Genomic DNA, 72,089 nt, shown 5'->3' on the forward strand with positions numbered 1-72,089 from the left:
TGACATACGGGATTATATGAATCCTTGGCACTGAGGTTCAAATGATAAGATCTTCGTAGAATATGTAGGATCCAATATGGGCATCCAGGTCCTGCTATTGGATATTGACCGAGGAGTCTCTCGGGTCATGTCTACATAGTTCTCGAACACGCAGGGTCTGCACACTTAAGGTTCGACGTTGTTTTATGCGTATTTGAGTTATATGGTTGGTTACCGAATGTTGTTCGGAGTCCCGGATGAGATCACGGACGTCACGAGGGTTTCCGGAATGGTCCGGAAATGAAGATTGATATATAGGACGACCTCATTTGATTACGGAAGGTTTTCGGAGTTACCGGGAATGTACCGGGAATGACGAATGGGTTCCGGGAGTTCACCGGGGGGGCAACCCACCCCGGGGAATCCCATAGGCCTGGAGGGTGGCACACCAGCCCTTAGTGGGCTGGTGGGACAGCCCAAAAGGGCTCTATGCGCTAAGGAAAAGAAAATCAAGAGGAAAGGAAAAAAAAGGAGGAGGTGGGAAGGAAGGGGGACTCCCTCCCACCAAACCAAGTCCAACCCGGTTTGGGGGGGGAGTCCTCCCCCCTTGGACTCGGCCGACCCCCTTGGGGCTCCTTGAGCCCCAAGGCAAGGTCCGCTTCCTCTCACCTATATATACGGAGGTTTTAGGGCTGATTTGAGATGACTTTCCCACGGCAGCCCGACCACATACCTCCACGGTTTTTCCTCTAGATCGCGTTTCTGCGGAGCTCGGGCGGAGCCCTGCTGAGACAAGGTCATCACCAACCTCCGGAACGCCGTCACGCTGCCGGAGAACTCTTCTACCTCTTCGTCTCTCTTGCTGGATCAAGAAGGCCGAGATCATCGTCGAGCTGTACGTGTGCTGAACGCGGAGGTGCCGTCCGTTCGGTACTAGATCGTGGGACTGATCGCGGGATTGTTCGCAGGGCGGATCGAGGGACGTGACGACGTTCCACTACATCAACCGCGTTCACTAACGCTTCTGCCGTACGATCTACAAGGGTACGTAGATCACTCATCCCCTCTCGTAGATGGACATCACCATGATAGGTCTTCGTGCGCGTAGGAAAATTTTTGTTTCCCATGCGACGTTCCCCAACAGTGGCATCATGAGCTAGGTTCATGCGTAGATGTCTTCTCGAGTAGAACACAAAAGTTTTTGTGGGCGGTGATGTGCGTTTTTCTGCCCTCCTTAGTCTTTTCTTGATTCCACGGTATTGTTGGATTGAAGCGGCTTGGACCGACATTACTCGTACGCTTACGAGAGACTGGTTTCATCGTTACGAGTAACTCCGTTGCTCAAAGATGACTGGCAAGTGTCGGTTTCTCCAAATTTAGTTGAATCGGATTTGACCGAGGAGGTCCTTGGATGAGGTTAAATAGCAACTCATATATCTCCGTTGTGGTGTTTGCGTAAGTAAGATGCGATCCTACTAGATACCCATGGTCACCACGTAAAACATGCAACAACAAAATTAGAGGACGTCTAACTTGTTTTTGCAGGGTATGCTTGTGATATGGCCAATGATGTGATGTGATATATTGGATGTATGAGATGATCATGTTGTAATAGAAATATCGACTTGCACGTCGATGGTACGGCAACCGGCAGGAGCCATAGGGTTGTCTTTATACTAACGTGTGTGCTTGCAGATGCGTTTACTATTTTGCTAGGATGTAGCTTTAGTAGTAATAGCATGAGTAGCACGACAACCCCGATGGCAACACGTTGATGGAGATCATGGTGTGGCGCCGGTGACAAGAAGATCGTGCCGGTGCTTTGGCGATGGAGATCAAGAAGCACGTGATGATGGCCATATCATGTCACTTATGAATTGCATGTGATGTTAATCCTTTTTATGCACCTTATTTTGCTTAGAACGACGGTAGCATTATGAGGTGATCTCTCACTAAAATTTCAAGACGGAATTGTGTTCTCCCCGACTGTGCACCGTTGCTACAGTTCGTCGTTTCGAGACACCACGTGATGATCGGGTGTGATAGACTCAACGTTCACATACAACGGGTGCAAAACAGTTGCGCACGCGGAACACTCGGGTTAAGCTTGACGAGCCTAGCATGTGCACACATGGCCTCGGAACACATGAGACCGAAAGGTCGAGCATGAATCATATAGATGATATGATTAGCATAGGGATGCTTACCACTGAAACTATACTCAACTCACGTGATGATCGGACTTGAGCTAGTGTAAGTGGATCATGAACCACTCAAATGACTAGAGAGATGTACTTTTTGAGTGGGAGTTTAGCGAATAATTTGATTAAGTTAAACTCTAATTATCTTGAACATAGTCTAAGTCCACTTTGAATATATTTGTGTTGTAGATCATGGCTCACGCGACAGTCATCCTGAATTTTAATACGTTCCTAGAGAAAGCTAAGTTGAAAGATGATGGAAGCAACTTTGTAGATTGGGCTCGTAATCTTAAGCTGATCTTACAACCTGGGAAGAAGGATTATGTCCTTAATGCTGCGCTAGGAGATGAACCACCCGCTACGGCTGATCAGGATGTTAAGAACGCTTGGTTAGCACGTAAGGAGGACTACTCAATAGTTCAATGTGCAGTCTTGTATGGCTTGGAACCGGGACTTCAACGTCGCTTTGAGCGTCATGGAGCATTTGAGATGTTCCAGGAGTTGGAGTTTATCTTTCAGAAGAACGCCCGGATCGAGAGGTATGAGACCTCCGATAAATTCTATGCTTGCAAGATGGAGGAGAACTCGTCTGTCAGTGAACATGTGCTCAAAATGTCTGGGTACTCAAACCGTCTAGCTGAGCTGGGGATTGAACTCCCGCAAGAAGCTATCACTGACAGAATCCTTCAATCACTGCCGCCAAGCTATAAAGGCTTTGTGTTGAACTACAACATGCAAGGGGTGAACAAGTCTCCCGGCGAGTTGTTTGCGATGCTGAAAGTCGCAGAGTCTGAACTCCGTAAAGAGCATCAAGTGTTGATGGTGAATAAGACCACTAGTTTCAAGAGAAACGACAAAGGCAAGAAGGGCAATTCGAAGAAGAGCGGCAAGCCTGTTGCCAATCCGACGAAGAAACCCAAAGCTGGACCTAAGATGGAAACGGAGTGTTACTATTGCAAGGGTATGGGTCACTGGAAGCGCAATTGCCCCAAGTATCTGGCAGATAAGAAGGCGGGCAAAGAAAAATCAGGTATATTTGATATACATGTTATTGATGTGTACTTAACCGGCTCTCGTAGTAGTGCCTGGGTATTCGATACGGGTTTTGTTGCTCATATTTGCAACTCGAAACAGGAACTGCGGAATAGGCAAAGGCTGACGAAAGATGAAGTGACGATGCGCGTAGGAAATGGTTCCAAGGTTGATGCAATCGCCGTCGGCACAGTGTCACTTCAGTTACCGTCAGGATTAGTGATGAACTTAAATCATTGTTATTTAGTGCCTGCGTTGAGCATGAACATTATATCTGGATCTTGTTTATTGCGAGACGGTTACTCTTTTAATTCAGAGAATAATGGTTGTTCTATTTCTATGAGTAACATATTTTATGGTCATGCACCGAATGTGAGAGGATTGTTCATATTGAATCTTGATAGCGATACGCATATACATAACATTGAGACCAAAAGAGTTAGAGTTAACAATGATAGCGCCATATTTTGTGGCACTGCCGCTTAGGTCATATTGGAGTAAAGCGCATGAAGAAACTCCATGCTGATGGACTTTTGGAGTCACTTGACTTTGATTCACTTGACACGTGCGAACCATGCCTCATGGGCAAGATGACTAAGACTCCGTTCTCCGGAACAATGGAGCGTGCAAGTGACTTGTTGGAAATCATACATACCGATGTGTGTGGTCCGATGAGCGTGGAGGCACGCGGCGGATATCGTTATTTTCTCACCTTCACTGACGATTTGAGTAGATATGGTTATGTCTACTTGATGAAGCACAAGTCTGAAACATTTGAAAAGTTCAAGCAATTTCAGAGTGAAGTGGAAAATCATCGTAACAAGAAGATCAAGTTCCTACGGTCTGATCGTGGTGGTGAATATCTGAGTTTCGAGTTTGGTGCTCACTTAAGACAATGTGGAATTGTTTCACAGTTAACACCGCCTGGAACACCACAGCGTAATGGTGTGTCCGAACGTCGTAATCGTACTCTATTAGAGATGGTGCGATCTATGATGTCTCTTACTTATTTGCCGTTATCATTTTGGGGCTATGCATTAGAAACAGCTGCATTCACTTTAAATAGGGCACCATCAAAATCCATTGAGACGACACCATACGAACTGTAGTATGGCAAGAGGCCAAAGTTGTCGTTTCTTAAAGTTTGGGGATGTGATGCTTATGTCAAAAAGCTTCAGCCTGAAAAGCTGGAACCCAAAGCGGAAAAGTGCATCTTCATAGGTTACCCAAAAGAGACAGTTGGGTACACCTTCTATCTCAAATCCGAGGGCAAAGTGTTTGTTGCTAAAAACGGAGCTTTTCTCGAGAAGGAGTTTCTCTCGAGAGAATTGAGTGGGAGGAAGATAGAGCTTGACGAGGTTGTCGAACCTCTCATCCCTCTGGATGGTGGCGCAGGGCAAGGGGAAACCTCTGTCATTGCGACGCCGGTTGAAGAGGAAGTTAATGATGATGATCATGAAACTCCAGTTCAAGTTTCTGTTGAAGCACGCAGGTCGACGAGATCACGTGCTGCTCCAGAGTGGTACGGTAATCCCGTCTTGTCAATCATGTTGTTAGACAACAATGAACCTGCAAATTATGAAGAAGCAATGGTGGGCCCGGATTCCAACAAATGGCTAGAAGCCATGAAGTCCAAGATAGGATCCATGTATGAGAACAAAGTGTGGACTTTGGAGGTACTACCTGAGGGCCGCAAGGCTATTCAGAACAAATGGATCTTTAAGAGGAAGACGGACGCTGACGGCAATGTGACCGTTTATAAAGCTCGACTTGTGGCAAAGGGTTTTTCACAAGTTCAAGGAGTTGACTACGATGAGACATTCTCACCCGTAGCGATGCTTAAGTCCGTCAGAATCATGTTAGCAATAGCTGCATTTTTCGATTATGAAATCTGGCAGATGGATGTCAAAACGGCGTTCCTTAATGGTTTCCTTAAGGAAGAGTTGTATATGATACAACCCGAAGGTTTTGTCGATCCTAAGAATGCTAACAAGGTGTGCAAGCTCCAGCGATCCATTTATGGACTGGTGCAAGCATCTCGGAGTTGGAACAAACGCTTTGATGAGGTGATCAAAGCATTTGGGTTTATACAAGTGGTTGGAGAATCTTGTATTTACAAGAAAGTGAGTGGGAGCTCTGTGGCGTTTCTAATATTATATGTGGATGACATATTACTGATTGGAAACAACGTAGAGTTTTTGGAGAGCATAAAAGGTTACTTGAATAAAAGTTTCTCTATGAAGGACCTAGGAGAAGCTGCTTACATTCTAGGCATTAAGATCTATAGGGATAGATCAAAACGCCTGATAGGACTTTCACAAAGCACATACCTTGATAAAGTTTTGAAGAGGTTCAAAATGGAACAGTCCAAGAAAGGGTTCTTGCCAGTTTTACAAGGTACGAGATTGAGTAAGACTCAGTGCCCAGCAACTGATGAAGATAGAGAGCATATGCGCTCCGTCCCCTATGCTTCAGCCATAGGTTCTATCATGTATGCGATGTTGTGCACTAGACCGGATGTTAGCCTGGCCATAAGTATGGCAGGCAGGTTCCAGAGTAATCCAGGAGTGGATCACTGGACAGCGGTCAAGAATATCCTGAAGTACCTGAAAAGGACTAAGGAGATGTTTCTCGTGTATGGAGGTGACGAAGAGCTCGCCGTAAAAGGTTACGTCGATGCAAGCTTTGACACAGATCCGGACGACTCTAAGTCGCAAACCGGATACGTATTTATTCTTAATGGGGGTGCAGTAAGCTGGTGCAGTTCCAAGCAAAGCGTCGTAGCAGATTCTACATGTGAAGCGGAGTACATGGCTGCCTCGGAGGCGGCTAAGGAGGGTGTCTGGATGAAGCAGTTCATGACGGATCTTGGAGTGGTGCCAAGCGCACTGAATCCAATAACCTTGTTCTGTGACAACACTGGTGCCATTGCCTTAGCAAAGGAACCACGGTTTCACAAGAAGACCAGACACATCAAATGACGCTTCAACCTCATCCGCGACTACGTCGAGGGAGAGGACGTAAATATATGCAAAGTGCACACGGATCTGAATGTAGCAGACCCGCTGACTAAACCTCTTCCACGGCCAAAGCATGATCAACACCAGAACTGTATGGGTGTTAGATTTATTACAATGTAATTCACATGGTGATGTGAGGGCTAGATTATTGACTCTAGTGCAAGTGGGAGACTGTTGGAATTATGCCCTAGAGGCAATAATAAATATAGTTATTATTATAATTCCTGTATTAAGATAATCGTTTATTATCCATGCTATAATTGTATTGAATGAAGACTCATTTACATATGTGGATACATAGACAAAACACCATCCCTAGCAAGCCTCTAGTTGGCTAGCCAGTTGATCAAAGATAGTCAGTGTCTTCTGATTATGAACAAGGTGTTGTTGCTTGATAACTGGATCACGTCATTAGGAGAATCACGTGATGGACTAGACCCAAACTAATAGACGTACCATGTTGATCGTGTCATTTTGTTGCTACTGTTTTCTGCGTGTCAAGTATTTATTCCTATGACCATGAGATCATATAACTCACTGACACCGGAGGAATGCTTTGTGTGTATCAAACGTCGCAACGTAACTGGGTGACTATAAAGATGCTCTACAGGTATCTCCGAAGGTGTTAGTTGAGTTATTATGGATCAAGACTGGGATTTGTCACTCCGTGTAAACGGAGAGGTATCTCGGGGCCCACTCGGTAATACAACATCACACACAAGCCTTGCAACCAATGTAACTTAGTGTAAGTTGCGGGATCTTGTATTACAGAACGAGTAAAGAGACTTGCCGGTAAACGAGATTGAAATAGGTATACGGATACTGACGATCGAATCTCGGGCAAGTAACATACCGAAGGACAAAGGGAATGACATACGGGATTATATGAATCCTTGGCACTGAGGTTCAAACGATAAGATCTTCGTAGAATATGTAGGATCCAATATGGGCATCCAGGTCCTGCTATTGGATATTGAACGAGGAGTCTCTCGGGTCATGTCTACATAGTTCTCGAACACGCAGGGTCTGCACACTTAAGGTTCGACGTTGTTTTATGCGTATTTGAGTTATATGGTTGGTTACCGAATGTTCTTCGGAGTCCCGGATGAGATCACGGACGTCACGAGGGTTTCCGGAATGGTCCGGAAACGAAGATTGATATATAGGATGACCTCATTTGATTACCGGAAGGTTTTCGGAGTTACCGGGAATGTGCCGGGAATGACGAATGGGTTCCGGGAGTTCACCGGGGGGGGCAACCCACCCCGGGGAAGCCCATAGGCCTTGAGGGTGGCACACCAGCCCTTAGTGGGCTGGTGGGACAGCCCAAAAGGGCTCTATGCGCCAAGGAAAAGAAAATCAAGAGGAAAGGAAAAAAAAGGAGGAGGTGGGAAGGAAGGGGGACTCCCTCCCACCAAACCAAGTCCAACTCGGTTTGGGGGGGGGAGTCCTCACCCCTTGGACTCGGACGATCCCCTTGCGGCTCCTTGAGCCCCAAGGCAAGGTCCCCTCCCTCCCACCTATATATACGGAGGTTTTAGGGCTGATTTGAGACGACTTTCCCACGGCAGCCCGACCACATACCTCCACGGTTTTTCCTCTAGATCGCGTTTCTGCGGAGCTCGGGCGGAGCCCTGCTGAGACAAATGGAATATGGACCGGAAACGAAGATTGATATATAGGATGACCTCATTTGGTTACCGGAAGGTTTTCGTGCATTACCGGAAAAGTTTCGAGCTCATCGGTAGTGTACTGGGAGTGCCGGGAGGGGTGCCGGGGACCATCAGGAGGGGTGTCACGCCCCAAGGGGTCTCATGGGCTATGGGAAGAGACAAACCAGCCCCTAGTGGGCTGGAATAAGTTCCCACTAAGGCCCATAACGTTTGAGAAGGAAAAAACACAAGGTGGAAAGAGTTTCCAAGTGGGAAGGTGGAATTCTACTCCAAGTAGGATTGGAGTAGGACTCCTCCACCTCCAATTTCGGCCAAACCTTTAGGTTTTGAGGCTGCCTCCTCGTGAGGAAACCCTTGTCTCAGCAGAAACGCGATCTAGAGGAAAAACCGTGGAGGTATGTGGTCGGGCTGCCGTGGGAAAGTCGTCTCAAATCAGCCCTAAAACCGTGGACCAACATTCGGTAACCAACCATATAACTCAAATACGCATAAAACAACGTCGAACCTTAAGTGTGCAGACCCTGCGGGTTCGAGAACTATGTAGACATGACCCGAGAGACTCCTCGGTCAATATCCAATAGAGGGACCTGGATGCCCATATTGGATCCTACATATTCTACGAAGATCTTATCGTTTGAACCTCAGTGCCAAGGATTCATATAATCCCATATGTCATTCCCTTTGTCCTTCGGTATGTTACTTGCCCGAGATTCGATCGTCAGTATCCGCATACCTATTTCAATCTCGTTTACCGGCAAGTCTCTTTACTCGTTCCATAATACAAGATCCCGCAACTTACACTAAGTCACATTGCTTGCAAGGCTTGTGTGTCATGTTGTATTACCGAGTGGGCCCCGAGATACCTCTCCGTCATTCGGAGTGACAAATCCCAGTCTTGATCCATACTAACTCAACGAACACCTTCGGAGATACCTGTAGAGCATCTTTATAGTCACGCAGTTACGTTGCGACGTTTGATACACACAAAGCATTCCTCCGGTGTCAGTGAGTTATATGATCTCATGGTCATAGGAACAAATACTTGACACGCAGAAAACAGTAGCAACAAAATGACACGATCAACATGCTACGTCTATTAGTTGGGGTCTAGTCCATCACATGATTCTCCTAATGATGTGATCCCGTTATCAACTAATAACACTTGCCTATGGCCAGAAAACCTTGACCATCTTTGATCAACGAGCTAGTCAACTAGAGGCTTACTAGGGACAGTGTTTTGTCTATGTATCCACACAAGTATTGTGTTTCCAATCAATACAATTATAGCATGGATAATAAATGATTATCATGAACAAAGAAATATAATAATAACTAATTATTATTGCCTCTAGGGCATATTTCCAACAGTCTCCCACTTGCACTAGAGTCAATAATCTAGTTCACATCACCATGTGATTTCAACGAATCGAACACCCATATAGTTCTGGGGTCTGATCACGTCTTGCTCGTGAGAGAGGTTTTAGTCAACGGTTCTGAAACTTTCAGATCCGTGCGTTCTTTACAAATCTTTATGTCATCTTATAGATGCTGCTACTACGTGCTATTCGGAAATGCTCCAAATATCCACTCTACTATACGAATCCGTTTCACTACTCATAGTTATTCGGATCAGTGTCAAAGCTTGCATCGACATAACCCTTTACGACGAACTCTTTAACCACCTCCATAATCGAGAAAAATTCCTTAGTCTATTTAGTTACTAAGGATAACTTTGACCGTTGATCAGTGATTCAATCCTGGATCACTCTGTGTACCTCTTAACAGACTTGCTGCAAGGCACACATCAGGTGCGGTACTCAGCATGGCATACTTTAGAGTCTACGGCTAAGGCATAGAAGACGACCTTCGTCTATTCTCTTTATTCTGCCGTGGTCGGGTTTTGAGTCTTACTCAAATTCACACCTTACAACACAGTCAAGAACTCCTTCTTTGCTGATCTATTTCGAATTCCTTCAAAAACTTGTCAAGGCATGCATCTTGTTGAAACTTCTATTAAGCGTTTTGATCTATCTCCATAGATCTTGATGCTCAACATTCAAGTAGCTCAATCCAGGTATTCCTTTGAAAAACTCCTTTCAAACAACCTTTTATGCTTCACACAAATTCTACATTACTTCTGATCAACAATACGTCAACCACATATACTTATCAGAAATTCTATAGTGCTCCCACTCACTTCTTTGGAAATACAAGTTTCTCATAAACCTTGTACAAACCCAAAATCTTTGATCATCTCATCAAAGTGTATATTCCAACTCCGAGATGCTTGCACCAGTCCATTGAAGGATCGCTGGAGCTTGCATACTTGTTAGTATCTTTAGGATCGACAAAACCTTCTGGTTGTATCACATACAATGTTTGCTCAAGTAAACCGTCGAGGAAACAATGTTTTGACATCCTATGTGCAATATTTAAAAAATAATGCAACAACTACTAACATAATTCTAACAGACTTTTAGCATCGTTACGAGTGAGAAAGTCTCACCATAGTCAACTGTTTGATCATGTCAGAAACATCTTTGCGACAAGTCGAGCTTTTCTTAATAGTGACTTATCACCATCATCGTCTATCTTCCTTTTAAAGATCCATCTTTACTCAATAGTCCTATGACCATCAAGTAGTTCTTCCAAAGTCTACACTTTGTTTTCATACATGGATCCTCTCTCGGATTTCATGGCCTCCAGCCATTTGTCAGAATCCGGGCCCACCATTGCTTTCTCCATAACTCGTAGGTTCACTGTTGCTTAACAACATGACCTCCAAGATAGGGTTAATGTACCACTCTGCAGTAGTACGCGACCTTGTCAACCTACGAGGTTTGTAGTAACTTGATCCGATGCTCGATGATCACCATCATCAGCTTTCACTTCAATTGGTGTAGGCACCACAAGAACAACTTCCTGCACCCTGCTACACACTGGTTGAAGTGATGGTTTCAATAACCTCATCAAGTTCTACCACCCTCCCACTCAATTCTTTCGAGAGAAACCTTTCCTCGAGAAAGGATCCGTTTCTAGAAACAAACACTTTGCTTTCGGATCTGAGATAGGAGATGTACAGAACTGTTTTGGATATCCTATGAAGATGCATTTATCCGCTTTAGGTTTGAGCTTATCAGACTGAAACTTTTTCACATAAGTGCCGAAGTCCCAAACTTTCAAGAAATGACAGTTTAGATTTCTCTAAACCTCAGTCTATACTGTGTCATCTCAACGGAAATACGCGGTGCCCTATTTAAAGTGAATATGGTTGTCTCTAATGCATAACCCATAAACGATAGTGGTAATTCGATAAGAGACATCATAGCATGCACCATACCAAACAGTGCGTGGATATGACGTTCACACACATCATCACATTATGATGTTCCAGGTGGCATGAACTGCGAAACAATTTCCACATTGTCTTAACTGCGTACCAAAACTTGTAACTCAGATATTCATTTCTATGATCATATCGTAGACAATTTATCCTCTTGTTACGACGAACTTCACTCCGAAACAGAATTGAACTTTTCAATATTTCAGACTTGTTATTCATTAAGTAAATACTCTTGTATCTACTCAAATCGTCATTTGAAGTAAGAACATAATGATATACACTGCGTACCTCAGCACCCATTGGACTGCATACATCAAAATGTATCACTTCCAACAAGTTACTATCTTGTCTCATCTCAATGAAAACAAGGCCTTGCTCATGTGGTATGATTTGCATGTCACTAGTGATTCAAAATCAAGTGAGTATAAAGATCCATCAGCATGGAACCTCTTCATGCAATGTATACCAACATGACTCAAGCGGCAGTGCCACAAGTAAGTGGTACTATCATCATTACCTCGTATCTTTTGGCACCAATATCATGAACATGTGTAACACTACGATCGAGATTCAATAAACCATTGAAGGTGATTATTGAAGCAAATAGAGTAACCATTATTCTCTTTAAATGAATAATCGTATTGCAATAAACACGATCCAATCATGTTCATGCTTAACGCAAGCACCAAATAACAATTATTTAGGTTTAACACCAATCCCGATGGTAGAGGGAGCGTGCGACGTTTGATCATATCAACCTTGGAAACACTTCGAACACGTATCGTCACCTCGCCTTTAGCTAGTCTCCGTTTATGTCGTAGCTCTCATTTCGTGTTACTAATCACTAAGCAACCGAACCGGTATCCAATACCCTCGTGCTACTAGGAGTACTAGTAAAGTACACATCAACATCATGTATATCAAATATACTTCTTTTGACTTTTGCCAGCCTTCTTATCTACCAAGTATCTAGAGTTGCTCTGCCTCAGTGACTGTTCCCCTCATAACATAAGCACTTAGTCCCGGGCTTGGGTTTAATCTGGGGTCTCTTCATTAGTGCAGCAACTGCTTTGCCGTTTCACGAAGTATCCCTTCTACCCCTTGCCTTTCTCGAAACTTAGTGGTTTTACTAACCATCAACTATTGATGCTCCTTCTTGATTTCTACTTTCGTAGTGTCAAACATCGCGAATCGCTCAAGGATCATTGTATCTATCCTTGATATGTTATAGTTCATCACGAAGCTCTCACAGCTTGGTGGCAGTGACTTTGGAGAACCATCACTATCTTATCTGGAAGATCAACTCCCACTAGATTCAAGCGATTATCGTACTCAGATAATCTGAGCACACGCTCAACGATTGATCTTTTCTCATTTACTTCGTGGACAAAGAATCTTGTCGGAGGTCTCATACCTTTTAACAAGGGCACAAGCATGAAATCACAATTTCATCTCTTTAGAACATCTCTTATGTTCCGTGACGTTTCAAAACGTCTTCGGCGCCTTGCTTCTAAGACATTAAGTATTTTGTACTAAACTATCGTGTAGTTATCAGAAACGTGTATGTCGGATGTTCACAACATCTACAGACGATGCTCGAGGTGCAGCACACCGAGTGGTGCATTAAGGACATAAGCCTTCTGCGCAGCAACGAGGACAATCGTCGGTTTTACACACTCAGTCTGCAAAGTTTGCTACTATCAACTTTCAACTAAATTTTCTCTAGGAACATATAAAAACAGTAGAGCTATAGCGCAAGCTACATCGTAATTCACAAAGACCATTAGACTATGTTCATGACAATTAGTTCAATTAATCATATTACTTAAGAACTCCCACTCAAAAAGTACATCTCTCTAGTCATTTGAGTGGTACATGATCCAAATCCACTATCTCAAGTCCGATCATCACGTGAGTCGAGAATAGTTTTACTGGTAAGCATCTCTATGCTAATCATATCAACTATACGATTCATGCTCGACCTTTCGGTCTCATGTGTTCCGAGGCCATGTGTGCACATGCTAGGCTCGTCAAGCTTAACCCGAGTGTTCCGCGTGTGCAACTGTTTTGCACCCGTTGTATGTGAACGTTGAGTCTATCAAACCCGATCATCACGTGGTGTCTCGAAACGAAGAACTGTCGCAACGGTGCACAGTCGGGGAGAACACAATTTCTTCTTGAAATTTTAGTGAGAGATCACCTCATAATGCTATCGTCGTTCTAAGCAAGATAAGGTGCATAAAGGATAAACATCACATGCAATTCATAAGTGACATGATATGGCCATCATCATATGCTTCTTGATCTCCGTCACCAAAGCACCGACACGATCTTCTTGTCACCGGCGCCACACCATGATCTCCATCAACGTGTCGCCATCGGGATTGTCGTGCTACTCATGCTATTACTACTAAAGCTACATCCTAGCAAAATAGTAAACGCATCTACAAGCACAAAAGTTAGTATAATGACAACCCTATGGCTCCTGCAGGTTGCCGTACCATCGACGTGCAAGTCGACATTATCTATTACAACATGATCATCTCATACATCTAATATATCACATCACATCGTTGGCCATATCACATCACAAGCATACCCTGCAAAAACAAGTTAGACGTCCTCTAATTTTGTTGTTGCATGTTTTACGTGGTGACCATGGGTATCTTGTAGGATCGCATCTTACTTACGCAAACACCACAACGGAGATATATGAGTTGCTATTTAACCTCATCCAAGGACCTCCTCGGTCAAATCCGATTCAACTAAAGTTGGAGAAACTGACACTTGCCAGTCATCTTTGAGCAACGGGGTTACTCGTAGCGATGAAACCAGTCTCTCGTAAGCGTACGAGTAATGTCGGTCCAAGCCACTTCAATCCAACAATACCGCGGAATCAAGAAAAGACTAAGGAGGGCAGCAAAACGCACATCACCGCCCAAAAAAACTTTTGTGTTCTACTCGAGAAGACATCTACGCATGAACCTAGCTCATGATGCCACTATTGGGGAACGTCGCATGGGAAACAAAAAATTTCCTACGCGCACGAAGACCTTTCATGGTGATGTCCATCTACGAGAGGGGATTTCTGGTCTACGTACCCTTGTAGGTCGCACAGCAGAAGCGTTAAGAAATGCGGTTGATGTAGTGGAACGTCCTCACGTCCCTCGATCCGCCCCGCGAACCGTCCCACGAACCGTCCCGTGATCCGTCCCACGATCCGATCCGATCTAGTACCGAACGGACGGCACCTCCGCGTTCAGCACACGTACAGCTCGACGATGATCTCGGCCTTGTTGATCCAGCAAGAGAGACGGAGAGGTAGATGAGTTCTCCGGCAGCGTGACGGCGCTCCGAAGGTTGGTGGTGATCTAATCTCAGCAGGGCTCCCTCGAGCTCCGCAGAAATGCGATCTAGAGGTAAAACCGTGGAGGTATGTGGTCGGGCTGCCGTGGCAAAAGTGTCTCAAATCAGCCCTAAAACCCCACTATATATAGGAGGGAGGGAGGGGAGGAGGCAGCCTCAAAACCTAAAGGTTTGGCCGAAATTGGAGGTGGAGGAGTCCTACTCCAATCCTACTTGGAGTAGGATTCCACCTTCTCACTTGGAAACTCTTTCCACCTTTTGTTTTTTCCTTCTCAAACGTTATGGGCCTTAGTGGGAACTTATTCCAGCCCACTAGGGGCTGGTTTGTCTCTTCCCATAGCCCATGAGACCCCTTGGGGCGTGACACCCCTCCTGATGGTCCCCGGCACCCCTCCCGGCACTCCCAGTACACTACCGATGAGCCCGAAACTTTTCCGGTAATGCACGAAAACCTTCCGGTAACCAAATGAGGTCATCCTATATATCAATCTTCGTTTCCGGACCATTCAGGAAACCCTCGTGACGTCCATGATCTCATTTGGGACTCCGAACAACATTCGGTAACCAACCATATAACTCAAATACGCATAAAACAACGTCGAACCTTAAGTGTGCAGACCCTGCGGGTTCGAGAACTATGTAGACATGACCCGAGAGACTCCTCGGTCAATATCCAATAGAGGGACCTGGATGCCCATATTGGATCCTACATATTCTACGAAGATCTTATCGTTTGAACCTCAGTGCCAAGGATTCATATAATCCCACATGTCATTCCCTTTGTCCTTCGGTATGTTACTTGCCTGAGATTCGATCGTCAGTATCCGCATACCTATTTCAATCTCGTTTACCGGCAAGTCTCTTTACTCGTTCCGTAATACAAGATCCCGCAACTTACACTAAGTCACATTGCTTGCAAGGCTTGTGTGTGATGTTGTATTACCGAGTGGGCCCCGAGATACCTCTCCGTCATTCGGAGTGACAAATCCCAGTATTGATCCATACTAACTCAACGAACACCTTCGGAGATACCTGTAGAGCATCTTTATAGTCACCCAGTTACGTTGCGACGTTTGATACACACAAAGCATTCCTCCGGTGTCAGTGAGTTATATGATCTCATGGTCATAGGAACAAATACTTGACACGCAGAAAACAGTAGCAACAAAATGACACGATCAACATGCTACGTCTATTAGTTTGGGTCTAGTCCATCACATGATTCTCCTAATGATGTGATCCCGTTATCAACTAACAACACTTGCCTATGGCTAGGAAACCTTGACCATCTTTGATCAACGAGCTAGTCAACTAGAGGCTTACTAGGGACAGTGTTTTGTCTATGTATCCACACAAGTATTGTGTTTCCAATCAATACAATTATAGCATGGATAATAAACGATTATCATGAACAAAGAAATATAATAATAACTAATTATTATTGCCTCTACGGCATATTTCCAACAATTGCATCAACCTTGGAACCATTTCCTACGCGCATCGTCACTTCATCTTTCGCGAGCCTTCGCCTATTCCGTAGTTCCTGTTTCGAGTTGCAAATATGAGCAACATAACCGGTATCGAATACCCAGGCACTACTACGAGATCCGGTTAAGTACACATCAATAACATGTATATCAAATATACCTGATTTTTCTTTGACCGCCTTCTTATCAGCCAGATACTTGGGGCAGTTGCGCTTCAAGTGACCCATACCCTTGCAATAGTAGCACTCTGTTTCAGGCTTAGGTCCAGCTTTGGGTTTCTTCGTCGGATTGGCAACAGGCTTGCCGCTCTTCTTTGAATTACCCTTCTTCCCTTTGTCGTTTCTCTTGAAACTAGTGGTCTTATTCACCATCAACACTTGATGCTCTTTACGGAGTTCAGACTCTACGACTTTCAGCATCGCAAACAACTCGCCGGGTGACTTGTTCATCCCTTGCATGTTGTAGTTCAACACAAAGCCCTTATAGCTTGGCGGCAGTGACTGAAGAATTCTGTCAGTGATAACCTCTTGCGGGAGTTCAATCCCCAGCTCAGCTAGACGGTTTGAGTACCGAGACATTTTGAGCACATGTTCACTGACAGACGAATTCTCCTCCATCTTGCAAGCATAGAATTTATCGGAGGTCTCATACCTCTCGATCCGGGCGTTCTTCTGAAAGATAAACTTCAACTCCTGGAACATCTCATATGCTCCATGACGCTCAAAGCAACGTTGAAGTCCCGGCTCTAAGCCATACAAGACTGCACATTGAACTACTGAGTAGTCCTCCTTACGTGTTAACCAAGCATTCTTAACATCTTGGTCAGCCGTAGCGGGTGGTTCATCTCCTAGCGCGACATTAAGGACATAATCCTTCTTCCCAGCTTGTAGGATCAACTTAAGATTACGAGCCCAGTCTACAAAGTTGCTTCCATCATCTTTCAACTTAGCTTTCTCTAGGAACGTATTAAAATTTAGGGTGACTGTTGCGTGAGCCATGATCTACAACACAAATATATTCAAAGTGGTCTTAGATTATGTTCAAGATAATTAGAGTTTAACTTAATCAAATTACTTGCTAAACTCCCACTCAAAAAGTACATCTCTCTAGTCATTTGAGTGGTTCATGACCCACTTACACTAGCTCAAGTCCGATCATCACGTGAGTTGAGTATAGTTTCAGTGGTAAGCATCCCTATGCTAATCATATCAACTATATGATTCATGATCGACCTTTCGGTCTCATGTGTTTCGAGTCCATGTCTGCACATGCTAGGCTCGTCGAGCTTAACCCGAGTGTTCCGCGTGTGCAACTGTTTTGCACCCGTTGTATGTTAACTTTGAGTCTATCACACCAGATCATCACGTGGTGTCTCGAAACGACGAATTGTAGCAACGGTGCACAGTCGGGGAGAACACAATTTCGTCTTGAAATTTTAGTGAGAGATCACCTCATAATGCTACCGTCGTTCTAAGAAAAATAAGGTGCATAAAAGGATTAACATCACATGCAATTCATAAGTGACATGATATGGCCATCATCACGTGCTCCTTGATCTCCATCACCAAAGCACCGGCACGATCTTCTTGTCACCGGCGCCACAGCATGATCTCCATGAACGTGTCGCCATCGGGGTTGTCGTGCTACTCATGCTATTACTACTAAAGTTACATCCTAGCAAAATAGTAAACGCATCTGCAAGCACAAACGTTAGTTTAAAGACAACCCTATGGCTCCTACCGGTTGCCGTACCATCGACGTGCAAGTCGATATTATCTATTACAACATGATCATCTCATACATCCAATATATCACATCACATCGTTGGCCATATCACATCACAAGCATACCCTGCAAAAACAAGTTAGACGTCCTCTAATTTGTTGTTGCATGTTTTACGTGGTGACCATGGGTATCTAGTAGGATCGCATCTTACTTACGCAAACACCACAACGGAGATATATGAATTGCTATTTAACCTTATCCAAGGACCTCCTCGGTCAAATCTGATTCAACTAAAGTTGGAGAAACCGACACTTGTCAGTCATCTTTGAGCAACGGAGTTACTCGTAGCGATGAAACCAGTCTCTCGTAAACGTACGAGTAATGTCGGTCCAAGCCGCTTCAATCCAAAAATACCGCGGAATCAAGAAAAGACTAAGGAGGGCAGCAAGACGCACATCACCGCCAACAAAAACTTTTGTGTTCTACTCGAGATTACATCTACGCATGAACCTAGCTCATGATGCCACTGTTGGAGAACGTCGCATGGGAAACAAAAATTTTCCTACGCGCACGAAGACCTATCATGGTGATGTCCATCTACGAGAGGGGATTTCCGATATACGTACCCTTGTAGATCGCACAGCAGAAGCGTTAGTGAACGCGGTTGATGTAGTGGAACATCCTCACGTACCTCGATCCACCCCGCGAACCGTCCCACGAACCGTCCCGCGATCCGTCCCACGATCTAGTGCCGAACGGACGGCACCTCCGCGTTCAGCACACGTACAGCTCGACGATGATCTCGGCCTTCTTGATCCAGCAAGAGAGACGGAGAGGTAGATGAGTTCTCCGGCAGCGTGACGGCGCTCCGGAGGTTGGTGGTGATCTAATCTCAGCAGGGCTCCGCCCGAGCTCTGCAGAAACGCGATCTAGAGGTAAAACCGTGGAGGTATGTGGTCGGGCTGCCTTGAAAAAGTTGTCTCAAATCAGCCCTAATAGCTCCATATATATAGGAGGAGGGAGGGGAGGCTTGCCTTGAGGCTCAAGGAGACCCAAGGGCTGCGCACCAAGGGGAGGAGGAGTCCTCCTCCAATCCTAGTCCAAGTAGGATTGGAAGGTGGACTCCTTCTCTCCCTTCCCACATCTTTTTTTTCTCTTTGATTTTCTATCTATGGCGCATAGGGCCTTCTTGGGCTGTCCCACCAGCCCACCAAGGGCTAGTGCGCCACCCCCAAGGCCTATGGGCTTCCCCGGGGTGGGCTGCCACCCCCCCCCCCCCCCCCCGGTGAACATCCGGAACCCATTCGTCATTCCCGGTACATTCCCGGTAACTCCGAAAACCTTCCGGTAATCAAATGAGGTCATCCTATATATCAATCTTCGTTTTCGGACCATTCCGGAAACCCTCGTGACGTCCGTGATCTCATCCGGGACTCCGAACAACATTCGGTAACCAACCATATAACTCAAATACGCATAAAACAACGTCGAACCTTAAGTGTGCAGACCCTGCGGGTTCGAGAACTATGTAGACATGACCCGAGTGACTCCTCGGTCAATATCCAATAGCGGGACCTGGATGCCCATATTGGATCCCACATATTGTACGAAGATCTTATCGTTTGAACCTCAGTGCCAGTGATTCATATAATCCCGTAAGTCATTCCTTTCGTCCTTCGGTATGTTACTTGCCCGAGATTCAATCGTCAGTATCCGCATACCTATTTCAATCTCGTTTACCGGCAAGTCTCTTTACTCGTTCCGTAATACAAGATCCCGCAACTTACACTAAGTTACATTGCTTGCAAGGCTTGTGTGTGATGTTGTATTACCGAGTGGGCCCCAAGATACCTCTCCGTCACAAGGAGTGACAAATCCCAGTCTCGATCCATACTAACTCAACGAACACCTTCGGAGATACCTGTAGAGCATCTTTATAGTCACCCAGTTACGTTGCGACGTTGGATACACACAAAGCATTCCTCCGGTGTCAGTGAGTTATATGATCTCATGGTCATAGGAACAAATACTTGACACGTAGAAAACAGTAGCAACAAAATGACACGATCAACATGCTACGTCTATTAGTTTGGGTCTAGTCCATCACGTGATTCTCCTAATGACGTGATCCAATTATCAAGCAACAACACCTTGTACATAGCCAGAAGACCCTGACTAACTTTGATCAACTGGCTAGCCAACTAGAGGCTTGCTAGGGACAGTGTTTTGTCTATGTATCCACACATGTATATAAGTCTTCATTCAATACAATTATAGCATGGATAATAAACGATTATCTTGATACAAGAATTATAATAATAACTATATTTATTATTGCCTCTAGGGCATAATTCCAACAGCCGCCACACCACTCGCCGCCGTGGCCGACCACAACCGCCACCGCTGCCGATCTCAACCCACCCGCCTCCGCGGCCGTATCTCTCCCCGCTCACTGCCCCCGTTGCGGCGCTCGAGCGCATCGCGTCGACCCTGGTCCACCCTGGCCTGTGACTAGGCCGCTGCTACACCACTCGCCGCCGCGGTCGACCTCCACCACCACTGTTGTCGATCTCAACCCACCCACCTCCGCGGCCGTACCTTTGTCCGCTTTTTGCCCCCGTTTCGGCGCTCGAGCACAGCTTCTGGATCAAATCAACGCGGCAGCTACAGTGACAGGGGATGATGCGTCTGCTCGATGCAGAACGGCGGCGACGCGCGGATAAGGCGCGGCGGAGCGAAGTACTTCCAGGTGGAGGCGGGCCTCCATGGCTCACAGGGGGAACTCCGAGGTTATGGCGTGGCAACGGCGACTCCTTATGGCCAGATAGAGGCGCCTAACCCTTGCTCCCCTCATCGTATGCCCTCCTCCGGCAGGAACTCATCATCTGGTGAGATCCCCTCCACGTGCCTCCAACCGTGTGCCAAGCACGGGCAAAAAAATTTGTTTGTGGAGATTTGTTTGCTGATGAATGAATGTATTGAATGTAAGATTGTATTGTTGTAGAGATAGAGAATGGAACACCACCTTCAGTTTGTCATCTGATTCCACATTCTCTACCCCATGAGTGAAATAAGATAACAGTCCATTGATTAATTCACGTAGCATCCTTGTTTTGTTTTGCTTGTCCCGCTCAATTTCTCATCATGGTGGAATTAACAATGGACGGGTTGATTTCTCAACAAAATAGTATAGGACTGACTACATTAGTTAGTTAGCTTATTATTTTAATAAATCAAAATGATTATAAAAAAATTAAAAGCGTGTGGTATTTTTTTTTCTCCCGTTGCAATGCACGGGCCTTTTTTGCGGGTTGAATACCGAAAAAGTGAGGAGTGCTTTCGCAAAAATGCCATGACGGACGCGACGGACGACAGAAGCGTTCCGCGCTTTATTATTATGGGACATAAGTTACTGAGAACAAAGTAATAAGTACCAGAATATTCAAAAATATATTTTATGATTCATTTTTAATACTATTTCTTAGCAACAAAATCGTATAAAATAAAAGTGAAACTTACACCTTCAAGAACTAATGCATATGGAATAATAGTTTGTACATATGGCAAGAATAAACACGTACTCCACTTTTGGCACGCTAAAGATTGCAACTTTAAACACGTACTCCACTTTTTATTACACGTACTCCACTTTGTATTACACGTACTGCTTGGTGGCACGCTAAAGATGAGAGGAGGAGAGCTGGTCTCCCCTTTACTTCTTTTTTCTCGGTCTCATGCAAGCCTCAGCGGAGAAAGAGGAGCCATGCATGCATATGAGCATCTCCATCTTTATATCCAAGTGAAGTGACACGTCCCAGCAGCGCCCGTGCACCACTCTCCTCTCGTACAGGGTTCTCTTTCTCTTTTGCGTGGTACTCCCTCACTTCCTACATATAAGTCTTTCTACAGATTTCACTAATGAACTACATACGAATGTATATAGATATATTATAAATTATAGATTCACTCATTTTACTAATGAATCACTAATAAAATCTCTTAAAAAACTTATATTTAGGAACGTATGGAGTACTAGTCATCATGTGAGCGCTGACATGCGAATAACAGTACGACGACGGTGGATTGCATGTGTGCGACTGTAAATCGCTTGCACTTGGCTAGCACGTACTGAGCTTAGAGCAACTGTAGCAGACACCGTAAAACGGCCGGTTCGTAAAAAATCCGGCGACTATACGGGTTTGGGTTATTTTTTCTGTCGTCGCGAGACGGAGGAGTACGACCGCGCGCGCGGCCGCCTCTTCTCCGGCAGCAGCTCATTCCTCCCTCCCACCGGTGAAGAGGGAGGTTGAAGAGCTCCCGTCGGTGAAGATGGAGCCGGAGGCCGAGGCGGTGCCGGGGCCGTCGTCGGACCGGAGGATTTCCTCCCTCCGGCAGAGGTGGATAGCCTCCTGCCCGTGCTACTGGCGCGGAGTGCACGAGAGGCGAAAGAGGACGAGCAGCACCGTCGGAGGGAGGAGCTGTTCTGCAGCGCAACTAATCCGGACGCCTCAATAAGTCGTGTCATTATGACGAGGACTCGAACTCAGGACCTGACAGTTTTACCGTATGCTGCTTGCCAATCGACCAACCAAGTGCTTGTGTTTTTAACTACCGTGAGATATATAAGAAAACACAACAGTATTCATAAATAAATACATTTCTGGAAAAAACCAAAACTTTTCTCGAAAAAATGTAAAACTTTAGGAAATGGCGAATATTTTTTGCAAAAAGAAAATATTTAATGAAACTCTATATTTTTTAAAACATTTTAGCAATTCAAATTCCAGAACATTTTTCTAAGAATGTGAAGAACTTTTGTGATTTCAAACTTTTTTGAAAAGTAATAAGAAATTGTAATCTTAAACAGTTTATAAAAATGCAAAAAAAATGAAAAGTCCAGACGTTGTAGGAAAAACTAGAAAAGAAAATCAAAAACATGAAAGTTTTTTGAAAACTGAAGAATTGTGAAATTTCAAAAAAAAACAGATATTCTGACAAAAAATTAGAAAAAATGAACTTTTTTGGATTTATGAAATTTTGAAAGCGAGAATAATATTCAAATTCCTGAATTGTTTAGAATTCGGGAAAATAGTTGAAATAAGGATATTTTTATAACTTCTGTATTTTTTGAAAAGCCAAACATTTTATATATACTAGCATTTTATTAGAAATTACAAACAAAATTGGAAAACATAAATTTTTAGAATTTGAAAAAAATATAACATGTTTTTTTTAAATTGCCAAATATTTTTGGAAAATGTGAACAATTTATAAAAATACAAACAGTTTTAGCAATTCCCAACAGATGCCCAACGGGAGCGATACCGTCACCTAGTTGAGCCAAGGTTGAAGGGTCTTTTTTCTATCTTTTCGTTAATTATTTTTTCTCCTTTTGTATTTTGTTATTCTTTTTGAAATAGTTCAAATGTTTGAAATATTATATAGAATACCAATAAAAATTTTAAGGAGATGTTTTATATTATGATTTTAAACTCTTTTTCCCCTCCAACATTTATGAAATGCTTTTTAAGAAAAGCATTTATTGATTTCAATTTTATCCATTAGTTATGTTAAAAACTTAAAATAAGAGCTTTAAGTACCTATTTAAATTATGATTTGAAATATATGCTTTCTTTAAAGCTGGCATGGGTGCTTACTATGGATATGCCCACCTGCTGGTGAAAGTTGTGGTCATTTCAAGAATGTCGCAATAAGGACCATGTTCACCGCAGGGTGTGCGGGTGGCCAGCATGGTCGGACGTGACGCAACCCTCATATGGTGTTGGAATTCATGCGAACGCTTTATGGATGCCTACCATAGGCATGCCATATATGTTGGTAAAATTTGATGTCATTTTATGCATGTTCAATAATAGATCACGTTTGACTGAGAGTGTTCGGGTAAGGCCAGAAGGGTTCATTTGAGAGCGAGTTCTTTTTTTCATCCGTCGAATGAGCCCAAATGTTTTTTCCACGAGCTTATATGACCAATTCAAGGCACCATGCTAAGTTGTTTGAGTTTTCAACAAATTTCGCATTTTCTGAAGTTTTTCGGTCAAAAAAGGCTGATAAATGGCCAGACATGTCGCAACTTGCATATGGTGTTGGCGATCGTTCAATCCTAACATGGTAATGCCCTCCTGCATGCATAAGTTGGGCTTATCTGAAGGACGTACAAAAATAGACCATCCTCAAGGGAGGAATTTCGAGTAAGCCAGATGTGTCCATGTGAGAGCACATTGTTTTTTGACAACCTTGAAATGATCCGAATTTTGACCATGGCATTTTATGACCAATTTAAGGTACCATGTCAAGTTATTTTTGTTTTTGAATTTTTTTTGCATTTTCTGGAGGATTCTCCATAAAAAAGACCGATACATGGTCGGACGTCTCGCAACTTACATATGTTGTCAAAAATATTATTCAAACCTAAGATGGATGCCTAAAATGAGCATGCCCCCACCTGCTTGCAAAAGTTAGGGTTATTGTAAGGATGTACAAAAATATACCATCTTGAAGGGAGGATTTCGCATAGGGAAGATTGGTCGTCTAAGAGCATATTGTTTGTTGGCAACCTTGAAATGATCTGAATTTTTTTATGGGCTTATATGACCAATTAAGACACCATGTCAAGTTATTTTGGTTTTCGACATTTTTTCATTTTCTAGAGGTTTCTCCGTTAAAAAAGACCGATAAATGGTCGGACGTGTCGCAACATGCATACGGTGTGGAAAATCATTCAAACTTGACATGAATGCCTAACATGAGCATGTCCACCTGCTTACAAAAGTTGGGGTAATTTGAAGGATGTCCAAATATAGACCACCCCCAACGGAGGATGTTCGGGTAAGCCAAAAGGCTCCATCTGTGATACAACCTCACTTGAAATTGCAACCCATTGGTAAACTTGCAGTAGCGGCTCTTTCCGAATACTATAAATATCAAGTACGACCATATTTTAAAACTTGCAGTTGCAAGTGTCTTCTATACTAGAAGTTGCGACCTGATTAGTAAACTTGTAGTTGCCACCCTACTTGAAATTTGTAGTTGCGACTCCACTTGTAAGATTGCCGTTGTTGCCCAACTTGAGAACTTTCAGTTGTGACCCGACTTGAAACCTTGTTGTTGCAACCACATTTAAAAATTACAGTTGTGACCTTATTTGAATACATGCAGTTGTTGCCCATTTTTAAAATCTCACAATACAACGCCATTTGAAAACATTTAGTTTCAATCCAACTTGAAATATTACAATTACGAAGCCAGTTGAAATCCTGCAGTTACCGCCCGACTTAAAACTTTAGTAACACAAATTCTTTTGACAATAAAACTCTTGAAAAAACATTTATACCAAAAGGGAGGCTTGGTTTTTTTTTTATCTCGTTTGAATAAAAAGAAATGACATGGTGAAGTAGAGAATAAAAACTATAGGAAACTGAATAAATGGAAGTGAAAAACAAAAATTAGTAAAAACCTAAACAATCAATGATCATCAAAGGGTGTTGTCGTGGAGCTTAATTAGGTGCTATAGGGTTTAGTGTGGTGTTTTCTTCAGTTCATCCTGTAATTTATTTCGGTAGGGTAGTCGCGTGCATGTTGCGTGTTCTTATTATCTTGGGTTGGCATTGTATGAGGGCCATCCATCGCCGTGTACTTTATTTGGTCGTTGTTTTATATGTAAAGCGGGGCGAAAGCCTGTTTCGAAAGATTAACAACAATTTGTGATTGTCTTATTGCCAGCTTGGAATTGAAGGCATGCCAATATACGAGGACGCTGGAAAAAAGATACAATTTTTTTTTCTACTAATCTGCTGAATGGTTTCCACTATCCCCCGACAAAACAAGATAGTTAACACTGTCTTCCATAATCCATGAAGAAAGGACAAAAGAAGAAAAGAAAGGAAATGGATATCAGTTTTTGTTTATTGATCGAGCTTATTAGATATGCGTTCAAGGACTGGATGCTCCATGTGCTGGTTTAGCGTCAAGTGATGAGTTGCAGTTGAAGCACAAGCACTTGCCACCATCGTCGCAGAACCCAAAATGGTAGCCTTCAGCGCCGCACTGTGCGGCACAAGCTTCGACGCTGACGCAAATCGGGTATTTAGGACTGTGCGTCGGGCATTTCACAGGCCTTACTGCGACCACACCTGGATGGCATATTTGATTCAATCAAAAAGTGAGCGAGCGTGTTTATTCAATGAATTTTTTTCTTTTATGCAAGATAATCAAACACATAATGCATGGAAGTACAGATTTAAGGTATTTTGTCCTGAAACTTGTATACAAAAGCTTAGACATACATACTTCTATCTATATGAGATGCAAAACAAAACAAAACAAAAAGATTACCGGAAGACGTAAGGAGGAGTGCCAGTATCGACATGGACACGACGACGGCGGTGAACCTGCAGCTAGGCATCATTGTCGATCGGCCGGAGATGAGAACTGAGGATTCGCTAGAGCAAGCAATGCACGCGTGTTGCCCGGTTTACTTCAGAATGCATCTGTGTATTTTATAGGGAACGGCCAGAGGTATGCTTATGGAAAGTGGCAATGCAAATTTGGTAATAAATAAATAGGAAATTGCATCTGTGGGCTACAAATATTCTCTACTCAATCATCTTGATTTACCTTCTCGTTTATTATTATTATATCTTTCTATTTTATGGACAAAGTATAGATATGATTACATACCAAAAATAAACATATATAGATATAATTAGCTAATTGAATCAGTGCTTATTTTGGTTACCAACGAATTTAACTGCCAATTGGATCGGTGCTTATTTTGGTTTCCAAAGAATTTAACTGCCAATCTAGGAGCGGAGGGAGTAGTTTCATTTGACGAGTCAATAATTATGGCTGTTGAGGCGGTTTTTGAGAAAAATCTGTGGGAAAAAACAGAAAAAATAAAAACACCACCCTACGATCTCGGCTACCTCGACAAATGCACAAAGGGCTACGTACCGTCTTGCTTGAGCAACCTCGTCGGTTTTCACTCCTGCCACAACTTCTGCGATGCATCGACGGTTACGACTGTGGGGGGATGACCGTTGGCTTACCTTCGGATTCTTCTCAAGTCTCACCATCTGCGTCGCTACCATTGTGACTGCGGGGTATGTTAAGTATCGTGATTAGTTAGGAAACAAAAGATAGACTAGGATTTGTCCTACCATGAGGCTCAAGCAATACAACAACAATTCCACAAATCCCTGTATTCTCCCGTTTAACATTTATGATGAAAGAAACAATCTTACTAAGTTCCTTCTCATTACACACTTTTATTGTATGACATTCTTTCCTATAATCAAGTAAAGAAAACAAATCAAAGAAAAACAAGACTACTACTACAACCTACACGGATAAAATCGTAGAATGCAGGAAACGATCTTCTGCACGACAAGGCACCGCGACGTTGATCATCATCACACCGAGAGACACAGTTGAGAATCAGGCGGAGCTCCACTGGCTGGCCTTCTCGAAGCCGTTGCGGCCGTAGTAATAGTCCTCCATGGCCTTCTGAATCTGGGCACGAGAGTTCATGACGAAGGGCCCCTGCTGGACCACTGTCTCGTTCAACGGCTGCCCTGCCGCCAGCACGAACCGCAGCGGCGCGCCGGACCGGTTCCACACGATGAGGCCATCGCCGGCGCCGAGCACGAGGCAGTGGTGCTCGCTCGCCGGCGCCGCGCCCTCCTTGCCGAACACGCCCTCGCCCTCTATGATGTACACGAATGCGTTCCAGCCCTCGGGGATCGGCTGGTGGAACTGCGACCCTGGTTGCATCGTGAAGTCCATGTACATGGTGGGCGTCCGCGTGTAGACCGGCGACCGCACCCAGAAGGCCTCCCCGGCGATGATCCGCACCGCCACGCCATCCTTCTCGGCCTGGCTGATGTCCTTGCTCTCGAGCTCCTGGTACCGCGGCTTGATCCTAGCAAATATTGTGAGTAATTGGTCATTGCAATGTACTCCTAAAGAAGTTGAGTTCCTACGATTCATATGATCCTTTTTTAGATAGTACAGTAGATACATACATCTTGTCCTTGGAGGCGAGGTTGATCCAGAGCTGCAGGCCCTTGTGCACGCCGTCGGATGCCGGCATCTCCGAGTGCACGATGCCGCGCCCAGCCGTCATCCACTGGTCAGGAGGAACAGAGCATTCGGGTTGCAATGTTAGTTCTCAAGTCAAGATAGAATGAATGTGTTAAGTGCATGCGATGGTTTGTCTGAAGAACGAATTGGATGAGTGGGTCGCACCTGCACATCTCCGGTCCTGATGGTACCCTTGCGGCCCGAGAAGTCCTGGTGGGTGAAGGCCCCCTACATCATCAGATAACCCAAAACAGACGCAAGCATTTTAGCAAACACGATGGAGGCAGAGTAATTTCAGAAAAAGATGGAAGAAGCAGAGCATGGGTGCGTACGTCTAGCATGTAGGTGACGGTCTCGAAGCCCCGGTGCGGGTGGTCGGGGAAGCCGGCGGGCTTGGAGACGGAGAACTCGTCGAGCAGCAGGAACGGGTCCAGGTTCGGGAGCTCGTGCCTGCAGCAGCAGCATCATCAAAGACAAGGGACAGAAAGAGGTCAGCGCCAGCCGCACATCAGAAATTCAGAGTTGATTCATCAGCGATTGAGAGAGGGGTTGGTGGTGTCATACCGGCCGATGCTCCGGCGGACGGTGGCGCCGTCCCCCTCGGACTGGGACAAGGACAGAACCTTCTTCACCACCTTCCTCGGACTCTCGAACGGCACGGACGAGGAAGACGAAGACATGATCGCTGGTGGGAACAAGAAGACGGCGGTCACAGCAAGAATCAGGAGGAAGAGGACTAGGAACAGAAGAGGTCTGTTGTTGGCGCTACTTCTAGAGCTTGAGCTTGTGTTTCTGGACGCGAGATGAACACGATGGCTGCTATTCCGCTTGGCGAGGCGCGCGAGTGCCGTATAAATAGGGGAGGAAGAAGAGGAGAAGGAGAAGAGAGAGAGGTGCTGCCTCAGCATCTTCGTCGCCGCTGGCGCTGGGGGTGAGATGTGGTGAGGTGAGGTGATGGATCATGGTGGACGCGGGCGGTATATAAATGGCGATCAGGAGCATGGTCGTTGAGGAAGGTGGTGCGCGCGCGCGGCTGCTTTCTTTCTTGAATTTATTTATCTTTTTCAAAGGGGCTGCGGCTGCTTCGGAACTCAGGTGGGTCTGCTGGACGCGGGCCACGACGACGTGCTGCCGTGCGCCGGTCGTCACCACGCCGCCGAACCGCAAAAAATATGGCCATGCTCCTTTGCTCCTTATATAACATAGAATATATAAAAGAAAACCTAACAATACAACATGGAGAACAAAGAAAAACACATATGCATAGAATATACTCCTTTCGTTTCTAAATATAAGCCTTGTTAGACATTCAACTAGAAACTATATACAAATGTATATAGACATATGTTAAAGTATAAATTCAATCATTTTGCTCCTTATATAGTCTGTAGTGAAATCTTTTAAAAGACTCATACTTCCTCCATTCCTAAATATAAGTATTTTTAAAGGCTTTACTAGAAGACTACATATGAATGTATATATACATATTTTAAAATATAGATTTACTTATTTTGTTTTGTATGTAGTCCCCTAGTGAAACTTTTGAAAGACTTATATTAAGAAATGGAGGGAGTATTTAAGAATGAAGAGAGTAGACATCTAGAGTACACCATGAGATATGAGAGTTTTTCAAGGAAGCCTCGAGAGACCGAAAGTCAACCCATGCTGAATTGTGGTCTGTGTGTTGAGTTTCTGGTATAATTTTTGTCGATTTTTAATATTTGAATCAAAAACATAGGAAATGTCGGACGATGGTAAGATCCTTGAGTGCGATTATTGCACCGATGACAAGGGTATATATGATTGTTATCCTCACCTAGACAACGATACCCCCTTCACCGTCACTCTAAAGGAGGACTTTAAAATTATTACGATATGCAACGATGACATGTATTTTTTGTAATGAAGCATGATGTGTTTTCTTTTGATTTAGCTAACATGTAATTTTCTTTCTTACAATTCGATTAATGCATTCTTTGCCATGCAAGACTATATGTCTTGTACAAGTTCTATTTTAGAGGTAGGGAGAGTACAAATACATCTAAGGATGAATTTTTTTCACTTGTGATGTTAAGCTAAAAAATGCAGTAGATCACACATATTTTGGTTGTTCAATTCGAGTGCACTATGCAAGTCCTACGGGTTTCAGAAGGACATGCAAATAACCTTCGACCTTGGTCATGACGATGATCATAAAAATAATATCAAATTTTGGGTGCATGTGGTTCACATGATTCCAGTTCAATCTTTATGTGAGTTTATCAACAAATTCCTTATGTAATTTATATTGTTTATTAAAAAATATTTGGTACTCATACCGACTAAACTCGTTTATTTTTAATTATTAACTTATTTCTTTTCTTCAAAAAATACATGAAAGATAGTAGACCGGACCTACTACAGTTATGTCAACGAGCTAACTTGGTTCGAGAATAATCATTTGATCTCATTTGTTAATGATGTTGAGTATTTTAAGACCAATTATCTAATTAGCGCCAATTATACATGCCACTAGTGCACGAGTTGAAGCATGTTAACATCATTTCAGATATCATTATAAGATGTTATTTTACAATTGTGTCACTAGTCCATTTTTTACACATATTTTTCTTAAACAAAACTAGATTGCTAACTAAGTTATTATTATGTTCTTCAACAGATACTACCGTGAGAGATTGTGCCTATCATGGTGCTTATAAAAGGTTATTTAAATATTGTTAGCTTACGCCTGATTATGTCGATGAGTTTCCCAGGTTCATACTCCATGTCTCGAAGGAATAATCCTGAAAACACGCAGACAACCACTTGACAAAGACTATAAGGATTTACGCAGGCCACAAGCTAATGATAGGTTGATGTGTATTCTTCATAGGGAAGATGATGCATATGTTTTTTGTTTGTGTGTGCGCTGTTGTTGTTCCTCGACCAATTTTTAACCTTTTATTCTGGATATAGATTTGCTGCATAGCCATCATAATTTGTGTGGGTCGTCGGCGGGGGTGACGAGGGCGGCACGGCAGCACGTCGTCGGGCACGCACCACCCACCTTGTCCAGAATCCCAAGCCGCCGCAGCCTCAGCCGCAAAAGAATAGAAAAAGGAAGCAGCCGCGCTGCGCTGACCGCACGCTCCACCTGTTCAACTTCAACGTCCACCCGGAGGAGGATGAGGATGAGGTCATCCCGGCGTCGCCATTTATTATTTACCCAGCGGATCCACTCGACCATGATCGTCGAACACCTCATAGTCATAGGTCATGGCGACGAAGATGCTGAGGCAGCACCTTCCCCTCCTCTTCCACTATTTATAAGGCGCCCGCGTGCCTCACCAGGCAGAAATAGAATAGCAGCCATCGTGTTCCTCTTGTGTCCAGCAAGACAAGCTCAAGCTCCTCCTGATTCTTGTTCTTGTGACCGCCGTCTTCTTCTACCCACCAGCGATCATGGCTTCCTCTTCCTCGTCCATCACGTTCGAGAATCCGAGGAAGGTGGTGAAGAAGGTGATGTCCTTGTCCCAGTCCGAGGGGGACGGCGCCACCGTCCGCCGGAGCATTGGCGGGTACGACACCACACCACCAACCCCCTCTCTCAATCGCCATGACTTCTGGATTTCTCATCGTGGGGGAGCTAGCTAGCGTTCACCTCTTGTCTTTGATGCTGATGTTGCTGCAGGCACGAGGTTCGGAACCTGGATCCGTTCCTGCTGCTCGACGAGTTCTCCGTCTCCAAGCCAGCCGGCTTCCCCGACCACCCGCACCGAGGCTTCGAGACCGTAACCTACATGCTCGATGTACGCACACATGCTCTGCTTCTTCCATCTCGTGCTCTGTTCCGTTCTGCCCGCGAGGTGTTTGCTGAAAAAGCTGTTCTGTCTTGTAGATTTGTGCCGATGCAGGGGGCATTCACCCACCAAGACTTCTCCGGACACAAGGGCACCATCAGGACCGGAGATGTGCAGGTTCCATCTACTCATCCCATTCTTCAGAGATCTTGATCCATTCTATCTTGACTTGAGAACTAACATTGCAACCCAAATGCTCTGTTCCTCATCAGTGGATGACGGCGGGGCGCGGCATCGTGCACTCGGAGATGCCGGCGGCCGACGGCGTGCACAAGGGCCTGCAGCTCTGGATCAACCTCGCCTCCAAGGACAAGATGTATGTACCCGATGCGAAGCCAGCTATCAAATCTTCTTTACACGACAATGATCAATCACTCACACACTAACTCTGCTTCTGCAAAATCGCTCGTCCAAACAATGGCAGGATCGAGCCACGGTACCAGGAGCTCGAGAGCAAGGACGTCAGCCAGGCCGAGAAGGACGGCGTGGCGGTGAGGATCATCGCAGGGGAAGCCTTCGGGGTGCGATCGCCGGTCTATACACGGACACCCACCATGTATATGGACTTCACGATGCAACCAGGGTCGCAGCTCCACCAGCCAATCCCCGAGGGCTGGAACGCCTTCGTGTACATCATAGAGGGGGAGGGCGTGTTCGGCAAGGAGGGCACGGCGCCGGCGAGCGCGCACAACTGCCTCGTGCTCGGCGCCGGCGATGGCCTCAGCGTGTGGAACCGGTCCGGCGCGCCGCTGCGGTTCGTGCTGGCGGCAGGGCAGCCGTTGAAGGAGTCAGTGGTGCAGCAGGGGCCCTTCGTCATGAACTCTCGTGCCCAGATCCAGAAGGCCATGGAGGACTACTACTACGGCCGCAACGGCTTCGAGAAGGCCAGCCAGTGGAGCTCCACTTGAATCTGATCGGTTTGTCGATACGATGATGATCGACATCGCGGTGCATTGTTGTGCAAAAGATTGGGGAGGAAGCGAAACTGCATTGTACCATCTTACTCATACTTCTGAAGTGTAGTACTAGTAGTCTTGTTTTTCTTCGGTTCGTTTTCTTTACTTGTTTATAGGAAAGAATGACATACAACAAGAGTGTGTAATGAGGATGCACTTAATAAGATTGTATCATCATAAAAGAACAATCGTTCAACTATAGATATTTGGGCAAGCGGAGCAAGGGTAAATAATGGAGATTGTTTTGCATTGATTCCTTCGCCCAAAATCACATATATTCCACACAAAAAACATATTAAATCGCTGGTGTGTTTTGACCATCCTAGATTTTGATTTTCCATGAAACAAAAAAAATCATGTAGAAAACATGAGTTGACACAGATCAAGAAGTTAGCTCATAAAATGATATAAAAGTGTATCAAAACTATATATAATTAATGTAAATATAACAATAATAATTTATAAATTATAGATACATAGAAGAAGTATCATCGAGCTCGCCGGCCGGCCCCTATGTCGGCGGCGGGACGAGGAGAGGGGGTGGAGGAAGGTTCGGTGGTGCGAGCATTTTCCCCCTGAGTCGCTAGGAGAGTGATATATCTCTCCTTAGCTTGCTCAAACGGACTAGACAGCAATGTATCTCTCCGGTGAGGCTGTGTCTTCTATTTTTTTCTCCCAATTGGCAAAACTGCAACTCTGTCCCACATTATCTAGATTTATCTATAAAAGATCCACGAAGAACACGCACACATGTCGAGGCACTACGACAGTTTTTCTCTTCTCATATCCTCCACGTTTAGATATGGGAAGGGATGTATACAAGGGGCTCATCCGCTCCGGCGAGTGATGGTGACTATAGATACAATTGGTGAGAGTGGGCAGAAGGATGAGCCATCGTGCTAAGAAGCAAAAGGTATGCATGGCATGCATGGCGAGAGATTAACGAGACATGCAGAAATAAACCTTGCTAGTTGAGTTCTGCATCATCATCATGGTCTGGAAAAAAGATGGGACTATGGAGAATTGGTTTGGGTCGTTTGATTCAGCTCTACAAGGTCTTTGGCCAGTCGGATTTGTTGTCATTGAGCCTGAATCGATAGAGGATGCTTTTCTCAAATAGTGAAATTAGGAAGGTTTTTTTTTATGTTGCCTTGAGTCTTTCAACGTGTTGAAAGCATATGAGGTGCTTGTTGTGTAGAGATAAGACATGTTGCATTGATTCCTTTTTTAGAGAGAAGGCTCATAGCTCAAACTTTATAAATAAAGCACACATGGCAGAATCAGCCATACTACACATTAAGGCATCAGGCAACAAAACCCAGAGTAAAAATGACAGACTTGCAACTGTAAAGAAATAAGGCTAACTGGAGATTGTTCGGGCTGGACAACAACAATGAGCTACACAAATTTATTAACGCAGCAAATATGCACACTACACAGGTCCCTTCACTTGTCATGAACTTTGAGGACAGCTTCAACCAACAAGTAAGCAGCGGAATAACACAAACAACATGCACATGTGACACAGGATTTAACATGGACAAACCTCCTCAAGTTGAGGAGTAAAAAACCACGGATGTGGACTGACCGGTCTACACAACTTCACTATGAGAATGATGAATATGTCTTCTCTAGAACCTCTAAAGAGATTTACAACACACTCTCCACGTTGCCAACCGGCAAAAACAACAACAACCACAAGAGGCAAGATTTCAACAAAGTAGAGTACACACAGCTTCTGTCCCCTTCAATATTTTACAAACTGCTCTTAAACCGTTGAACCCAACAACACCAAATTTTTCATACAAGTTTATACACGAGTTTCTGAGATCCCTTCAAAATTTAAGCTCAATCGGACACCATTTGCCTACCCAAACTATTTGTCTCCCAAAACTACTCTGTTCTGAAACTGCAACAGTTAGAGCGAACAAAACCACTCTCAAATCTGATGCTCCACTTATCCAATCCTCAAACCAGCTAACCAGATAGAAGTACTGAAAGTAAGGTACGAGCTCACAAAGTTTGGGGTCAATCAGAGCACATTTGAGCCTACAATCACTAGCTTGAACATTGTCTAGTGAGATGCACCAAATGTGGACAGAACCTCCACTTCTTCTTCCTCTCACACACAGGTTGTGTTTTCTCTTGTGTCCTCTCTCTCACTCTCACGAATGATAGCCACCTCCAGCAGAGGTGGAATGGCTAGGGTTTTCTTCTTGCTGCCTTCACTAGGGAAAATTCACAACCGTTGGATGCACCGTGAATCTACGGCTGATATGTGTTGGACTTATGGGCTGATGTTGGGCTGCCAACACACCTCCATGTGGAGGGACTTAGCCCAACAAACTCCCCCTCCTCACATAATGGAGGGTCTCACTACCTCCCGACGGCCATGCGAGTGAGTCGGTGGCATACTTTGAGCTTCTTCCTTGTCACCACTTTAGTCAACATATGAGCCTCATTGCCATCCGTGTGAACCTTTTCAAGTTGCATTTGCATGTAATACAACACATCTCGAATCCAATGATAGCGGACTTCTATATGCTTAGACCTTGAATAGAAACTTGTTTTCTTACTCAAGTGGATAGCCCTTTGGTTGTCACAAAACAATACATACTTGTCTTGCTTAAAACCAAGCTCATAAGCAACCCGTTTCAGCCACAATAGCTCTTTGCTCACCTCTGTTACTGCAATGGATTCAACTTCACTTGTATTGAGTGTCGCACATTTTTGCAGCCTGCTTTGCCATGACAATACTCCCCCTGCATAGGTAACCAAGTAACCTGAAGTAGACATCCTTCTGTCATCATCTCCAGCCATGTGAGAATCTGAAAAGGCAATCAGCTTGGCCTCACCACCACCAAAGCAAAGCTTCAGATTTGTGTTGCCCCGGAGATATCTCAAAATCCACTTCACGGCTTCCCAATGAGGTCTTCATGGATTTGACATAAATCTGCTCACATTACTAACTGCATGAGCAATGTCGATCCTTGTACACACCATGGCATACATCAAACTCCCAACCGTTGAAGCATAGGGAATATTTTGAATTTCCTTTTTCTTCTCAACAGTGGTAGGACATTGCCTTTTCCTCAACTTGAAATAGGCTACTAATGGACAACTCAAAACTTTAGCATTCTCCATCCTGAACTTCTGAAGTACCTTCTCAATATACTTCTCTTGAGACAAGTACAACTTGTTGGAATTTCTAACTCGTTCAATTCTCATTCCAAGAATGTTCTTTGCAGGACCTAACCTTGCATGGCAAAACATTTGCTCAACTCCTTCTTCAACTTAGCAATCCTAGAACATTCTAGACAACAATCACGATATCATCAACATAGAGCAATAATATGATCAAATCATCACCTGAGAACCTCTGAATAAACACAAAATGGTCAGAGCTACACTTCTTGTAGCCTTGCTCCCCCATGATAGTTTCAAACTTCAGGTACCATTGTCTTGGTGCTTTTTTCAGGCCATAGAGACTTTTCTCGGCTTGCACACATAGTCTTCTTTGCCTTTCACAAGAAACCCCTCGGGTTCCTCCACGTATATTTCTTCCTCCAACTCACCATGAAGCACCATGTACAAACACAAGAAACCCCTCGGGGAGCATCTTCTTCACCTGCAACACAATGTACATCATCTTGTACATCTTCTGCATCTGCTTCAACTTGCACGAGAGCTGGAGCTGCAGGAACTGGGTCTAAATCAATCATGTCTTGCTGCTATTGAGGAGGAACCTGCCCCTTTGTCTTGACAATATTCTCAATTGTGAGGTCTTCTACAAACACAACATCACCGATTCTCACAACTTTTCTTGCTATAGGTTCAAACAACTTGTAACCAAATTCGTCACTTCCATAGCAGAGAAAGATGCACTGTCGTGTCTTCGAATCAAGCTTTGACCTTTCATCTCGAGGAATATGAAGAAAGGCCTTGCACCCAAAAACATTCAGGTGGTCATATGAGACGTCCTTGTCATACCAAACCCGTCTTGTTAGGAACATCTCCCTGCAAAGGATAACTTGGTAAGAGATTAATAAGATATACTGCAGTCATCAAAGCCTCACCCCAAAAGTGTTTATGTAGCTTTGCACTTGACAGCAAACATCTAACTCTCTCCACAATTGTCGTGTTCATCCTCTCAGCAAGACCATTCAGCTGTGGTGTCTTCGAGGGAGTAAATTGATGCATACAATCTTGCTGCTTGCAATATGCATCAAATGGCCCAATATACTCTCCTCCATTATCAGTGCGAATGCACTGGATCTTCTTCTCGGTCCCTCTCTCAATCGTGGCTTGGAATTGCTTGAATACACCTAGTACTTGATCTTTGGTCCTCAAAGTGAACTCCCAAAAATTCCTGGAAAAGTCATCAATAAAAGTCATGAAGTACTTTGCACCACCAAGAGATCTTACCGACATTTTAGAAACATCGGAATGTATCAAGTCTAGATTCTCAGGCTTCTTATGAGGGGGTACAGTCTTGAAGGCAACTCTGTGTTGCTTCCCTCTAGACAATCTGAACATTTCTTGATGTGACCTCCTTTCATACCCTTCAACAAATTTTTCTACACTAACACTGTCATCCCCCTTCTCACTCATGTGCCCAAGTCTGTGCCAACCATTCATGCTACATCTCACGGAGAGCTCTTCACTAACTATGTATTCGGTGATTTTGGTGTTGTTAAGATGCGGAACAATGATAGGGCAGCCATCATTGGGAAAGGAGATGTGCATTTCGAGACCGCAAATAGTACAAGGTTAGTACTCAAGTCTTTGAGGCATGTTGGGGCACTTCCTCTCAACATTATCTCAGTTGGTTTGCTTGATGGAGATGATTGCTTGAGCAGTTTTGGAAAAAGGCAATACAAGCTCACCAACGGCAACATGATTGTTGGAAGAGGTAAAATGGTCTCAGGTTTGTATCATGTTCATACTGAGCTCTTTAGTGCTTCTATCAATGCACTAGAGAAGGATGATCATTGTGCTCTATAAAACTCTTCACATGAAGGTCGAACAACGTTTACAAGAATAAAAATGCATAGTAGACATCAATTGATAGCTGGGATATTTTTCCAACCAAATCAAGCCTAACATGACAACTCAGAAGGTCAAATTGGCCCACTAAGGACGCAGCAGCTAGGTCCAACGGAGTTGGGATGTTGTGCTAACAGAGTGTTCAACACCTCTTCCACGCATGGCTATTTAAGCCAGTGTGTGCGCCCCCAGCTTCCGAGGTGGGACTAAAAATGTGAGGAGTTGTGCCTCGCACAGGGGAAGGATGCGTGGACGGGCGGAGGGGCAAGTGTGGGCCTGCACTATTGGGCTGAACTTTGACCACGAACACAATACCAACTAATGTGCCATAATGATAGAAGTAATTTTTGAAAGAGTGGCATTACAAAATCATAATTGTAGAAAGTACCGAGCACGAAACGTTTATTTAGTTGGGAATTATTTCCGGAAGAGTGGCATTACAAAATCAAAATATGCGAAGTATCGAGTTGCTCTCTGAAAAAAGTATTTCTACGAGAATGTGTCCTCTTATAGAATTAATCTCGGCTTGGTTAAAGAAATATTTCCACTCCTCTTAGTCCCAGAGTAGGATGCATTGTGTCACGAAAAGTCCACAAAAGACTCTCAAATAATAACAAGATTCAGAAAATGATGGAACACAAAATTAGTTATGCATTCAAAAATTAACTTACATATCATGTTGTAACGGCATATCATACTCCGTGATTGGCCAAGAAGAGGGATGATTCATTTCTATAGCCGAGTTTACCTCCTTTGTGTCTTTAGTGATTGTGACCTCTAAAATAAAAGATAGTTGTACGTTAAAATGAACACCTTGCGGAAGTAAAATTGAATTTTATAAACTCACCAACGTTTCAATCTTTAAAAGAACTCTTGCGCTAACTTTACCCATATAATTTAGAACGAAACTCTATCTTTGTGTTGTGCATAACAACAGTTCCCGAGTGTTGATTGTTATGTACCTGTACATACAAATATTGCCATAATGTGAAGCTTCGTTTGAAATGACATACCTTGTCTTTCATAAAATATTCATTCTTTGCGTGGGGGCTAGAATGGATCTTCACAAATGATGCCAAAAGTTGGTGTCATTCCATTGTGACGTGACGCAGACCATATACAAGCAGTACCGTCTTACTGTGTCGATAGAGCACATGTCCAACGTGCTCTCCGTTTCACATCCGTGAAACGCACTCAAAAAAAATTCACACCCTGGCATCATCTGAGAAGCATTGATGTCAGTTTTCAACCATTTTCTACATTGTATACATTTACTACGGTACCCTAAAACACTGGCCAGACGTGACGCAATGTGTGTCCGGTGTCTGAATTCATGCACTTTGCATGGGGCTAGAATGGATCTTCACACATGATGCCAAAAGTTGATGTCATTCCATGCATGATACGACGCAGATCATGTAGAAGCAGTACCGTCTTATTGTACCGGTACGACACGTGTCCAACACGTTCTCTGTTTCACATCCGATCCATGAAATGCACTCAATTTTTTTCACACCCTGGCAAACTATCGATGTCAATTTTCAACCTTTTTCTACATTGTATGCATTTACTACGGTTTTCTAGAGAAAAGTCCTCTAAAATACCGGTCGGACGTAACACAACGTCGGTGTCCGAATTCCTTCATTCTTTGCGTGGGGGATAGAATGAATATTTGTACATGATGTCAAAAGTTGATGTCATTCCATGCACGACGTGATGCAGACCATGTACACGCAGTTCATCTTACTGTGCCGGTAGGGCATGTGTGCAACATGTTCTCCGTTTCACATCCATGAAACACACTCAAATTTTATTCACACTCTAGCATCATCGTGAGAAAGCATCCATGTCAATTTTTAACTATTTTATACATTGTGTATATTTACTATGGATTGCTAGAGAAAATACCTAAAACACCGGCTGGTAACACCTTGGAGTCTTTTCATAGGTTGAGCCTTCTGATCTGAAGGTATGTGGCTTCTGTGTCCTTGCACAGGTCTGACACTACACTCCCATTAGAGGCTGCACTTTGTCTTTAGCAAAGAGGAAAAGTCTGCTAATTAATGATACAGGGAGAGGAACAATGTGGATATGAAGAAGCATTAGGATGTGCTTTTCAGCAGTATTTTTTTTTTAGATTACATGGGGTGTTCCAAAGACAAGCACCTAATCTCATTCATGAGATTGCTGTGCAGATTCACACAACGTGCTCTTTTGTGGTAAGGAGCATGTGGCTCTCTCAAGTATCAAGTCTTAGCTGGTCAGAAGGTAAATAAGGTTTTTGTCAGGCTTTGTTGAATTGAATTGGATGGAGAACTGATTATTACTTCCTTCGTTTGGCATTACTTGTCGCTCAAATGGATGTCATTTGAGCCACAAGTAATTTCGAACGGAGGGAGTACTTAACATCAAACATTAGCAACTAAACGGTGTGGCATGCAAATTAAATATCCATATGTTATTTTGATACTTTTTAGATATTCAAAGTTTTGCACTTCGTTGAACTCTTCAGTTGGCGGTAATATGTGACATGTATTATTGTGGTGCAAGTCATGTAGAAGCACTATTCCTTGACCACTGCATCATCAAGAATTGCATGCAAGTTACGGTCTCATAGGTAAAAATGGTATTGTAAATTTGTAATATAGTATAGCAAATATGTTAGGATTTTTTCAACTTTATAGCCGATCCATAATATATTAAGATGTAAGCGGAGCAGTACTGTAGTTGGAAATTTCAGAACATGACTAATAGCATGATGATGAAATAAATGCTAATGATCAAACATACAACACAAAAGGAGGCACAACATCGAAACCATATGGTCCATTGATTTATGATTTATCATGTATATATTAGACAAGGATGTAGTTGATCAACTTAAGTAGTAATGGGGTTCTACAGGTTATGCATAAGGAAGAGATGGTTCTTTGGTCCTTGATTTTTCCTATATAAGATAAGGATGTAGTTGGTCAACTTAGGCAGCAGTTGTTGATTTCTATATGCCTGAGATTCAAATATTTCACTAAACACGCTTTAGAGGCTTCTATAACTTTTCAAATAAATTATTTAGAAGTCCAATAAGCATGTGGGGTAGATTTAAAAAAATATTGTAGTCAGCAGTGCAATAAACTTGTAATAGCTTTCTTAAAATTGCATACATAACTATTTTTTTATGTGTGCATACTATTTTTACATATACTTCGAGAAAAATATTACTTGTCATGTAGATCCATCTTTGTGCTTATTACTACTTCTTCCTCCCAAACTCAGACCTACATTTATCCTGCTATGACATTAAATTTTACCTGTTCGATTTAATGTATTAACCATTTTATGAATAGATGCCATCCTTCTAGGTGAAATATTCTTGGTCAAAGGCCTCCCGTGGAACAAGAAAACATTGTGTTCTTTTTTCGTAAAGGGAGCACTTGGGCTTGTGCATTAGATGATGCACATACCCATAAAACATTGAATTCTTGGTAGGAGCTAGAGATCTTGTTCACCTCGCCATTTGATTATTCTCTAAGAGTTTATTTGGAATATTGTATAAAGTTGTTTGGGTACCAAACATGATTTATGATACAAATTGTCATGCAACGAGCTTCGTTCAAGCGTAGTATTTTATGATTATATTATCTTTTTTGCTTGTTGTTGGATAACAGTTGTCACCGGCTAAGTTTGCAAATGAAATCTTTTGAACATGGAAACCTCTATGCTTGTCCACTTTTTCCTTGCAGTTTTGAGTTTATGTGTAAACTTAATTAGCTTAGAGTTCTTTAGTAAACTCACTCAAAGCTTTTGTGTTGGACCAAATAAAAAGAGCATAAAACAAAAACTGAGGACCAATTTTAATTAAAGGCCTTATGTTGAACTTTAATTGAGGAACATTGCCAATTTAATTATTAAAAATAGCACAAAACTGATCTTGCATATATATTCTTAAAATGAAGACAAATGTGATACCATAATGTAGCTATAGACAAGTGTCAAGGCCAATATTAGTATTCATGGCAGTTCCATCTGCTGAGTTAGTAGCAATATTATGTATTTATACAATATTCATGGTATTTTCATCTTTAATCACTTTGTAGTTCAGAGCTTGCATTTTTTTCAAAAATAATATCCATTTATCACTGAGTGAATGGAACAATGCACGTGTAATAATAAGTATCTCAATGAAAGGTATTTGCTGGGCACATGGTCACATTTTTCGCAAATATATAATATATGAATAATGTGTTGCTATCTTAAGTTGCTTTAAATTTTATTCCTTTTTGCAGATCTGGATGAGCTGGTTGGTTAGGGAAGAAAGCAGAATGCATGAATTAAAATGGAGAGGACAAATAAAGATGTAATTTCACTAAGAAGCACTCAGTTGAATAGTTGAATTACCTTGGCCTTCTATTAATTATAAGGCCAATTATCATCATATTTGTCATGGACCGCGATGAGGATTCTCATAGTTGTAGAAGGGGGTATTATGTGGATTCTCATAGTTGGAGTTAATAACACACACAATGACGTATTAGTTGCATTTCAAACAACATGCATCATATTTTTGTTTCGTCATAATGCAAGCCATTCAAATGTAATGTTACAACGTGGCAATGGCTCGGGAGGCATCGGATCTGTCATCATGGCTAAGGGGGCATCACGGGTGACGCATGCCTCGCCCCCCTTGTAAACGGTGGTAGATCAGCATGAACATCGGGGGGTCGATCAGGACGGAGAGTCAGGCGGTTAGCGGGGAACTCCTCCTTGACGCTCCATGGGAAAGTACGATGTGAAAGAGAGATGGTGCCAACACGAAGGTGTGATGGTCGTTATCCGGTTTAAAAGGAGAGGGCGCCGACGAGGAATATCCGACAGAAAAACAAAACCGTGTAACGTGGGATGTGTAGTTGGGATCACGTGCTGGAGATAACATGATGGATAGTCCACACAATCATATTTCTCCCGCACCTATGGGTTGATTTTTTGGGAGTCGGGACTGTTCACACGGTTGAATATTGAGAAGGCTGCTCGGTGCCTGTTTGATGTCTTAACACAACCAAACTTATGAGAGAGAAATAAGCTTCGAGTCAACCTTAATTATTATTTTTGATTCATTATATGCATTGTACCCCGTCGCAATGCAGGGCGTTCTACTAGTATACCCTTAATTATTGTCTTTGATGGTGATTCTAGATGTAACGTTCGTCAGATCTAATTTCTATAGAAATTAATTATAAGTACCTGACATCAGGTACGTATACATGGCAAAACAAATGTTTTTTATGACCATTTAAGTTAGACGTGAGGACACTCGTAGTTGGTAAGAATGCAAAAAGATAAAGTGTGGATGGAATTGCCATGATTACTAAGGGCCCGTTCGGAACTCCTCCCACTCCGGGCTTCTCCAACTCCACTCGTGGAGCAGGACCGAACGGTTAAGCTCCGCGGAGTGGGCTTGGCGAAGAATTGCATTCCTGTAGTGCAAAATATCGAAGCAGCTCAAGCCCAGCTTCAGGAAATACAGAAGCAAGGAGTTTGACATAATTACAAGAGGATGCCACCGCCAAGTTAAAGAAAACGTTTCGCCCAGCTCGTATCCCTCGACATCTCTTCCCCTCGTAACCTACCCATCAGCGTACTCCTCGTCGATCAGAGTGACTGTCATATGAGCCATCGAAGTCCTATCATGTTCAAACTTGAATATGTCTTGGATATCAATGTGGGAGTCAGCTGGTATCTCAATACCGAAGTTGTGCCTCATCTTGAGCTCGTCGTTCCTTATATCAACGCTAGCAAAACGTATGTCGCTGCGAAGGAAGTCCATCAAAACTGGACAGTGCTTGTCACTTCTGCAACAACAACAAATTAAAATAGAACAAATGTTACATATTGCTGCGACAAGGATAATTGTTTCACTACAACTAAAGAGAAATTGATCTTTAGGATTCAAATGGAACATATTGCTATCCTATGCAATTTTCATATCTTATGAATTGATGAAGAAACCCTAGATTAACTATGACATATATATATATATGTTCTCCCATGGTTCTGCCAATATGCAACAAGGAAAATTGTTTCACTACATCTAAAGAGAAATTGATCTTTAGGATTTCAATGAAACATATTGCTATCATATGCAATTTTCATATCGTATGGATTGTTCAACAACAACAACAACAGCATCATCAACAACTAAAGAGAAAATAATCTTTATAGGATTCAAAAATCGAACATATTGCTGTTCTATGCAATTTTCATATCCTATAACCCTAAATTAACTATAACATATATATATATATGTATGTATATGTGTGTGTGTGTGTGTGTTTTCCCATGGTTTTACCAATATGCAACAAGGAAAATTGTTTCACTACAACTAAAGAGATATTGATCTTTAGGATTCCAATGGAACATATTGCTATCCTATGCAATTTTCATATCCTATGAATTGATCAACAACAACAACAACAACAACATCAACAACAAAACTTACCTCGCCCATTGGAAGACCATGACATTTCTCTTGAAACAAAGTTGGATGACGACAACACCTTCTTGATTGGCCGTGTACTCAAGATCAAGCCCCATAAACTTGTCTTTCTCATTCGCCTCTTCAAGCCGTTCCTCGAAATAGGAAAGAAAACGCGACACCATGGCGTTGTAGTCTGTGTAGACGACATTGAGTTTAGTCGTGCCATCTGTGAACACCTCTCCGTAACGAGTGATTGGATCATTCATGGTGGAAGAAGATAGGGGAAGAAGGGAGAGTGAGAGAGGAGATGAACAGAGCGAGAGAGAATACTTTGCCTCGCGGTACGGTTCTGTTTTTCATCGCTGAAACGACGCGGGATGCGAACCGTTTGGAGATTTAGTCCCGGGTCATGCCACCAACAAGAACTAAAGGGGCAGCCGAACGGTCGCCACGACCCCTTAAGTCCCGGTTTGAGACACTGGCCGGGACTAAAGGGTCTCGCATCAGTCAAAACGGTTGCCATCAAACATTTAGTCCCGGTTCATGGCTCAACCCGGGACTAAAGGCTCTTAACGAACCTGGACTAAAGGCTAGCTTCTCGAACCAGTCCCGAGCCAAAACCAGATCGACCGGGGACTAATTAAAGCGCCGAACATAATACCAGTTTTCTACTAGTGCTGAGCTTAAGATTAAGTCAGACAACACTATCTGTCAAAAAATTCAGATACACAGCCTTCATTTATCCTGTTAGCTTCTAAACCAGAAGTTCAAAAATTATGAATTTCACTGGAGCAAGGATCTTTCGTCCTATACAAGTCTCTAGATATTTCTTTCTCTAGGAAACCTCATTAAGATGGCCACGACCAAACTCAACTTTGACTAAGAAATCTGTGAGCCTTTTAGGAAAGTCAATTTGGAAAATACATACATTCTGAACAAACATTCAGAAAACTCTAAATCAGTTCCGCATTGAGGACATATAGCTACGACTTTGTAGTTTATGATTTATATAGGAAAAATCAAAACCTCTGCAACAGACACGCTACTAAATCTCTCTGCGCACACAACACTATGTTTAATAGCACTCTGCATTGCTATCAAATAAGGATACACGATAATAAGTCTCTGAATTTTATCAGAAAATGATACACAATAATACTCTCAAATAACTTTGTACATTGTTTTACAGGATCAGCGTAAGTCGACAGGGGTTCAGAAATAATAAAATCTAGCAGCAACAATTAAATTTCAGCATTTTTGTGAGACGTAACGAATCCTTTGAAACCATCTGCATATACAATTTGACCAATACATGTACATTGGAATAGAACTGCATCATAAGAGAATAAAGCTGCCAAGAAACAAGGGACTGTTAAGATCAAACAAAGGGTTGGTGGGTTCAAATCTGAAACGCTTTACCCTTGCTCTGCTTGCCAAATCTATGATAAACAATTCGCCTCTTTATGATGAAATAATGATTACTAATTTTCTCCTTATTACACACTTTTATTGTATCAGATTCTTTCCTATAAAGCAGTAATAAAAGAAATCAAAGAAAACAAATACTACTGCTACATTCTGCACAAAGGCATCAATATAATGGTACAATGCAATTTCCCTTTCCATCCCAATGTTCTGCTCGACAATGCACTGCGATGTTGATCATCATCACGGTGAGTCACCAATGAGAATCAGGTGGAGCTCCACTGGCTGGCCTTCTCGAAGCCGTTGCGACCGTAGTAGTAGTCCTCCATGGCCTGCTGGATCTGGGCACGCGAGTTCATGACGAATGGCCCCTGCTGCACCACTGGCTCGTTCAGCGGCTGCCCCGCCACCAGTGCGAACCGCAGCGGTGCGCCGGACCGATTCCACACGCTGAGGCCGTCCCCCGCGCCGAGCACGAGGCAGTGGTGTGCGCTCACCGGCGCCGTGCCCTCCTTGCCGAACACGCCCTCCCCCTCGATGATGTACACGAAGGCGTTCCAGCCCTCGGGGATAGGCTGGTGGAGCTGCGAACCTGGTTGCATTGTGAAGTCCATGTACATGGTCGGCGTCCGTGTGTAGACCGGCGACCGCACCCCGAAGGCTTCCCCTGCAATGATTCGCACCGCCACGCCGTCCTTCTCGGCCTGGCTTATGTCCTTGCTCTCGAGCTCCTGGTAACCGGGCTCGATCCTGCCATTGTTTGTTCAAGCATTTTGCAAAACCAGGGTTAGTGTCGAGTGATTGATCATTGCCGTGTAAACAAGATTGATAGTTGGATCCGTAGGGTACATACATCTTGTCCTTGGAAGCAAGGTTGATCCAGAGCTGCAGGCCCTTCTGCACTCCGTCCGCCGCCGGCATCTCCGAGTGCACGATGCCACGCCCCGCCGTCATCCACTGATGAGGAACAGAGCATTCAGATGCAATGTTAGTTCTCAAGTCCAAACAGAATGGGTCAAGATCTCTGAGGAATCGGATGAGTAGATGGAACCTGCACATCTCCGGTCCTGATGGTGCCCTTGTGTCCGGAGAAGTCCTGGTGGGTGAATGCCCCCTGCATCGGCACAAACCCACAAGACAGAACAGCATTTCAGCAAACACCTTACGGGCGAAATTAACATTGTGCAGGCAGAGCAGAGCAGAGCAGAGCATAGAGATGGAAGAAGCAGAGCATGTGTGCGTACATCGAGCATGTAGGTGACGGTCTCGAAGCCCCGGTGCGGGTGGTCGGGGAATCCGGCGGGCTTGGAGACGGAGAACTCGTCGAGCAGCAGGAATGGATCCAGGTTCCGGAGTTCGTGCCTGGAGCATCAGCATCAAAGACAAGAGACAGAAAGAGGTCAACGCTAGCTCCACATGATGAGAAATCGAGAACCTATGGCGATTGAGAGAGGGGGTTGGTGGTGTGGTGTCGTACCCGCCGATGCTCCGGCGGACGGTGGCGCCCTGGCCCTCGGACTGGGACAAGGACAACACCTTCTTGACCACCTTCCTCGGGCTCTGAAACGGCACGGACGCGGCGGCCGCCGCCGACGACGAGGAGGAGGAAGACGATGACATGATCGCTGGCGGGAACAAGAAGACGGCGGTCACGACAACAAGAATCAGGAGGAGGAACAGAAAAGGTTTGGCCTTGGCGCTACTTCTAGAGCTCGTCTTTCTGGACGCGAGGAGGGCGCGGCGGCTGCGGTTGAAATTGGCGAGGCGAGCGAGTGCCGTATAAATAGGGGAAGCTGCAGAGTGCGCCGGCATCTCCGTTCGCCGCTGCTGGGGCGAGGTGAGGTGCTGGGTGACGGTGGATGCGAGGTGGGGCGGGGTAAATAAATGGCGATCGAGATCAGATGCCCTCCCCTCCTGCCGGTGGGCGTTGACCGCCGGGATTGAGGGGCGCGCGTGGCTGCTTTTTCTATGCGGCTGCTGCGGCTTCGGCCTCCGGGATAGGTGCGAACGGGTGGGTGGTGGACTGGTGGCCGACGGCGTGCTGGCGTCCGGCCGTCGTCACCCCCACCGCCGACGTCGGCGTCCCGTCACGAGCCCCGTCATCATGTTCCAATATCTAGCTACTACTCCCGTTTCCCTTTTTTCTTAAATAGAAAATGACGGCTGCTACAGTCGTGTCGCCAGCCATTAGATGCATTTCAAGAGACGTTGGATCGGATCAACCGAGGAACGACCACCCGTTGCATCACAACTCCGAGCATCGTTGTTGAAGCTTTATTGCAGCGCGAGTGAAGCTTCATTGCAGCGTGAGTGCTGTTGCGTAGATCTTGACGCCGACGATGAAGCTCGATTGCAACGTGAGTGAAGCTTCGTTGCAGCGCGGGGCGCTGCAGCGCAGATCTTGACGCCGACGATGAAGCTCCATTGCAACGCGAGTGAAGCTTCATTGCAGCGCGGGGCGCTGCAGCGCAGATCTTGGCGCCGCCGGCGAAGCTTCATAGCAGTTCGGGGCGCTGCATTGCTGCTATTGGCGCCGTCGGTGAAGCTCCATAGCAACAACGGCGCCCCAGCAACGATCCATGGCAACACCGGCGACGCTCCACTGCAGCATCCCGGCGGAGCGCGGCGGCCAGCGCATCTTATTGCAGCATCGACGACCGGGCTGCAGCCGCCTACGTCACCGTCGACAGCTGCAGCGCAGGTGTCTCTTCATAGCAGCAACAGCTCCCCAAATCGGGATGGAGAGGTCAAGGATTGAGGGGCCCTGAGCCTTCCTGCTCCCCCGAATGGTCTTCCGCCTCTAGCATCGATGAACCCACTTTGATGTTGTTGGCTCGGCTGCATGCCACCTCCCCAGTGTGTGACGGTGTTTTCATGCGCGCCTCGCCGCCCTATCCTTCCTCATTTGTTTCCTCCGTCGGTCAACCACTCCTACCCCCGCACCCGAACTGACAAGCCTCTTCCCGGCATGCTTTGCTGGGATTCAACTGATACACCCGAACTTTTGGGCAAATGTGTAATAATAAATATAAAGTATCATTAATTTGGATAATTTTTTTTACGTCTTTATAACTTCTTTCACATTCATTTTTCTTCTTTTTCTTGTGTAAACTTTTGGAAAAGCTTCCCCTCAACCAACTATCTGTGTTTGGCATGTCGGTTGCTCCATGCGTGTTTTAAGGGGCCGACGCACTTCCTTGAAACATCCATATCCCCGCCGACAAAGCAATCAACACACATTTTCTTCACCACGTGCATTGACCCTTGAGGCACCCATTCCATCTTCTGGATCTAGTTGCACAAGGGTTCTCCCTCAACTCTAACAACGGATGCAATGCCAATGCTACATGTTGTGCTGCATGAGCAGCTGTCCATGTTGTAACAGCAATGCAACGCCAATCCCCATCTTCAAGGGGTCGAATCCCATGGACAAAGTTGCTCTGGTGGAAGGAGGCGTTGATGCGAGCAATGGCCAAGGTGTTGCTGCGACGACGACGACGACGACGGACGATGTTGTAATGCCGGTGAGGCAATACTTCTGCGACGCTAGCAATGCGGCGTTTTTGCAACTTGGGTTGTGTTTGTGACAATAATGGTGCTTCTGCAACATGGGTTGTGTCGAAGACAATGACAAAGGAAATAATTATGCAACATGGGTCATGTTGCAAACCCTCGAGAGCATCATTGCTCATGTTGCAAAGCATTGGGTTGCACAATTAACTACATTTATTGTTTCTCTCTTCCAAAAGCTGCAAACGGGTATGTTGATATGGCAACACAAGGCAAGCTGCAAACGGTGAGAAAACATTTGTAACGGCTCACGGATCGTTGCAACATGGTCATGCTGCAAACCTAGAGCGCAACATGACTCATGTTGCAAAGCACTAGATTGCTGGCACGGTCTTTCATAAAAATGACACACGTACAGATATGACTCTCACCAGCACTTGATCATAAGTTATTTTTCTGAAGAAAAAAAAAGGATATCGAATCGGTAATCAGCCTCGCGTGCCCGCCACTTCTGTTCCAGCTTTATAAGAATGAAAAATCAATAAAACAGTCTCTTCATTGCCCTGGATAAGCATTGTCCCTCGTGATCAAACTAAAACAAAAAAACGTATAGTGATTAAACAATTGATTTCAACCAGCACAGCTTGTTCTGAACGGATCAAAAAACATCGCTGACAGACATCACTGAAACTGAAAGCGACATGAATCCACACGTGAAGAATTAGACCAAGCCGGGGCTAGAAGAAGTTGGCGATCCTCAATCAGTCGCTCCGCCTCTGCTGTCACTATGATGTCGGTATGATCACGGTTGCTCTTCCTCGTTGCCGACGAGTCAGGTTATGTGTGTGAGTCATGCAGGCATGTTATCGGTGGATTGCGACTATGTCTTCAAAAACCTAGGGTCACTGTATGGTATAATAGACACCCGATCATACGATCATGCGTGTCATATTTAGAAGACAACCTATATGATTTTGTATGGACGATTATTAAAACCGTCCACACATCCGGACGCAGCTACATTCTGTCACACGTTCAACAACTATTCATCCTCACCCTGCAAGTGTACCACGAGACAATTCCATCTTGATATCTTTTTAATGGCAACTTTAGTTATTTGGAGATAACAACTTTATTTGTAAAGTATGGCAGCTTCTCTGTTTTGTTTAACTATACTTACCATGTCTAATTAACGGTAGTTGCCACGTGTGATCAAACAAATAGTTGTCATGTGTATGATCAATCATAGTTGTCATATGTGATTAACTAGTTGCCACGGGTAGTACAACTATAGTTGTCATATATAGTCAATCGTATTTGTCATGTTTGATTAACTAGTTGCTACATATCCACAACTGTATTTGTCATGTTTGATTAACAAAGCTAGGGTTCCACCGCCTCCCGTCGGCGTATTCGCTGGTCCGCCCGTCTTCGATGGCCTTAGGGCCATCAAGGCGGAGTGAATCTCGGTCCTTGCCGATGGGAGGGCTCCGTTTATAGATCTTTCTTTAATTTTTGTTAGGGTTTGTGTTCTGCTCAGGAGGGCGAGACGGTGGCGACTCCCTGAAGATGGAATAAAGGTCTTCTCCGTTCCGATGATGCGTCTAGCTTCGTTGGTGGGCGTGTGGAGGTGTGTCTCTGGCGAATCTGTCTTTGCTGGATTTGCTCGGATCTATTCGTCGTCCGTCTTTGTTCGTGTATTTTTACGTTGGATAATTTAGATCTACACTATTCATCTGTGATGGTTTCTATTCTGATGTGTTGGTCCTATGGGGCCTTAGCAACGGTGACTTCCCAACTGTCTACTACGAAAACGTTTGTCCGGCTCCAACGAGGGAGGGGCGATGACAGCGGCGCGCCTTCGGCTCACTTCAGTGTTTGTAGTTGTCGCTAGGTGGTCTTCGGATCTGGATGTAATTTTTATTATTTACAGTTTTCGTTCTACTACCATGATTGAAGATGAATATATTGGAAATTTTTCTCGCAAAAAAAATTGTAGTTATCATCTATTACCGTACGAGCATCGTGTAGGCGAAGAGCAGTTTACCCATACCACGTCGATTAGATGGTGTCCATGTGTGCGAGGACTGATCACAGTACAACTGGCAACCACGCGTTGCGGATCATGTGGGCAAGCGCTCTAACCCCCACACAACACACTACACCTACATAACACTCCAATTTCGTCAGAAATCATCAAGATTCGTGCAAACCAAAACAGACGAAGATTAAAGCGTGTGAATGAAATGAAGAGATGCCACACGTGTGGATATTATAATTTGAACAAAACTATTGCACAATGCAACATTTTAATAAGTACTATGTATTGATGCTGGGATGAACCTTCTTTTCAAAAATAATAAATATAGGGCCTTTTTTACTTCAAGAAAAGAACATTGTTGGCACTAAGCGCATCTCCGACGCAAAACCTCAAATCACCTGCATCCATCAAGACAATGGGGTCCACACGCAATCATCCCATGTGATCTTGTATGCGTGAAAGCAAATTGGGGAGGGAAGCTTCGCGGGCATCCACACCACTGTCAAGCACTAGTAGAAAAGATGATTTTCGTCCTAGCCGGATTGGCAATAGTCCCGATCGCATTACGAACCGGGACTAATGTAAGCATTAGTCCCAGTTCGAACGGCTAGGTGGCAGGACGCAGCTCGGTAGGCATTTGTACCGGTTCTAATGAGACATTTAGTCTCGGTTAGAGACACCAACCGAAACTAAAGGGGTTTTACCATCTTTAATCCTGGTTGGTGTGTGCAACCGAGACTAAAGGTCCTCCCTTTAGTCTCGGTTGAAGCCAGCAACCGAAAATAAATGTTTCTTTTTTCTTTTTTGCCTTGTTTTATTTTTCTAAATAGGACAATTTCTGTTTTAAAATTTGGAATAAGTGATACAATATTTATAGTTTTTGAATGAATCTTTTTGCTTTAGTTCACAAAAATTATAAACTTTCTGTTACTGGCAATAGTTTTCAAATTTGAGTAGTTTAAATTTAATTTTTTTGAAATTTATGTGAATCACTACTTTGTGAATAACTTTATTTTAAAAATAGATTTTTGAGTGATTCTTTTTCTTGCTGTTTAATATTAGTGTGTTTTATCATTATATTAAATTTTATATTTTAGGTTATTTTAAATGGGTGTTTTAATCAAAAATAGATTTTTTAGCTCTTTTAGTTTTATAGCTCAAAAAAATCATTAAATACATGAAAAATAACAAATAAAGTCAGAAAGAGTTGAACATTAATGACTTATCTTTGAATTGTGCATATTGAACACAAAAAAGTATGGAGTTAAAAAAGTTTTGAAAAATGAAATGCCTTTATAAACCTAAGTTTTCATCCGAAACCGTGATATTTCGAAAGATATTGTTCAATTTATACACGAAGTACATCCAGTTTAAGCCGTAACCTTGTCAACTATTTTGCACATGCTATGTGGATGAAATGATGATACCATGCCAAGTTTCAATCTTTTCAGAGTTAATTTGTAGTGTTTTTTAATTTCACGATCATTTAGCTCAAAAAATCATTAAATGCATGAATTATTGCAAATGAAGTCAGAAAAGGTTAAAAATTGATGGCATGGCTTCGAATGGTGCATATTGGAAGTACGAAAAGTGTGGAGTTAAATAAGTTTTAAATAAGTTTTCGTCCGGAACCATAATACTTTGAAAGAGATTGTCCAGTTTGTACACGAAGTGCATCCAGTTTTTGTTGTAACCTCGTCAACATTTTAGTAAATGCTATGTAGATGAAATGATGATACCATGTCAAGTTTCAGACTTTTTAGAGTTCATTTGTAGTGGTTTTAATTTCACAGTCATTTAGCTCAAAAAAAGTTTAATATATCGAAATGTTCAGCACGAGAAACCGGTTCCTATGGCAACCGTCGTAGGTTGTTTTGTAAATTTTTCAAATTCTCAAATTTTGAAAGGAAAAAATTTATCCTCAAATTTAAATTTTTCTGAATTTTTGGTCAAACTACTTATTCAACAAATATTAGTGTTACTAAATAATAATTACTTTTTAGAATAATAGTTTCAAACTCAAATAATGTGTGACATCATGCTCAAGGGCTTAATAGGATTGATATGATACATATAACATAAATTAATTTAATAAATAGTTTATTTTTAAATGTTTTTAATTTTTTAATTTTTTGAATTAGAAAAGAATAAACAATCAGATTTTGAAAATTGTTTTTTAATAAATGATGCCATATTTGTATTCCTCACATTTTTGTGATAATAAATGATATATTATTTGTTGAATTTTGATTTATAGATTAAAAGATATTAATTATGCCATATTAAATGAATAAATGGCAAAAAATGAATGAAATAATATCATTACTTATTTTATTTTTATTGAAATTCAATATTGTTATTATTTAATTTATTTTGAACTTTTAAGTATTTTGGATTTTTTTTGTTTTTTCTTTTGCTTCTGGAGAATTATTTGTTTTTTTTATTATTTTTTTCATTTTTGGATTTTTTTAGTTTTAAAATTAATTATTGTTGTTTGTTAATCATCGTTGCTTATTTTACTAATTGTTTGGAACTTCAAAAAATTAAATCATGTGACATCAAGACCTAAGGGTTAATAGGATTAATAGCCTATTATTGTCAAGAAACAACATGTGCACACTTGCAAACTAGTGGAGATAGAACTCGAAAGTTAAGGGTGCTTGGACTAGAATAATGAGAGGATTGTTTCCCGCTTAAAAAGCAGGACTAAAAGCCCTTTGGAACTAGGACTAATGGCCCGTTGGCCCGTTTTCCACTAATGGTGCGTGCATCCAACAACCTTGCCCATCCAAAACCCTTTGGCTCGCCTTTTTCCGTCCAAAGCGGTTATCGGCATTCATGCCGCTCTAGAGGGGCAGCTCCTCGTTGACGCCAGCATAGAACGGATGTCACCTTTCACTAACGCCGATATTGAAGCAACTCGACGGTCGAGAGCATTTCCCGCTCTGCGGCTCCAGTGTCCGCGTATGTTCAATGTGAAGAGGCATTAGTTGACGGAACATGATGAATATCTAGTCGTCCATCTGCCTTCATTAAGCAGGCGCGTCGTTCGAAAAAAAAACTCTGACGCCTCCATATTGACACACCCAGATGCTTGGCCTCACCAGCATCCGCTATTTAAAGGCAGGCACTCCTAGCTCTAGCCGTACCACTCTATGTCCGGCACCACATTCTCCTCCCATGCACCACGTCCGCCATGGCCGCGAGAAACAACATGATGTAGTCTGTTGATGGACCAAAAGAATCGAGGTGATTGCCCTTGCGTGGCATGACACGCTGATAGAGGCCAGCATGCTGACCAGATCCCGGAAGTCTCCGACGCTGACCCTGATATGTCTCAATCGTATCTACTTTTCCAAACTCTTTTGCCCTTGTTTTGGACTCTAATTTGCTTGATTTGAATGGAACTAACCCGGACTGACGATGTTTTCAGCAGAATTGTGATGGTGTTGTTTTTGTGCAGAAATGAAAGTTCTCGGATTGTCCTGAAAATTTACGGAGAATATTTCTGGAAAATATGAAAAATACCCGCGCAAAGATCCACCGGAGGGGACGGGCCAGTGGGCCACAAGCCCCGTAGCCGCGGACTCCCCCCTGATCGCGTCTATGAGGCTCGTGGGGCCCACTGGCTCTGCCGCCCCCAATTCCAGCGCTATTTATTCCCTTTTGTCCCGGAAAAAATCAAGAGAGAAGATTTCATCGCGTTTCACGATCGAGAGGCGCCGCCACATCCCGTTCTTGCCCTGGAGGGCAGATCTCGAGACCGTTTTGGGCTCCGGATCAAGGAGATCGTCGCCATCGTCATCATCAACCTTCTCCCCTCCAATTCCATGAAGCTCTTCATCGTTCGTGAGTAATCTATTCGTAGACTCGCTGGGCGGTGATGAGTAGGATGAGATCTATCATGTAATCGAGTTAGTTTTGACGCGGATTGATCCCTAGTATCCACTATGTTCTGAGATTGATGTTGCTACTACTTTGCCATGCTTAATGCTTGTCACTAGGGCCCGAGTGCCATGATTTCAGATCTGAAATTATTATGTTGTCACCAATATATGTGTGTTTTAGATCCGATCTTGCAATCTGTAGTTACCTACTATGTGTTATGATCCGACAACCCCGGAGTGACAATAACCGGAACCACTCCCGGTGATGACCATAGTTTGAGGAGTTCATGTGTTCACCAAGTGCTAATGCGTTGGTCCGGTTCTTCATTAAAAGGAGAACCTTAATATCTCGTAGTATCCATTTGGACCCTGCTGCCACGGGAGGGATGGACAACAGATGTCATGCAAGTTCTTTTCCCTAAGCACGTATGATTACACACGGAATGCATGCCTACATCACATTGACGAACGGGAGCTGGCCACAAATCTCTCCCTGTTATAACTGTTGCATGATGAATGTCATCCAACAAATCACCGATCCATTGCCTACGAGTTTGTCCCACTGCTACTGTTACTTGCTTTGTCCTGCTGTTGCTGCCACTACTGTTGCTACTACTGTTACTTGCTGTTGTTGTTACTTGCTACTGTTGCTACTTGCTACTGTTGTCACTACTACTGTTTCTTGCCACTGTTGTTACTCGTTACACTGCTGCTACCTGCTACAATACTTTTCTTGCGCCATTGATACTTCAGTTAAGAATAGTCTGCCTTGTCAACAGATCGTTTCTGGCACCGTTGCTATCATACTACCTTTGCTGCTTATATCCTGCTTGTAGATACTAATCTTTCATGTCTGGTTGAACCGACAACTCAACTGCTAATACTGGAGAATATCCTTTCACTCCCATCGTGTCGAACCAACAAATTTGGGTTGAATACTCTACCCTCGAAAATTGCCGCGATCCCACACGCTGGTGGGCCATTGCAAGACAATTGCTAATTGTTGAGCAACTGGAAGCAGCTCTCTTCTGGCGCCATTGCCGGGGACTGCCAGTAGCTCTTTTCGGGCGTCGTTGTCGGGGAGGGATAGCTATATTCTCTGAGTCACTTGGGATTTATATCTGCTGATCACTATGAAGAATCTGAAAGATCCAAGAACCAAAGTCTTGCCCTCAACTACGAGGGGAGGTAAGGAACTGCCATCTAGCTCTGCACTTGATTCACCTTCAGTTATGAGTAAGTTTGCGACACCACCTCCTGCTAGAAATCTTGATATGTCGCCTGTGCTTGATGATGCTTACGATGCTGCTATGCCTGATACTACTAGAGATGCTATGCCTGATACTACTAGAGATGATATGCCTGATACTGCTATCCATGATGCTATGCTTGATACTGCTTTGCCTGATGATGCTAAAGATGCTATTTTGCCTGATGATGCTATGCTTGATACTGCCTTGCGTGATGATGCTATGCTTGATACTGCCTTGCCTGATGATGCTAGAGATGCTATTTTGCCTGATGATGCTATGCTTGATACTGCTAGAGATACTACCTTGCCTGATATGCCACTAGGGGTATTCCTTGATGCTCATATTGCTAGAGTTACTGCCAATGCTCGTGATGCTTCTGAAACTGCCGATACTATTGAGATAGAACTCGCTTTTGCTCCTGCTAGATCTAGCTCTCCTAGATATGAATTGCCTGATATACCCGAGGGTTATGTTATGGAGAGAGAGATAGCTGAGGATTTTCTTGCGTGTAAGGATGCCTATGACGCTGAGAAATTACTTCTCAAGTGGAAGGAAAAATCTCTGAAAGCTAGGATGAAATACGACCCGAAGTTTGCCACTTCACCTATCTTTATAACCGATGAGGATTATGAATTCTCCATCGACCCTGAGATAATATCTCTAGTCGAATCTGATCCTTTCCATGGTTATGAGTCTGAGACGGTCGTAGCCCATCTTAGCAAACTACACGATATAGCCACCCTTTTCACTAGTGAGGAGAAGATCCGCTACCACTATATCCTTAAGTTGTTTCCTTTCTCTCTAAAGGATGACGCTAAAGCCTGGTTCACTTCTCTTGCTCCTGGATGTGTGAGTAGTCCCCAGGATTTGGTCTATTACTTCTGTGAGAAATATTTCCCTGCCCATAAGAAGCAAGCTGCCTTGGAGGAAATATACAACTTTGCTCAACTCACAGAAGAGAGTCTCCCACAAGCTTGGGGGAGGCTCATCCAGCTACAGAATGATTTGCCTGATCACCCTCTTAAGAAGAACGAGATACTTGATATCTTCTATAACGGACTTACCGATGCCTCTAGAGACCACCTAGATAGTTGTGTCGGTTGTGTTTTTAGGGAACGAACTATAGAACAAGCTGAGATCCTACTCAATAACATCTTGATCAACGATAATGCTTGGACTATTCCCGAACCACCTCCTAAGCCAACTCATAAGAAAAGAGGTATTCTATTCCTCAGCCCTGAAGATATGCCAGAAGCCAAGAAATCTATGCAAGAGAAAGGCATTAGATCTGAAGAAGTCAAAAATCTACCGCCTATCGAAGAGATCCACGGTCTCGATAACCCGATACAAGTAGTAGAGGTGAATTCTCTGCGTAGATTCAATGAGAGTGATATTCCTTTTGACAAACCTGCTAGCCTATGCTTTGATGAATTTGACAACTTTGTTGCCAAACAATAGAGTTTCAATGATTATGTTAGCAGACAATTGGAACAAAGTACTCGTATGCTTAGTCATTTAAGTGGTTGTGTAGACAGAAATGTCAATGATCTGAAGCTTCTGAGTAAACATGCCTCTATGATTACTACTCAGGTAGAACAAGTACTTAAAGCTCAGAATAACTTGCTCAATGAATTAAATGACAACTCTGTCAGAGTCATTACTAGAGGAGGCAAAATGACTCAGGAATCTTTGTATCATGAAGGCCATCCTAAGATAATTGATCAAGATTCTCAAGGAATTAATGCTGATACACCCAGTCATCCTAAGAATAAGAAGAAGGATGATAGAAACCTACATGCCAGTTCACCAAATACTGTTACACCTGAAGAACCAAATGATATTTCTGCGTCTGATGCAGAAACACAATCTGGTGATGAACATGAACCTGGTGACAATATGGACAACAATGTTCATAATAATGCTCAACCTAGAAATGATAAGGATGTGGAGATTGAACCTACGGTTAATCCTGATAACCCACAACCTAAGAGATACGATAAGAATGACTTCACTGCTAGGAAGCATGGTAAAGAAAGGGAGCCATGGGTTCACAGACCTATGCCCTTTCCTCCTAAGCCATCCAAGAAAAAGGATGATGAGGATTTTGAGCACTTTATTGAAATGTTGAGACCCGTCTTTCTGCAGATGCGGTTAATTGATATGCTCAAAATGTCTCCATATGCCAAGTACATGAAAGATATCGTGACTAATAAACGGAAGATACCAGATCTTGAGATCTCCACCATGCTCGCCAATTACACTTTCAAAGGTGGAACTCCTAAGAAACTTGGTGATCCCGGAGTGCCCACTATACCTTGCTCCATTAAAGGAAACTACGTAAGAACTGCCTTATGTGACCTTGGAGCCGGTGTTAGTATTATGCTTCTCTCTCTTTATCGTAGACTTGGACTGGATAAGTTGACACCCACTGAAATTTCTCTGCAAATGGCCGACAAATCAACTGCTTTCCCTGTCGGCATTTGCAAGGATGTGCCTATTGTGGTTGCTAACACCACTGTCTTAACATACTTTGTTATCTTGGATATTCCCGAGGACGATGCCATGGCTGTCATCCTCGGAAGACCCTTTTTAAACACTGCAGGGGCTGTTATAGATTGCAACAAGGGCAATGTCACTTTCCATGTCAACGGTAATGAGCATACAGTGCACTTTCCGAAGAAACGATATCAAGTACATTGCATCAATGCTATCGAAAAAACTTCATCGATTCTTATTGGGAGCTCTGAATGCCCTATTCCTCGTGTCAAGATGAAGTATGATTTGCTTGTTGGGGAGATTCATATCCCCATTAAGGTGACTTAGTGGCTATTCGACAATTCTCCATTTCCTTTTGCGATTTGAAAAAGTTTCGTCATGAGGATTTGATCAACTCCATTGACGGATTTCTTTCGATGACCATGAAATGGATGAATCAAAGAGTCACATACCTCTGTTTTAAGATTTCACTTTCTGTTGCTTAGAAGGAAAATGATAGATTTAGTTTAGTTTTTCCTCTTTTCTGTTTTAGCGTCCTGGAGAAAAGTACCCCAAAAATAAAAGTTCTCTGATGGTCCTGAAAATCAAATATGATTTTTTCTGGATATTTTGAAAAATACTGCGACTGAGAGCTGGCCTGGGGGCCACACCAGTGGGCCACAAGCCGTGTAGCCGCGGCCACCCCCTGGCCGCGGCTACCAAGCTTGTGGGGCCCACAGGGACCCCCTCCACTCATTCCAGCTCCCATCCTCTTCTTCTACCTCCAGAAAAAATCGTTTCACAACTCAAACCCGTGTTCTTGATCATTTGGCTGTGATTTTCTATCTCCTTGCTCAAAGCACCATTCTCCGAACCATTTTGGGGAAATTACTCCTTGGTAAGTGACTCCTCCATTGGTCCAATTAGTTTCTACTCTAGTGCTTTATCCTTCGCGTATTCTTGCTACCTTGGTGACCCTGTTCTTGAGCTTTAAATGTTGATTTTAGCTAGTCCCAAGTAGTTTTAGCGCGTGATACGGTCTCTAGGCACTAGTAGGAGTAGTTGCTACGAGTTGGGTTAATCCTTACTCATTTTTCTTTCGAAGTCTCTAAAAATTTCAGAATATTTCAGAGTTAGAAAAGGGAAAAGATGAGGAGGTTCTTGAGAGGCTCTTCAAGCCGTAACCCCAAGGAGGATGAGAAGAACCACCCCAAGTACGTAGTTCCTCGAGTCACAGAAGTTCGAGCGTGCGAGTGGCCAAGTGATGAATTTTTGCGCGCCGCTGGGCTTTATGAAGACTTTTATTACTTGGTGGAGAACGCAGGTCTTACCGCGTTCGTTGAAGATAAGTGCCCACAATACCTCCTTCTCACCAATATTTTCGTTCAAAGCTTCAACTTTTATCCGAGGAAGAATCCTCCTATGGTTGAGTTCATGTTATACGATATCCCCCAGCGCATGACACTACAGGATTTTTGCAATGTGTGCAAATTACCTTATGTTGGGGATATTCATGATCCTCGTCCACGGGACTTGGAGGATTTCATAGGTACTATTGCTGTTGGAGAGGAGAGAGGAGTGTCTCGCGCTAGAATTGCTAGCATACATTTTCCTGTGCTTCGGTACTTCTCATTATTTGTGGGAAAACGTTTGATTGGCCGCGGGGAGGCTGGATCACTTAGCTCTCCAGACCTTGCAGTTTTGCGCGAAGGCCTTTATAACAATAAGACTTATAACCTATGTGCTATAGTAGCTCAGTGGTTGAACACAAATCGTTCCAAAGGTGTCGTCTATGGAGGTATCTATGCTACCCGTCTTGCCAGACACTTTGAGATACCCATTAGACTGAAGGAGGAAGAAGAAATGCTTCTTCCTAAGAAATATCTGGATTATGACAACATGGTTCGCGATGATTTTCTGGATAGAGATGCTAGTAGACGGATGATTTATAACCTGGTATTTAGTCAGGGTACTCGAGAGACTATTACTTTGCATGCTCCTTCTTTGTTCAACCTTTATGCAAGCAGGTACACTATTATGCCCTCGGACATCTATGCATATTGGGGCTTGGCCCAACCACAGGTGCCCGTGCCCGAGCCGCCAGTCGAGTACCAGACGCCAGTTTATCAGTGGGAGCCAGAGGAGCTCACACATCAGTGGTATCCACAGTCCGCTTCGGAGTATCCCGGAGCTGGTTATTTCCCTCCTTGGGAGTAGACCAAGCTAGGCCAAAAGCCTAAGCTTGGGGGAGTATGTGTTTGCACCAACTTTACATTCATGCTTATGCTTTCACTTTGTTAGTCGGTGTTTACACTTTGCCACTGTATTGTCCATCCTAGTTTATTTTCGTTTCTTGTTCTCTTGTTTTGTGTCCTTTTGAGAAAACCCAAAAAGATTTTCCTTTCTTCTTTTGCTTGTTGGGAGCTTTCCCGTGTAAATAGTTTTATTTTTCTTTGAGTCGAGGTAGAAGACCATGGTTACAATGTTTAGTGGCTCTCGCATGCATACATGTTCATTTTTAAAGAGCCATATTACTTTGTCTTCCTCTTTGTATTTGCGTGCAGATTCAGCTTAGTCCAATGCACGAGCACTCTTATTATTGTTCACATCGTTCGATCGTGCAAGTGAAAGGCAATAATGATGATATATGGTGAAGTGACTGATAGTAGAAAAGCTCGTATGAACTCTATCTATTTTGTTTTTGTAAATATGACTAGCTTGTCGTCCCAGATTCAGCTTTGTTGAGAGGGAACCATGTTTAGAATGACAACTTAGAGATGATAGTTTCTGATGCCATGCTTAATTAGCTAGGAGCTTATAATGGTTTGTCTTGAATGCCAACATAGATTTTGAGATGACTATGATGTAGTATGATAGGATGGTATTCTCCTTTGAATGATTCAAGTGGCTTGACTTGGCGCATGTTCATGCATGTAGTTGAAACAAAATTAACATAGCCTCTATGATGTTCGTGTTCATGGTGATTTATATCCTGCTCATGCTTGCACTCAATGTTAGTCAAACTCATTGCATCTTGATGACTGTTGTCGCTCTCTAGTTGGTCGCTTCCCAGTCTTTTGCTAGCCTTCACTTGTACTAAGCGGAATACTGCTTGTGCATTCACTTCCATAAACCCAAAAGTTTTTCCATGAGAGTCCACCATACCTACCTATTTGCGGTATCTACCTGCCGTTCCAAGTAAATTTGCATGTGCCATTCTCTAAACCTTCAAGAAATAATCTGTTTTGCTTGCCCGAACCGCTCATGTGGTGACAGGGGGCTATTGGTATCTTCCATGTTAGGCGTGTTATCCTCGACATGTGTTTATTCACTGTCATTCACGAGAAAGGGGCCGGTAATTGGAATGCCCAGTTCCACGCTTAAATCGAAAACATAACTGTAAAACAAGACTCCCTCCGGATTGATGTTAGTATGGACGGTACCCGAGGATTCGGCTAGCCATGGAGTGTGATTGATTGGTGGTGGGGGAGTTAAAACTTTACTTTTCTGTTTGGAAACCGCCTATAGCATGAATAGCATGGAAGATATTGAGAACTCTTGGTCATTGCGTTGACAATGAAAGCATGCCACCCAAAATTATTATCTCTGTTTTCAAAGCTTGAGCTCTGGCACCTCTGCAAATCAATGCTTCCCTCTGCGAAGGGCCTGTCTATTTATTTTCCTGTTGAGTCATCCTCTTCTTATATAAGCACCAATTAGAGAGCACATCTATCATTTTTATGCTTTGCTTTTGATTGATATTGAGTATGACTATGACTGGATCTTCGTTGCTATGAATTACAATGTTTAGTCAGCCCTTGATCTTTGAAAATGCTCTGCATTTATGTTTTGCGGTCTCAGAAAGAGCTAGCGAGATACCACCTATTCATATTGCTTCATGCTTGTTTTGATTGAATTGTTGGTATCTAAAACTCATTATTATCTGCTCGCTAGCTGTTTATGCCATTGATATTAGTTTACCGTGAGACCTATGTGTCACTTGCTTATGTGGTTAACTTGTGATCTTGCTGAAATTCTGGTTATGAGTTATACATAGTTGCAACAACAAGATCAAACAGAGTTTGTCAAAGTTTTTCTTTCTCTTTCAGCTTGTCAACTGAGTTGCTTGAGGACAAACAAGGTTTTAAGCTTGGGGGAGTTGATACGTCTCCATCTTATCTACTTTTCCAAACTCTTTTGCCCTTGTTTTGGACTCTAATTTGCATGATTTGAATGGAACTAACCCGGACTTACGCTGTTTTCAGCAGAATTGCCATGGTGTTGTTTTTGTGCAGAAATGAAAGTTCTCGGAATGTCCTGAAAACTTACGGAGAATATTTCTGAAAAATATGAAAAATACCTGCGCAAAGATCCACCGGAGGGAACGGGCCAGTGGGCCACAAGCCCTGTAGCCGCGACCTCCCCCCTGGTCGCGGCTACTGGGCTTGTGGGGGCCACGTGGCTCTGCCGCCCCCAATTCCAGCGCTATTTATTCCCTTTCATCCTGGAAATAATCAAGAGAGAAGATTTCATCGCGTTTCACGATCCACAGGCGCCGCCACATCCCGTTCTTGCCCTGGAGGGCAGATCTGGAGTCCGTTTTGGGCTCCGGATCAAGGAGATCGTCGCCATCGTCATCATCAATCTTCTTCCCTCTCCAATTCCATTAAGCTCTTCATCGTTCGTGAGTAATCTATTTGTAGGCTCGTTGGGCGGTGATGAGTAGGATGAGATCTATCATGTAATCGAGTTAGTTTTGACGGGGATTGATCCCTAGTATCCACTATGTTCTGAGATTGATGTTGCTACTACTTTGTCATGCTTAATGCTTATCACTAGGGCCCGAGTGCCATGATTTCAGATCTGAAATTATTATGTTGTCACCAATATATGTGTGTTTTAGATCCGATCTTGCAAGTTGTAGTTACCTACTATGTGTTATGATCCGACAACCCCGGAGTGACAATAACCGGAACCACTCCCGGTGATGACCATAGTTTGAGGAGTTCATGTGTTCACCAAGTGCTAATGCGTTGGTCCGGTTCTTTATTAAAAGGAGAACCTTAATGTCCCTTAGTATTCATTTGGACCCTGCTGCCACGGGAGGGATGGACAATAGATGTCATGCAAGTTCTTTTCCCTAAGCACGTATGACTACACACGGAATGCATGCCTACACATCACATTGACAAACGGGAGCTAGCCACATATCTCTCCCTGTTATAACTGTTGCATGATGAATGTCATCCAACAAATCACCGATCCATTGCCTACGAGTTTGTCCCACTGCTACTGTTACTTGCTTTGTCCTGCAGTTGCTGCCACTACTGTTGCTACTACTGTTACTTGTTGTTGCTGTTACTTGCTACTGTTGCTACTTGTTACTGCTGTCACTACTGCTGTTCCTTGCCACTGTTGTTACTCGTTACACTGCTGCTACCCTGCTACAATACTTTTCTGGGAATAGTCTGCCTTGTCAACAGATCGTTTCTGGCACCGTTGCTATCATACTACCTTTGTTGCTTATATCCTGCTTGCAGATACTAATCTTTCAGGTGTGGTTGAACCGACAACTCAACTGCTAATACTGGAGAATATCCTTTCACTTCCATCGTGTCGAACCAACAAATTTGGGTTGAATACTCTACCCTCGAAAACTGCCGCGATCCCACACGCTGGTGGGCCATTGCAAGACAGTTGCTAATTGTTGAGCAACTGGAAGCAACTCTCTTCTAGTGCCATTGCCGGGGACTGCCAGCAGATCCGACGACAAAGACGAGCTCCGAGCGATGGATCTAGCCTCTAGGTCGGAGCACGTGTCGATCTATGGAGGCTTCACCATGGAACAGATGCAGACACACTACAACGTCGTCATGGCGGAGGAGCAATTGGCGTCCGGCAGGCGTAGCAGGAGCAATGGTACAATCTCTTCCTCCGCGAGCAGCACCAACCGGCGGATGGGCCAAATCTACATCAAGCACGAGAACGAGGAAACTGTGGTGCACATGGCCGAGGCGAACGACTACTCACAATGAAGAGTAACATAGAGTAGTAACATACATATGTTACTAGTGGATAGTAACATAAGGGGTAGTAACATTGAGTCTTTCATTTATTAGCCTATAGACTCATCTTACCTTGATGTCCACTATGTTACTCCTAGTATGATCTACGTGCCGCCAATGAACTTTCATGGGCCTCATCTCCGCCGCTCATGCTGACAATGAACTTTGAGGTTCGGCGTTGGAAATTAATAATTGTGTTAAATAATGAAAAAAAAAATGTTATCGGATTGAACTTCCTATCAACTTGGCGTGACCGCCACTTGTGATTGAACTTCAGTCAGTTTAAAACTTTAAATCACGTGTTCGCCAACCAGAATCATGATTAATCCTCGTGATCAATCAAACTGTTGTTAGAATAGAAAAGGAAATCAGATTTCTCCAGTTGTTCACCGATCAATTTTCAACGCCCACAGCCGGCCGGTTCTGAATGGATCGAGCAACTTCTGGCCCAGACATGACTGAAAGCGACAAATCTGCTGGATTGATCGGCTCCATGTTGTCACCATCGCTCATCCGGGAGGGGAATGGCCGCCGCAGCCGCCTTAAACTCTCAGGTCTCAACCATGTATAGTACTACTCCAGCATCACAAGCATGCATTTTCAGCAGAGCAAGTACTGCAGGCAGTCTTCAGAGAACATCTTGTCGCTAATTGTTGATTGTTCAGAATCAGCATAGCGTTTGTTGATTGTTCAGAATCAGTACTGCAGGCAGTCTTCAGACAAATGTCCGTTTTGGATTCATCCCCAGCCCAAACTTGCGCGGCTTTTGAGAGGAAATGAACAGCGCGCGGACGGACGGGACACATGCCTTTGTCCTCCCCTGGCCCGTCTGCCGGGGACTCTGCCGATTCATCCCCCCCCCCCCCCCCCCCAAACCTCAATCGGCACCTCCCCACCCAACCCCGCCGTCGGCGTCGCCATTATTATCTGGCCGCCGCCAACGCCAATCGACAACGCCATCTTCCGTCGGAGGTGCTACAGTGACCTATAGCCGGCCGTCATCCGCCCCCGCTGCCTCGATGTGATTCGCGGCCTCTTCACCATCCCGACCACAAGGTGTTTGACACTTTGTCCACAAATGTATGGACAGTAGAGATGAATTTATCTTCAATCACTTCATTTGTTCATCGGATGATTCATCCTCGGATGACGAATAACTTGTGGTGGCTGTACTGGTCGTTCATGATCACATTTAAAGGCAGCGGCCTCGGTACAGGGGGTTAGTGCCTGGCCGGGCGCCCAACCGCGCGAGAGAGAGAGGTCACGTCTTGCTCTATGCTGATTATTTTGAGAATACCGCACTCTTCAAACCAGAGAAGTTCCGTCGTCATTTTCGTGTGTCAAGGCATGTGTTCAATCGCATTGGGTTGGTTAATTATTTTTATTCAAGACAATTTTAATTTGATTGTAAAATTATTTTATTCGAGACAATTTTGATTGGGTTGTAAAACTATTTTTATTAGAGACAATTGATATTTAAACGTGCAAACTTGTTTTAAACACTGATAAATATAAATATATGGACATATTTACCGTGGCGGACAGGATACGGCCGAAGGATGCGGCCGTGCGTTGGACGCACGACCACCACATTTCAAAACAGGCCCAGCACGACCCCCATCGCATGTCTCAAACGGACAGAATCCAAACAAAACAGACGTCCGAATGGGATCGCGCGCTGAAGTTGGCCTTACAACATTCTCGTCTGTACGCCGACTGTCGCCACGTCACTTCCGAGGTTCCAACTACTACTCCCGTTTTCCCTCTCTTTTAAGAAACATTTCTTGGCATTTACTTCTATTTGTTTCTACGTCACGCGCAGAGTTCCCAGGAAGCTTTGAATTCAGTAGGGGGGATTTTAATAACTTTTTTTTTACCAAAAGACATTTTAGTAACTAAGAAAAAGGGTGTGAGACAAGAGTTTCAAACCCGCGCCCGTACAAACGCTCCACTGTGCTCATACCATTGGGCCAGTAGCCCATTCATCTTATCGGTGCTAGAGCATCTACGGCAGGTATGGTTTTTTTTCTTCGACATTTTAGTCATACGAGGGTGCGTGGAGATTAATGGAGCATTGGAGGTGTGGTTTCGGTCTGATTCATTCAACGATAATAGTTTCATCTTTGATGAGCCATCTTGAAGGTCTGCAAAGTTGCATATCAATGATGAAGCCGTGTTGAGTTCGAGTGAGGAGGTGATCTATCATTTTTTTTTTCTTTGGTGGTTGCTATGCTGGCTTTAGAGAGAGATAGCGGGCGCTGGTGTCAAGTTTAGAGGATTCTTTGGTTTTGATTGTATTTTTCTTTTTTGGCTGGTATTTCTTTGTACAAATGCTAGTATTTTGTTGTTTTTTCTGTTTTGTCAGGTAGATATATATGTGACCTGTATTATGATTCACGCGATATAAATGAGAAGCATATTATAACATGTAAAAAAAAGAGCAACTACAGCCAAGCTCCCTAAACAGGATATCAGTGTTTGGTCATGAAAACATGACTTGGCCGGGTTTCCCAAACCAGCTGCAGACGTTCATGTTGACTCACACTCCTGAGACCTAGCCGAAATCTTTTTAAAAAAAAAGGAGGCATCGCCCCGGCCTCTGCATCGGGTGATGCATGCAACCATTTATTAAGTATGAAATCAGTCTGAAAGAATTATAAAGTAGTCCCAAAAACAGAAAATAAAAAAAAATTACAAGGCGACCATAACGCCAACACCGATGATATCAATAGGCGTAGATGACTATCGACCTATTCTATCAGCATGCCGCCATCTATATCGGTTGAAGATAACCTGAGCTACCATCTCCCATCATGCACACCCAGTAACCAAAGGCTCTCTGGTTTCCACAGGAGTGAGTAGGACCATGTGCGGATCAAGGCGGTAGCCCTGAAGATGACCTGCAAAAAATTAATATATTGTTGTCTGTTAAAAACTAGATCATTTCTGCAGTTTCATATAGCCCACAAAAGAGCACAAGTTCTAACTCGAATTAGTTTGGCGTAAAAACATTAACCCCTTCCAGCCACGTCCCAAATAACATGTTAATGCTAGTAGGTGGGGCAATGTTAAAAGTAATATGGATTGAGCGCCATAAGAGTTTAGCCATAGGACAGTTCAAAAAGAGGTGCTTAATCGTTTCATGCGTCTGACAGAAGCTACATCTTCGATTTCCTTTCCAATTTCGCTTGGCCAAGTTATCCTTAGTTAAAACAACTCCTTTGTGAACAAACCACATAAAGATTTTTATCTTAAGGGGAACTTTGACCTTCCATATATGTATTGATTTTGGAATAGGTGAAGAATCAATAATATGTTCATACATTGATTTCACTGAGAATGTACCATTGGTGGTCAACCTCCAACGAATACTATCAGGACAGTCAGAGAGGCTAATATTCATTAGCCTTCTGACTAGATGTAGCCATCTAACCCATCTATTGTCAATCAAGGCTCTACAAAACTAAATGTTAAGAGGAGTCTCACGTAACACTGCCGCAACGGACGTCTGTCTGTGCTGGACAATATTGTAAAGTTGCGGATACTGGAGAGCCAAGGGCTCGTCTCCTATCCAAGGATCCTCCCGGAATCTAGTTTTTTCACCATTGCCTATGATAAATCTAGTCCTGTTAAAGAAAGCAGTCTTTGTCCTCATGAGACCCTTCCAAAAAGGTGAATCACCCGGTCTCACGGTAACCTGAGCTAAGGTCTTTTGCTGTAGATACTTGTTCTTTAGAATTTGTATCCACATACGTTCTGATTCCACAGACAGTCTGAATAGCCACTTGCTAAGCAGACACCTGTTCTTAACCAATCCCCAAACCTCCCTGATCCTTGGGTCTACAAATAATATCCCATCTAGCCAGCCTATATTTGGTCTTGACCTAATCACTCTGCCAGAAAAATCGAGATCGGTAAAAATCCAACCTTTTCCGCACCCCAACTGTCACTTCAAAAAAGGATAGAAGAAACATTGGCATGCTTGTCAATACTGAGTTGACAAGAACCAATCGTCCTCCGTAGGATAGTAGCTTGCCCTTCCAGCAGCTCAGTTTTTTTTCAAAACGATCCTCGATACATTTCCACTCCTTAATGGTCAACTTTCGATGGTGGATAGGGATCCCTAAGTATGTGAACGGTAACTTACCACCCTCACAACCAAAAAGTTAATTATAAGTGAGTTGTTCTGCTTTTGCATTCCCAAAACAGAAGAGTTTACTTTTATGAAAGTTAATCTTCAGCCGAGATAGCTGTTCAAATAAGCATAATATGAGTTTCATGTTTTTGGCTTTTTTGAGATTGTGTTCCATGAAAAGGATCGTGTCATCCGCATATTGTAGGATAGAGACAGCCCCATCAACTAGATGTGGTACTAGTTCCCCTACTAAGTCTTTGTCATTAGCCCTCCTGATCATTAGCGCCAACATATCCGCAACGATATTAAATAAAATAGGTGACATAGGGTCTCCTTGTCTAAGTCCCTTAAGTGTCTGAAAGAAATGATCCACATCATCATTTACTTTAATACCGACACTGCCCTTTTTTATAAAACAATCGATATGTTTTCGCCATATCTCGCCAAACTCCTTCATACGTAGAGTTCGTTGCAGGAAAGACCATTTGACTTTGTCGTAAGCCTTTTCAAAATCTACCTTAAATAAGACTCCATGAAGCTTCTTGGAGTGCAATTCATGAAGGGTCTCATGCAGTACGACAACCCCTTCAAGAATATTCCGATCAGACATGAAGGTCGTCTGCAAAGATTGCACCACCGAATGTGCCATCTTAGTTAGCCTATCAGTTTCCACCTTTGTGAAAATTTTGAAGCTAACGTTCAGCAGACAGATGAGACGAAATTGTTCAATTCGCGAAGCACCCTCTTTCTTTGGTAACAACGTTATCGTACCAAAATTGAGATGAAAGAGTTGTAGGTGTCTGAAGAACAGATCATGGAACATAGACATAAGATCTTCCTTAATAATATGCCAACATTTCTTATAAAACTCAGCAGGGAACCCATCCGGCCCAGGAGCTTTAGCGTTTTTCATACCCTCAATCGCATGTAACACCTCTTTCTCTACGAATGGGGCGGATAAACTCTCATTGTCGGCTTGTCCGACTTGAGGAATATCCGCAACCTGATGCTCGTCCATAGACACAAAACTATGATCCGGGGCACCGAACAACCGTTTATAGTAATTTGTGATATACAGTTTTAGATTCTCATGACCTACTATTGTACCCTCATCTTGCTCTAGTTGTAAGATTCTCTTTTTCCTATGCTTTCCATTTGCAATCAAGTGGAAAAAATTGTGTTGTTATCCCCTTGGACAATTGCCCTAACTTTGGCTCTAACGGCCCATTTCATTTCCTCCTCTCGAAGGAGGACTCGAACTCTTTGTTCGGCCTCGTTCTTTGACGACCTTTCGTGTTCATCCAACATGCAGGTCTCTGCCTTACGATCCAGAGCATCTATGAATTGGAGCAGTCGGTCTTGCTCATCCTTATAAATCCCAGAAACATTCTTAGCCCAACCTCTCAAGAATTGTCTAAGGTGTCGGATTTTATTTTGCCAGATGTCTACACTAGACTTCCCACTCGCATCCTTGTTCCATTCCCTAGCAATCATGTCCATAAACCCCTCACGTGTGAACCAACTTGATTCAAAGGAGAAAGCATCTTCTTTCCCTTTGTGAGTGGCATTGCCAGAATCTAGAAGAAGTGGAGTATGGTCAGATATAGCCCTCTGAAGTGCACAAACCGTGACTAGCGGGAACTTCTGTTCCCAGTCAACACTAGTAAGTACCGTGTCCAACTTTTTAAAAGTCTGATTATGTAGAGAGTTTCCCATGTATATTTCCTACCTGAGGGTTCAATCCCCCGTAGGTTTAGGCTCTCTATAATTGTGTTGAACATAAAGGGTCATCTGCCATCAAAGTTATCGTTGCTTTTCTCATCAGCTCTCCTGATGATATTAAAATCACCACCTACCACCAGTGGTAAAGTGTCATCGCAAATTTGAACCAGATCAGCAAGAAAGGTTGGCTTTTGCTCCGTCTGGGGGCACCATAAACCGCAACAAGAGCCCATTGAAACCCATCTCCCTTGGATCTAATCCGAAATTTTACCGAGAACTCCCCTAGCACCACTTCTCGCACTTGAAGGGTATTGCAACGGACACCAAGTAAGATCCCTCCGAACCTTCCTCTTGGAGGGAGACAATGCCAGTCAAATTCAACTCCTCCTGATATGGAGTTTAGAAATTGCGATGTGAAGTTATCCCGCCCCGTCTCCATCAACGCGATGAAGTCAAGACTATGCTCTGACGTTGTTTCTACAAGGAACCGAATTTTAGCCAAGTCTCTCAGACCTCTGCTATTCCAAAAAATCCCTTTCATTTTTCATCATAAATTTTTTTTAGCACTCTTGAATCTAGCACTCCTACGTACTGCAGAAACTGTATATACCCTCCATTTCGAAGTTCATTTTGGCTTTTCAGAAGCAAACGTACTCCTGGTCCATATAACCAGGAATATCTTTGCCACCATCATTAAGTTGATCATTAGGTTGCTGATTATCATACAGTACCACCTGTGGCTCTTCTATATCCTCAGGTGGGACTAAATTTTCACAAAGTAAATTCAGACCCCCCATATTAGATATCTCTGCATCATTCATTGGTTGTACTGCAGCTAAGTTTCATATAATATCCAAAACCCTATCAACTTCTAAGTCCAATAAGTCATTAATAGATTTGGAAACTTCTTTGCTAGTGTTACCCAAGGTGACCCCCACGGAGGTAGCATTATCTAATATTTCTTGCGGTGAAAAATGAAGAATGGAATGCTCTGTATTGATAGACATACTTGTCGAATTTTGAACCTCCTTCATTTTAGCAGCCCGCATAGCCTATCCTATCTGCAAGTCATCCGCATCTGGCTGAGACTGTACCCGTTGACTAGCCCGTCTATCCGGACCCATCGGATTCGGAACTCCTCCAAATGCTATGACTTCGTCAACAGAAATCGCTACAGACTCTAGTCAAGAAACAGTCACGGGAGCAAACTCCATACCCACCTTGGGCAGAAATGCTGGTTCAGCCAAGGAGATGAAAGCATCCTCACTCTGCATTCCAGCAGCTAGTGATGTTCCCTCCGGTGCGGCAGTGCACAGGGCCACGCCTAGCTCGGCTCCAA

General features: G+C 43.6%; 3 protein-coding genes across 4 annotated transcripts; 1 reads left to right on the top strand and 2 right to left on the bottom strand.

Annotated features, from left to right (window-relative positions):
* Positions 1–27,229: 27,229 nt before the first annotated feature.
* Positions 27,230–28,848, bottom strand: LOC123395068 (pirin-like protein). Its single transcript, XM_045089996.1, has 5 exons — positions 28,489–28,848; positions 28,257–28,374; positions 28,090–28,152; positions 27,867–27,970; positions 27,230–27,763 (listed from the first exon to the last, which is right to left on the bottom strand). Exons 1-5 carry the CDS (start codon positions 28,830–28,832, stop codon positions 27,280–27,282), a joined length of 1,113 nt encoding a protein of 370 aa, XP_044945931.1. The 5' UTR covers positions 28,833–28,848; the 3' UTR covers positions 27,230–27,279.
* A 2,083-nt stretch (positions 28,849–30,931) lies between these two features.
* LOC123395069 (pirin-like protein) lies at positions 30,932–32,802 on the top strand. 2 transcript variants are annotated; one of them, XM_045089999.1, is made up of 5 exons: positions 30,943–31,481; positions 31,595–31,712; positions 31,818–31,880; positions 31,976–32,079; positions 32,188–32,802. In XM_045089999.1, exons 1-5 carry the CDS (start codon positions 31,366–31,368, stop codon positions 32,669–32,671), a joined length of 885 nt encoding a protein of 294 aa, XP_044945934.1. In that variant the 5' UTR covers positions 30,943–31,365; the 3' UTR covers positions 32,672–32,802. The 2 variants fall into 2 exon arrangements, with proteins under 2 accessions (XP_044945933.1, XP_044945934.1); XM_045089998.1 differs by having other exon boundaries at positions 30,932–31,481; positions 31,595–31,880.
* Positions 32,803–45,697: 12,895 nt separating this feature from the next.
* LOC123395070 (pirin-like protein) lies at positions 45,698–47,645 on the bottom strand. Its single transcript, XM_045090000.1, has 5 exons — positions 47,140–47,645; positions 46,907–47,024; positions 46,714–46,776; positions 46,516–46,619; positions 45,698–46,412 (listed from the first exon to the last, which is right to left on the bottom strand). Exons 1-5 carry the CDS (start codon positions 47,472–47,474, stop codon positions 45,929–45,931), a joined length of 1,104 nt encoding a protein of 367 aa, XP_044945935.1. The 5' UTR covers positions 47,475–47,645; the 3' UTR covers positions 45,698–45,928.
* Positions 47,646–72,089: the final 24,444 nt, after the last annotated feature.

This window comes from Hordeum vulgare, chromosome 5H (assembly GCF_904849725.1).
Source record: "Hordeum vulgare subsp. vulgare chromosome 5H, MorexV3_pseudomolecules_assembly, whole genome shotgun sequence".
In the NCBI taxonomy this organism is placed as follows: domain Eukaryota; kingdom Viridiplantae; phylum Streptophyta; class Magnoliopsida; order Poales; family Poaceae; genus Hordeum; species Hordeum vulgare.

Coding starts and splice junctions, on each gene's coding strand:
- LOC123395068 (XM_045089996.1), bottom strand. CDS start 28,832: ATGCTGAGGCAGCACCTCTCTCTCTTCTCCTTCTCCTCTTCTTCCTCC. Junction 27,971..28,089: donor TCAGGACCGGAGATGTGCAG/GTGCGACCCACT, acceptor CCTCCTGACCAG/TGGATGACGGCTGGGCGCGG. Junction 27,764..27,866: donor CTCGCCTCCAAGGACAAGAT/GTATGTATCTAC, acceptor AATATTTGCTAG/GATCAAGCCGCGGTACCAGG.
- LOC123395069 (XM_045089998.1), top strand. CDS start 31,366: ATGGCTTCCTCTTCCTCGTCCATCACGTTCGAGAATCCGAGGAAGGTG. Junction 31,881..31,975: donor TCAGGACCGGAGATGTGCAG/GTTCCATCTACT, acceptor GTTCCTCATCAG/TGGATGACGGCGGGGCGCGG. Junction 32,080..32,187: donor CTCGCCTCCAAGGACAAGAT/GTATGTACCCGA, acceptor AAACAATGGCAG/GATCGAGCCACGGTACCAGG.
- LOC123395070 (XM_045090000.1), bottom strand. CDS start 47,474: ATGCCGGCGCACTCTGCAGCTTCCCCTATTTATACGGCACTCGCTCGC. Junction 47,025..47,139: donor GTCCGCCGGAGCATCGGCGG/GTACGACACCAC, acceptor CTGATGCTCCAG/GCACGAACTCCGGAACCTGG. Junction 46,413..46,515: donor CTTGCTTCCAAGGACAAGAT/GTATGTACCCTA, acceptor AAACAATGGCAG/GATCGAGCCCGGTTACCAGG.